Raw genomic sequence first — 72,089 nt, forward strand, 5'->3', positions numbered from 1 at the left:
CTGTGGCCCATTCCAGGAATGATACAGAATGAATCTAAGCCCGGGCCATTTGTCATTGGATTGTTTTTGAGAGAAGAAAAACCTAGAGATCCTGCTGAATTTTTGGTAATGAGGTATAAAGATCGACATTACAAGATCAGAATAACCTCATTTATCTGTGATGCGCCTGCTAGGTCTTTTGTCAAGCAAATGAAATCTCACTCAGGTCTCATCACCAGGCCAAGAACACAAGTCTGAGGCGGCAGCCTTTCTCAAGACATCGTCACAATAGCGCCTTGGGACGGGGAGTACCAGAATATCACAAGCTCCGCTGAAAAGGGGCCGGATGGAGCGGTCACCGACGTCAAACAACAAAGTGCCTCACCAGCTTCATTTGTGGAAGAGCTATCCATAAATGCGCCAATCCCCAACCAGACACGCCCGGCGAGGGGAGAAGTCAGTGTATCGAACGTGGGAACACAGACCTCTCGACGGCGTATCAGCACCCGGAAGATGCGACTCCACAAAAGGGACAGGCCCCAACGTCAGTGTCCTCACTGCCCCCTTGATGGTGGTTAATGTACCAAGGCATCGGCACAAGGAACATTTTTTGTTCTTACATGAACAGAAGCACAAACGCCAGATTCCTGGCCGCCGTTGGAGACAACCGAAATTGACGTGCTTTATCTGCACAATGCCTTTTAGGAGGCTCGACAGACACCTGGAGAGAATACATAAGGTACCTAGCACTGGCACTAGCACTTTAGGAATGCTCAGTGACGAGACGGCCAAGACATTAGGAGATGAATGGGATGGAGCCCCAACAGTGCGAGTGAGTCAGTAAGTGTGATTTATTTTTTATTACTTAAGTTATTTGCTTGGTATTTTACACCGTTCTCAATACGGCACTCAATCATTCTTTAAGCTTCTTCTCCTCCCTGGAGGCGAAACATTACATTCTGAATGAATGAAAGATTATGGCTTAACACCCAATATGGGCAATATATCAGCCGTTGAGGTTTCCGATATAGTGGTCAGAACGTCAAAAACAAAACATAAATGTTTGGACTTGTTTAAAATAAACGCAGTCGACATGGATTGACCAGATTGCGGACACACACCTCTTGACACAGATTCCGTCAGCATAACATCGCCTGAACAGGGAGAAAACATGGCCAACATCACCCTTGATGGCACCAATTTCTGGCAACAAATGCAGCCAAAAGCTGTGAACTCACAACAAGAGTGGGACATAGCACAGACCCTTGGAGCACTCACCAGAGGTGAAATAGTCAGCTTGGACAGCATCCTTCAAAAGGTGTGTGACACCATTGAGATAACAGTTAAAAAGAATCGAGAGCCAAAAAGACAAGATCGACCACCTAAAAAGCCAAGAGATATGGATATTGCCAGTATAGGTATGCCAATGATAGGAAAGGGATGGCCAAAGAGATCATCGACAACAAAACACAACAGGAATGCCCCTCCTTAAAGTCAACAGCAGTGCACCAGAGCTACGCTGAGCGATTTCAGGAGGCTGGAGGCCGTCCTGAGCAGTTATCCCGCAGCAACACCAGCAGATAAGTGGCAAATCCTCGATCAAATCACACCGGAGGAAGTCTGCAGGTTCTTAACGAAAAGTAAAACACAACTACAAGCCCTTGGGAAATCTGATCAAAAGGGCATCAAGTTGTCAATGTTATACAACATCCGGTGAAATCCCCAAAATCACTAAAACAGAAACGCTCCATCCTCCTACCAAACGCTGAAGACAACTTGGAGGATATTGGTATGTGGCGGCCGCTTATTATCAGTTCGTTGCGGCTACGTATCTATACCAATATCCTTACACATAGATTACAAAGAGCCATTGACCTCAGCCCAAGGCAACGTGGGTTCGTCCCGGCGAAAAGCTGCGCAGACAACCTATTTCTGGCTCGATCAGTTATCGAGCATGCCAAGACCTCTGCACTGGCATAATATGCTGCATTCCTGGGCCTGGCCAAAGCCTTCGATCCAGTGTCACACGACCTGCTCAAAAAAGGGGATACAGCCGTTCAAGGTTCATCCCCACTTCATTGATATCGTCTCCGATATGTACAAGGGTGCCAACACCAAGTTTAAAATGGGATCGAGCTATACTGAGAGCATAGCCATTAATAGAGGAGTTAAGCAAGGTGATCCTTTATCACCCTTATTGTTTAACATCTCGCTGGACACTGTTCGCCGCAGTGCAGGTGCATGGCCCAGGGATATAACTTCGGGAAGACGTCCCTCAAGCCTTTGGCATACTACACCGTTCCACCTCAAACCACTTCCTCTACACATCTACTCGAGATGGCGGTCAGAACCTTGTCAAACTTGAACAGCCCATTACTTGGATACGCCCAAACAATCTCGAAGCAGTGACTGAATCCTCGGACATAGCTGTTCAACACATTGGCGAAGTAATGGCTATGGACGAGCCGATTGCTTATCTAACGGCCCAGTTCCAGCTAGAAGCAATTTGCATTTCTGTTACCTCCACGGCTTCCAGTAGCCTGCTACAGTTTGTTCCCTCAATGGATAGGTGCAATAAATAGCCCGTGCAAATGCCCATGCATGTGTATCTATTATAAATATACAGGCTCTTCTAATTATCCATTCCCCAATTCTGATTTCAAGTACATGTTTATTTATTTATTTATTGGTGTTTTACGCCGTCCTCATGAATATTTCACGTATACGACGGCGGCCAGCATTATGGTGGGTTGAAACCGGGCATACGACGAAAACCCACGACGATCCGGAGGTAAGACCTTCCCAAGTACGGCCGGAGAGGAAGCCAGCATAAGCTGGACTTGAACTCTCAGCAACCGCATTGGTGAGAGGCTCCTGGGTTTTTACAATGAGCAAGCGCGCTAACCAACTGAGCCAGGGAGGCCTCTCAAGTACATGTATATCGGTACAGTTGTGTTTATTTATTTATTTGATTGGTGTTTTACACCGTTCTCAAGAATATTTCACTTATACGACGGCGGCCAGCATTATGGTGGGTGGAAACCGGGCACAGCCCGGGGGAAACCCACGACCATCCGCAGGTGCTGGCAGACCTTCCCACTTACGGCCGGAGAGGAAGCCAGCATGAGCTGGAGGTACAGTTGTGTGCTGTGTTCATATACTCTACGACTATTTTTCGTAGTGTATAGATAGAACAGAATTTATGTATATGTGGTCACCAACTTGTATCTATTCATCATTGTAAACAGCGATGACATTAACCAATTGGTGCCTGATCACGGTTCTGATAAGCTAAACACTAGAGTTAAATGAATGAATAAACGATTATGGTTTTACGCCACAGCAGCAATATTTCAGCGATATCGGAACATATATTTGTTGTACTTACATGAACAGAAGCGCCAACGCCAGACTCCTGGCCGCCGTCAAACACAACCGAAATCGACGTGCTTTATCTGTACAATACCTTTCAGGAGGCTCGACAGACACCTGAAGAGGATACATAAGGTACAAAACATGAGGCGGCACCGCTAGCTGATCCTAAAACCGAAGAAGCTAGAAGACACGGCGTTGTGTAAAATAGCAGAAAAAGAGCAGGTAGAGGAGAGGGTAGTGCAGGAGGCAATGGTGCAGATGAGAACGAAGGACACGATGAAAAGAAAGCGACGTGTCAGGTGGCCAGTGACAGAAGAGACAGACGAAACCAGTGAAGATGATGAGAGACCTAGCACTTTAGGAATGCTCAATGACGAGACGGCCAAGACATTAGGAGATGAATGGGATAAAGAGTTGGAGCCCCAACAGTGCAAGTGAGTCAGTAAGTGGGATTTTTTATTACTTAACTTATTTGCTTGGTAGTTTACGCCCTTCTCAATACGGCACTCAGTCATTCTTTAAGCTTCTTCTCATCCCTAGAGGCGAAACATTACATTTTGAATGAATGAATGAAAGATTATGCCTTAACACCACATGGGCAATATATCGGCAGTTGAGGTTTCCAATACAGTGGTGAGAACGTCAAATACCAAACATAAGTGTTCGGACATGTTTAAAATCAGATAAGAACAACCAACAACAGTTCAAACTCGAAAACCAGCATATTTTAAAAATAGTATATGAAGAAATCTACATGTATATAACGTTTTATCTATAAATATTTATGTTCATTCAGATTCGATACTGTGAAACATACTATATATAGAGTTGACTATAGAATCTGTGGCGGACATGGGCAAAGTCTACACAGTCAACCTGGACATGTTTGATGCTATGTTGGGCACAATATCCAACACACTCGGGAGCACTGCTCCCATCCAGGATGAAATTGTGTGTTAGACGAGAGTGGCCAATACGGCACCTCGTTAAGACTACTTCGTCTCGACGAGACATTCGACAAGTATAGGAATTGTAGCGAATGGCAGGATGAATACAATGCAGTTTACAATGGACCTGAAAGTCCCATTCGCCGTGCCACGAATATATTTAAGAATATTAGACTTCACATAAGTATACGGGGATTTTCACCCGAGATACAGCTTTACATAGGGCAGTTTTCTCTTCTTTGTCCACTTCTGTGTTTCCATGGATACCAGTGTGACTTGGTATCAAACAGAATATAATATCTTATCCTGTTTTAATTAGTTTTTGCTATGTTTGGCTATTTGTTTCAGGAATTAATGGATTTTTAAATTTATTATCCTCAATTGCTTAAAGGCAAGACAGGGAATCGCTGCATATCACTGCCCTCTGGGCGTACATATGATAAGGCCTGGAGTATAGTCCTGGCCTCTGCAGGGTCCTTTGACCTGTTAGTGTATATAAATCAATAATCCATATAATTAGCCTTAATTTTAGCAAAACTTGGCTGAATTATAGGAGCACTTGTATGAGATTTATTATATTGACGTAGATCAAATATCAGTTTAGGCTGTGGAAGAAGCCAGGGAGGTGATTCCGGAAAAGACACCGGAACTATTTCCTCTAGCTTGATGTTAACTTCTACAATATTGTCCCGTATACCAAGACCGAACGAAGGTATCTCATGGGGGCATTTATTGAATTTATCTTTATATGATGAATTGAAAACACAGACTCCGTGTCATACGTCTGTTATATAATGTAGGCTCATTTGCTAACACGTATTAACTTTTTACTGGTGAAGCCCTAAAAGCATCAAGGCTGAGCCTCAAACCTTGGTGATGAACAGGATCCAACATTTTAATATACGAATTCCTTGCAGAAGCGTAAATGATGGACCCATAGTCCAATTTAGACCTCAGCAGAGACTGAACGATATATATTGGATGTCAGGATTGTATTCTCCCCCCATATTTTTTCCCCGGGTTGCAATAACTCCACCACGTCTCCTTTTACCTCTTATTGTATGAGTGTGCGGATGCTAAAATACATCCATGTGGAGTTAAATAACACAGTTTAATCATATCAGAGTTTCAGAAATAGAGATTATGATACGTAAATATGTGATGTTGCAAATGAGCAATGTTCATGTGGAGCGTGTTGTCATATCAACGATGGATAACCATTATATACGTTGTTTACAATCGTATGGTTGTTAGTAACATCAGCAGAACACGTTTAATTAGCACGTTAATTTTACAAGGTATATTCGTTATCAATGTACTTTTGCCTCTTTTTTTTATATTAGGATCGGTATTTAAGAACAGGCTGTACTTGGCAATAGCGGATCAAATTGGTTGGGAAATCATGGGCTGTCTGACAAACACAGCTGACCGCAAGGGAGGAAGGGAAAGGGGTGAACAAAGGAGGGGCCAGTGAAGCAAACCATTCAAAATAACAAATTACACGACATAAACTAGAATGGAATAATAATCCATCGTCTCATTTTAATTCACATTTTTGGGCACGAGTTCATCCTTTAACATTGGTAACGGTGCACTGGTCAGTTTTTATAACTTCAGTATATGTTATTTCGGGTTAAAAAAAAAAAACATGTATTTGCATTATAAAGTTATAGAAACTGTTTCGACGCTTCCTTCTTATCTGCTTTCATATTATATTGTGAAACACATATACAGATTTACAAAAGGGTGACCAAACCCATTGCATATTTAAACGCAAATTTAGTATCGGTATTCGCTAATTACTATATTCACCCGAACTAATCGGTGATTTGTGAAGTATAGCCAGTGAATGTTCTTTGTGTACATGATCGATTGACCTTGGTTTTCCTTTCTTCCCCGTTTGCCAACAGTCGATCTATTCGAGCAGTTTTATTCATGATAGATATTCAGATTTGATAATTTGATAATGGATTGTACTGGGTTAGTTCTCCTGCGCCATATGGGCCCAGTACCGAAACATTGTTGGTACAATAACCCCAGTAACGATAGGATTAGGGCTGTTTGTACAGGCCCAATTCGAAGCCACTGTGCACGCCGGTATGCCGCCGTACCGGCTAGCCAGAACTGGACCAGTACCGGCCCAGTTTGTAAATGTTATCTGGGAACCGCATGGATTGCACAGGCTGTTATGATAATTGTCACCTTACATCAATGAGTATCATAAAAATTGCATGTCAAGATAGAAGTAAGGTGTGCTGAGGAAATTCGCGGTGTTTAAGGCTACAGTGTTCAGCGTGGCTGGAAGAGTTGTGGGGATATTACAGGCCAACTAGGTCATTTTCCTTTAACACTTGATATTTCCGGCCCTGGTCAGTCTTGAGGTCCAAATATTAAGTCCCCACTTAAAGAATCTACACGGCATGTAGGCTACACACACACATTATGTAAGTGCGTGTGAAAATGTCGCACAGTGATAAGGTTGCCACATCCAACAGGTAAACGTTACCGTAGTAAGGAGTGACGCAGTGTCAACTGACGAAGAAAGCTATTCCCAAACTTTGGGAACTACTAAGATATCAGTTTTCGTTACATGGAATAGGATGTGAACTGCTGATGATTCTCCCCTTATATGGCATATTCTATCCTCGAAAACCTTAACATACTGATATTTTCAGTTCTGCTGACGTTGTTCTACATACACATTGGTAACAACCGGAGTAATAAAGCTTTTAAGCCTGAAGAACACATTATTGTCACAACTTGGCAACACAGACGACGCTACCTTTCCCGTTATTTATTTGAACGATCTCAAATAGGCTAAAAATAAACGTAATACAGTCTCAATGAGGTGGAGTAACACAGAGCTGTGAGGCCATCGTGATCGTAGTTATGACGTGAAATTCGGCCTGTCGTCTGTTTGTCTTCAGAATATGTTTAAGCTGTGTATGAAAATTCTTGGAAGATGTAATACAGTAACTCTGCGACAAACATCAAATTCCTTACATGGGCGAGGTGTGCAACACTGCTGAAGGAGTGCCTAGCAGCGCACCTCTCTGTTGGAACCAACATCAGAGGTCTGTGCCACGCAAGCCCAACAAACATGACCCCAGTGGGCCGATTTCGGTTTTGAAGCCGCGTATTAAGGCAGTACCGGCAAGTGACATCCTTAACGCGGCCAGTACCACGCCATTGCTGGCTAGCCAGTATTCAACTACAATTCATATTGCCCTAAATGTGCCAGTACCGGCTCAGTAACGTTCAGTAAAGTCATGCCGCTATAGTTCAAAAGGTTGACACCATGTACTCAGCCCTCATCGAACCAATGATTTATCAAAACTAGACCATCATCGGTTCAGTTCCCGCGGGAACAAATTTAACTACCAGTATAAAATACGTAATACCCCTGAATCGGGCCAATGTTGGAAAATCATTCTTTTGCTGCCTCGATCAGATCTCTGTTATTAAAACCTTTGCCTGGAATCACTTCAGTCTTGAGACTGACACTCGTATAACTTAAATGCATTAACCTGATGTTGTGCTGAGATCATGACTTATTCGTGTAACTGACCACGTTTTTACAATATCTTTTAAGAGCAAATTATAGAGTTATCAATCTTGGGCCAGTTATCTGCCCTTGGCAGAATAGTAAGTTTACAACTTCCGCAACGGACAGCCAAAGATTTAAAGATAATGTGCTTGCACAAAGTCGGCCCAGATCTGGACGAGTCCAGACAGTGTATTTCGGGACGAGGAATTGGGGAATAGGCCGCCCAGCTCATTGTCGGCTGCTTCTGAAAACTCTGATAAGATCCATCAAAGTTCTTTCTCAAAATATTTGCCTGAAGTGGTTTAAACGTTCATTCTTTGACAGAATTTTGGTGTATTTTCACTTCCATAACACGCTCAAGCAACCTTCCTCCGTTATTTTGGCGTTTACACGTAAAGAGCGCAGAGGATAGTTAAAAACGTGCAGACACGAATTTTACAACTGTACAACAACGACAACATATTCTATAGTTAGTGATACAGTAAAAATAGTATGTCGTATTGGACTAAAAGAGGGCGAATTCACAGCCAAGTAAGCAAACACCTCACAAACATCACATTTTCACAAAATCACAATGGTGAGAAACCTTGTCCATCAAAATGTACAAAGAGCCAGGAGAGTGCATCTCTGGAGAACTTTCAGTCTACACCTGATTGTGTTGACAACGTCACATTTTTGGCTCAAACAACATTGTCCACAATCCACTTGAAACCAGTGGTACAATATTTGACAATGACAGTTCATTACTAATCAGCAATGAAATTGATGAATTAAACAAAAGTACTAGTGATAACAATACTGATTGTGATTCAGATGACAAAAGTAGTCCACACTCTGACATGGGCTGTTGAAAAAAATAGCAATGGGTAGGTTATCTTTATTTAAGAGTAGTAACAGCTGTGGCCCATTCCAGGAATGATACAGAATGAATCTAAGCCCGGGCCATTTGTCATTGGATTGTTTTTGAGAGAAGAAAAACCTAGAGATCCTGCTGAATTTTTGGTAATGAGGTATAAAGATCGACATTACAAGATCAGAATAACCTCATTTATCTGTGATGCGCCTGCTAGGTCTTTTGTCAAGCAAATGAAATCTCACTCAGGTCTCATCACCAGGCCAAGAACACAAGTCTGAGGCGGCAGCCTTTCTCAAGACATCGTCACAATAGCGCCTTGGGACGGGGAGTACCAGAATATCACAAGCTCCGCTGAAAAGGGGCCGGATGGAGCGGTCACCGACGTCAAACAACAAAGTGCCTCACCAGCTTCATTTGTGGAAGAGCTATCCATAAATGCGCCAATCCCCAACCAGACACGCCCGGCGAGGGGAGAAGTCAGTGTATCGAACGTGGGAACACAGACCTCTCGACGGCGTATCAGCACCCGGAAGATGCGACTCCACAAAAGGGACAGGCCCCAACGTCAGTGTCCTCACTGCCCCCTTGATGGTGGTTAATGTACCAAGGCATCGGCACAAGGAACATTTTTTGTTCTTACATGAACAGAAGCACAAACGCCAGATTCCTGGCCGCCGTTGGAGACAACCGAAATTGACGTGCTTTATCTGCACAATGCCTTTTAGGAGGCTCGACAGACACCTGGAGAGAATACATAAGGTACCTAGCACTGGCACTAGCACTTTAGGAATGCTCAGTGACGAGACGGCCAAGACATTAGGAGATGAATGGGATGGAGCCCCAACAGTGCGAGTGAGTCAGTAAGTGTGATTTATTTTTTATTACTTAAGTTATTTGCTTGGTATTTTACACCGTTCTCAATACGGCACTCAATCATTCTTTAAGCTTCTTCTCCTCCCTGGAGGCGAAACATTACATTCTGAATGAATGAAAGATTATGGCTTAACACCCAATATGGGCAATATATCAGCCGTTGAGGTTTCCGATATAGTGGTCAGAACGTCAAAAACAAAACATAAATGTTTGGACTTGTTTAAAATAAACGCAGTCGACATGGATTGACCAGATTGCGGACACACACCTCTTGACACAGATTCCGTCAGCATAACATCGCCTGAACAGGGAGAAAACATGGCCAACATCACCCTTGATGGCACCAATTTCTGGCAACAAATGCAGCCAAAAGCTGTGAACTCACAACAAGAGTGGGACATAGCACAGACCCTTGGAGCACTCACCAGAGGTGAAATAGTCAGCTTGGACAGCATCCTTCAAAAGGTGTGTGACACCATTGAGATAACAGTTAAAAAGAATCGAGAGCCAAAAAGACAAGATCGACCACCTAAAAAGCCAAGAGATATGGATATTGCCAGTATAGGTATGCCAGTGATAGGAAAGGGATGGCCAAAGAGATCATCGACAACAAAACACAACAGGAATGCCCCTCCTTAAAGTCAACAGCAGTGCACCAGAGCTACGCTGAGCGATTTCAGGAGGCTGGAGGCCGTCCTGAGCAGTTATCCCGCAGCAACACCAGCAGATAAGTGGCAAATCCTCGATCAAATCACACCGGAGGAAGTCTGCAGGTTCTTAACGAAAAGTAAAACACAACTACAAGCCCTTGGGAAATCTGATCAAAAGGGCATCAAGTTGTCAATGTTATACAACATCCGGTGAAATCCCCAAAATCACTAAAACAGAAACGCTCCATCCTCCTACCAAACGCTGAAGACAACTTGGAGGATATTGGTATGTGGCGGCCGCTTATTATCAGTTCGTTGCGGCTACGTATCTATACCAATATCCTTACACATAGATTACAAAGAGCCATTGACCTCAGCCCAAGGCAACGTGGGTTCGTCCCGGCGAAAAGCTGCGCAGACAACCTATTTCTGGCTCGATCAGTTATCGAGCATGCCAAGACCTCTGCACTGGCATAATATGCTGCATTCCTGGGCCTGGCCAAAGCCTTCGATCCAGTGTCACACGACCTGCTCAAAAAAGGGGATACAGCCGTTCAAGGTTCATCCCCACTTCATTGATATCGTCTCCGATATGTACAAGGGTGCCAACACCAAGTTTAAAATGGGATCGAGCTATACTGAGAGCATAGCCATTAATAGAGGAGTTAAGCAAGGTGATCCTTTATCACCCTTATTGTTTAACATCTCGCTGGACACTGTTCGCCGCAGTGCAGGTGCATGGCCCAGGGATATAACTTCGGGAAGACGTCCCTCAAGCCTTTGGCATACTACACCGTTCCACCTCAAACCACTTCCTCTACACATCTACTCGAGATGGCGGTCAGAACCTTGTCAAACTTGAACAGCCCATTACTTGGATACGCCCAAACAATCTCGAAGCAGTGACTGAATCCTCGGACATAGCTGTTCAACACATTGGCGAAGTAATGGCTATGGACGAGCCGATTGCTTATCTAACGGCCCAGTTCCAGCTAGAAGCAATTTGCATTTCTGTTACCTCCACGGCTTCCAGTAGCCTGCTACAGTTTGTTCCCTCAATGGATAGGTGCAATAAATAGCCCGTGCAAATGCCCATGCATGTGTATCTATTATAAATATACAGGCTCTTCTAATTATCCATTCCCCAATTCTGATTTCAAGTACATGTTTATTTATTTATTTATTGGTGTTTTACGCCGTCCTCATGAATATTTCACGTATACGACGGCGGCCAGCATTATGGTGGGTTGAAACCGGGCATACGACGAAAACCCACGACGATCCGGAGGTAAGACCTTCCCAAGTACGGCCGGAGAGGAAGCCAGCATAAGCTGGACTTGAACTCTCAGCAACCGCATTGGTGAGAGGCTCCTGGGTTTTTACAATGAGCAAGCGCGCTAACCAACTGAGCCAGGGAGGCCTCTCAAGTACATGTATATCGGTACAGTTGTGTTTATTTATTTATTTGATTGGTGTTTTACACCGTTCTCAAGAATATTTCACTTATACGACGGCGGCCAGCATTATGGTGGGTGGAAACCGGGCACAGCCCGGGGGAAACCCACGACCATCCGCAGGTGCTGGCAGACCTTCCCACTTACGGCCGGAGAGGAAGCCAGCATGAGCTGGAGGTACAGTTGTGTGCTGTGTTCATATACTCTACGACTATTTTTCGTAGTGTATAGATAGAACAGAATTTATGTATATGTGGTCACCAACTTGTATCTATTCATCATTGTAAACAGCGATGACATTAACCAATTGGTGCCTGATCACGGTTCTGATAAGCTAAACACTAGAGTTAAATGAATGAATAAACGATTATGGTTTTACGCCACAGCAGCAATATTTCAGCGATATCGGAACATATATTTGTTGTACTTACATGAACAGAAGCGCCAACGCCAGACTCCTGGCCGCCGTCAAACACAACCGAAATCGACGTGCTTTATCTGTACAATACCTTTCAGGAGGCTCGACAGACACCTGAAGAGGATACATAAGGTACAAAACATGAGGCGGCACCGCTAGCTGATCCTAAAACCGAAGAAGCTAGAAGACACGGCGTTGTGTAAAATAGCAGAAAAAGAGCAGGTAGAGGAGAGGGTAGTGCAGGAGGCAATGGTGCAGATGAGAACGAAGGACACGATGAAAAGAAAGCGACGTGTCAGGTGGCCAGTGACAGAAGAGACAGACGAAACCAGTGAAGATGATGAGAGACCTAGCACTTTAGGAATGCTCAATGACGAGACGGCCAAGACATTAGGAGATGAATGGGATAAAGAGTTGGAGCCCCAACAGTGCAAGTGAGTCAGTAAGTGGGATTTTTTATTACTTAACTTATTTGCTTGGTAGTTTACGCCCTTCTCAATACGGCACTCAGTCATTCTTTAAGCTTCTTCTCATCCCTAGAGGCGAAACATTACATTTTGAATGAATGAATGAAAGATTATGCCTTAACACCACATGGGCAATATATCGGCAGTTGAGGTTTCCAATACAGTGGTGAGAACGTCAAATACCAAACATAAGTGTTCGGACATGTTTAAAATCAGATAAGAACAACCAACAACAGTTCAAACTCGAAAACCAGCATATTTTAAAAATAGTATATGAAGAAATCTACATGTATATAACGTTTTATCTATAAATATTTATGTTCATTCAGATTCGATACTGTGAAACATACTATATATAGAGTTGACTATAGAATCTGTGGCGGACATGGGCAAAGTCTACACAGTCAACCTGGACATGTTTGATGCTATGTTGGGCACTATATCCAACACACTCGGGAGCACTGCTCCCATCCAGGATGAAATTGTGTGTTAGACGAGAGTGGCCAATACGGCACCTCGTTAAGACTACTTCGTCTCGACGAGACATTCGACAAGTATAGGAATTGTAGCGAATGGCAGGATGAATACAATGCAGTTTACAATGGACCTGAAAGTCCCATTCGCCGTGCCACGAATATATTTAAGAATATTAGACTTCACATAAGTATACGGGGATTTTCACCCGAGATACAGCTTTACATAGGGCAGTTTTCTCTTCTTTGTCCACTTCTGTGTTTCCATGGATACCAGTGTGACTTGGTATCAAACAGAATATAATATCTTATCCTGTTTTAATTAGTTTTTGCTATGTTTGGCTATTTGTTTCAGGAATTAATGGATTTTTAAATTTATTATCCTCAATTGCTTAAAGGCAAGACAGGGAATCGCTGCATATCACTGCCCTCTGGGCGTACATATGATAAGGCCTGGAGTATAGCCCTGGCCTCTGCAGGGTCCTTTGACCTGTTAGTGTATATAAATCAATAATCCATATAATTAGCCTTAATTTTAGCAAAACTTGGCTGAATTATAGGAGCACTTGTATGAGATTTATTATATTGACGTAGATCAAATATCAGTTTAGGCTGTGGAAGAAGCCAGGGAGGTGATTCCGGAAAAGACACCGGAACTATTTCCTCTAGCTTGATGTTAACTTCTACAATATTGTCCCGTATACCAAGACCGAACGAAGGTATCTCATGGGGGCATTTATTGAATTTATCTTTATATGATGAATTGAAAACACAGACTCCGTTTCATACGTCTGTTATATAATGTAGGCTCATTTGCTAACACGTATTAACTTTTTACTGGTGAAGCCCTAAAAGCATCAAGGCTGAGCCTCAAACCTTGGTGATGAACAGGATCCAACATTTTAATATACGAATTCCTTGCAGAAGCGTAAATGATGGACCCATAGTCCAATTTAGACCTCAGCAGAGACTGAACGATATATATTGGATGTCAGGATTGTATTCTCCCCCCATATTTTTTCCCCGGGTTGCAATAACTCCACCACGTCTCCTTTTACCTCTTATTGTATGAGTGTGCGGATGCTAAAATACATCCATGTGGAGTTAAATAACACAGTTTAATCATATCAGAGTTTCAGAAATAGAGATTATGATACGTAAATATGTGATGTTGCAAATGAGCAATGTTCATGTGGAGCGTGTTGTCATATCAACGATGGATAACCATTATATACGTTGTTTACAATCGTATGGTTGTTAGTAACATCAGCAGAGCACGTTTAATTAGCACGTTAATTTTACAAGGTATATTAGTTATCAATGTACTTTTGCCTCTTTTTTTTATATTAGGATCGGTATTTAAGAACAGGCTGTACTTGGCAATAGCGGATCAAATTGGTTGGGAAATCATGGGCTGTCTGACAAACACAGCTGACCGCAAGGGAGGAAGGGAAAGGGGTGAACAAAGGAGGGGCCAGTGAAGCAAACCATTCAAAATAACAAATTACACGACATAAACTAGAATGGAATAATAATCCATCGTCTCATTTTAATTCACATTTTTGGGCACGAGTTCATCCTTTAACATTGGTAACGGTGCACTGGTCAGTCTTTATAACTTCAGTATATGTTATTTCGGGTTAAAAAAAAAAACATGTATTTGCATTATAAAGTTATAGAAACTGTTTCGACGCTTCCTTCTTATCTGCTTTCATATTATATTGTGAAACACATATACAGATTTACAAAAGGGTGACCAAACCCATTGCATATTTAAACGCAAATTTAGTATCGGTATTCGCTAATTACTATATTCACCCGAACTAATCGGTGATTTGTGAAGTATAGCCAGTGAATGTTCTTTGTGTACATGATCGATTGACCTTGGTTTTCCTTTCTTCCCCGTTTGCCAACAGTCGATCTATTCGAGCAGTTTTATTCATGATAGATATTCAGATTTGATAATTTGATAATGGATTGTACTGGGTTAGTTCTCCTGCGCCATATGGGCCCAGTACCGAAACATTGTTGGTACAATAACCCCAGTAACGATAGGATTAGGGCTGTTTGTACAGGCCCAATTCGAAGCCACTGTGCACGCCGGTATGCCGCCGTACCGGCTAGCCAGAACTGGACCAGTACCGGCCCAGTTTGTAAATGTTATCTGGGAACCGCATGGATTGCACAGGCTGTTATGATAATTGTCACCTTACATCAATGAGTATCATAAAAATTGCATGTCAAGATAGAAGTAAGGTGTGCTGAGGAAATTCGCGGTGTTTAAGGCTACAGTGTTCAGCGTGGCTGGAAGAGTTGTGGGGATATTACAGGCCAACTAGGTCATTTTCCTTTAACACTTGATATTTCCGGCCCTGGTCAGTCTTGAGGTCCAAATATTAAGTCCCCACTTAAAGAATCTACACGGCATGTAGGCTACACACACACATTATGTAAGTGCGTGTGAAAATGTCGCACAGTGATAAGGTTGCCACATCCAACAGGTAAACGTTACCGTAGTAAGGAGTGACGCAGTGTCAACTGACGAAGAAAGCTATTCCCAAACTTTGGGAACTACTAAGATATCAGTTTTCGTTACATGGAATAGGATGTGAACTGCTGATGATTCTCCCCTTATATGGCATATTCTATCCTCGAAAACCTTAACATACTGATATTTTCAGTTCTGCTGACGTTGTTCTACATACACATTGGTAACAACCGGAGTAATAAAGCTTTTAAGCCTGAAGAACACATTATTGTCACAACTTGGCAACACAGACGACGCTACCTTTCCCGTTATTTATTTGAACGATCTCAAATAGGCTAAAAATAAACGTAATACAGTCTCAATGAGGTGGAGTAACACAGAGCTGTGAGGCCATCGTGATCGTAGTTATGACGTGAAATTCGGCCTGTCGTCTGTTTGTCTTCAGAATATGTTTAAGCTGTGTATGAAAATTCTTGGAAGATGTAATACAGTAACTCTGCGACAAACATCAAATTCCTTACATGGGCGAGGTGTGCAACACTGCTGAAGGAGTGCCTAGCAGCGCACCTCTCTGTTGGAACCAACATCAGAGGTCTGTGCCACGCAAGCCCAACAAACATGACCCCAGTGGGCCGATTTCGGTTTTGAAGCCGCGTATTAAGGCAGTACCGGCAAGTGACATCCTTAACGCGGCCAGTACCACGCCATTGCTGGCTAGCCAGTATTCAACTACAATTCATATTGCCCTAAATGTGCCAGTACCGGCTCAGTAACGTTCAGTAAAGTCATGCCGCTATAGTTCAAAAGGTTGACACCATGTACTCAGCCCTCATCGAACCAATGATTTATCAAAACTAGACCATCATCGGTTCAGTTCCCGCGGGAACAAATTTAACTACCAGTATAAAATACGTAATACCCCTGAATCGGGCCAATGTTGGAAAATCATTCTTTTGCTGCCTCGATCAGATCTCTGTTATTAAAACCTTTGCCTGGAATCACTTCAGTCTTGAGACTGACACTCGTATAACTTAAATGCATTAACCTGATGTTGTGCTGAGATCATGACTTATTCGTGTAACTGACCACGTTTTTACAATATCTTTTAAGAGCAAATTATAGAGTTATCAATCTTGGGCCAGTTATCTGCCCTTGGCAGAATAGTAAGTTTACAACTTCCGCAACGGACAGCCAAAGATTTAAAGATAATGTGCTTGCACAAAGTCGGCCCAGATCTGGACGAGTCCAGACAGTGTATTTCGGGACGAGGAATTGGGGAATAGGCCGCCCAGCTCATTGTCGGCTGCTTCTGAAAACTCTGATAAGATCCATCAAAGTTCTTTCTCAAAATATTTGCCTGAAGTGGTTTAAACGTTCATTCTTTGACAGAATTTTGGTGTATTTTCACTTCCATAACACGCTCAAGCAACCTTCCTCCGTTATTTTGGCGTTTACACGTAAAGAGCGCAGAGGATAGTTAAAAACGTGCAGACACGAATTTTACAACTGTACAACAACGACAACATATTCTATAGTTAGTGATACAGTAAAAATAGTATGTCGTATTGGACTAAAAGAGGGCGAATTCACAGCCAAGTAAGCAAACACCTCACAAACATCACATTTTCACAAAATCACAATGGTGAGAAACCTTGTCCATCAAAATGTACAAAGAGCCAGGAGAGTGCATCTCTGGAGAACTTTCAGTCTACACCTGATTGTGTTGACAACGTCACATTTTTGGCTCAAACAACATTGTCCACAATCCACTTGAAACCAGTGGTACAATATTTGACAATGACAGTTCATTACTAATCAGCAATGAAATTGATGAATTAAACAAAAGTACTAGTGATAACAATACTGATTGTGATTCAGATGACAAAAGTAGTCCACACTCTGACATGGGCTGTTGAAAAAAATAGCAATGGGTAGGTTATCTTTATTTAAGAGTAGTAACAGCTGTGGCCCATTCCAGGAATGATACAGAATGAATCTAAGCCCGGGCCATTTGTCATTGGATTGTTTTTGAGAGAAGAAAAACCTAGAGATCCTGCTGAATTTTTGGTAATGAGGTATAAAGATCGACATTACAAGATCAGAATAACCTCATTTATCTGTGATGCGCCTGCTAGGTCTTTTGTCAAGCAAATGAAATCTCACTCAGGTCTCATCACCAGGCCAAGAACACAAGTCTGAGGCGGCAGCCTTTCTCAAGACATCGTCACAATAGCGCCTTGGGACGGGGAGTACCAGAATATCACAAGCTCCGCTGAAAAGGGGCCGGATGGAGCGGTCACCGACGTCAAACAACAAAGTGCCTCACCAGCTTCATTTGTGGAAGAGCTATCCATAAATGCGCCAATCCCCAACCAGACACGCCCGGCGAGGGGAGAAGTCAGTGTATCGAACGTGGGAACACAGACCTCTCGACGGCGTATCAGCACCCGGAAGATGCGACTCCACAAAAGGGACAGGCCCCAACGTCAGTGTCCTCACTGCCCCCTTGATGGTGGTTAATGTACCAAGGCATCGGCACAAGGAACATTTTTTGTTCTTACATGAACAGAAGCACAAACGCCAGATTCCTGGCCGCCGTTGGAGACAACCGAAATTGACGTGCTTTATCTGCACAATGCCTTTTAGGAGGCTCGACAGACACCTGGAGAGAATACATAAGGTACCTAGCACTGGCACTAGCACTTTAGGAATGCTCAGTGACGAGACGGCCAAGACATTAGGAGATGAATGGGATGGAGCCCCAACAGTGCGAGTGAGTCAGTAAGTGTGATTTATTTTTTATTACTTAAGTTATTTGCTTGGTATTTTACACCGTTCTCAATACGGCACTCAATCATTCTTTAAGCTTCTTCTCCTCCCTGGAGGCGAAACATTACATTCTGAATGAATGAAAGATTATGGCTTAACACCCAATATGGGCAATATATCAGCCGTTGAGGTTTCCGATATAGTGGTCAGAACGTCAAAAACAAAACATAAATGTTTGGACTTGTTTAAAATAAACGCAGTCGACATGGATTGACCAGATTGCGGACACACACCTCTTGACACAGATTCCGTCAGCATAACATCGCCTGAACAGGGAGAAAACATGGCCAACATCACCCTTGATGGCACCAATTTCTGGCAACAAATGCAGCCAAAAGCTGTGAACTCACAACAAGAGTGGGACATAGCACAGACCCTTGGAGCACTCACCAGAGGTGAAATAGTCAGCTTGGACAGCATCCTTCAAAAGGTGTGTGACACCATTGAGATAACAGTTAAAAAGAATCGAGAGCCAAAAAGACAAGATCGACCACCTAAAAAGCCAAGAGATATGGATATTGCCAGTATAGGTATGCCAATGATAGGAAAGGGATGGCCAAAGAGATCATCGACAACAAAACACAACAGGAATGCCCCTCCTTAAAGTCAACAGCAGTGCACCAGAGCTACGCTGAGCGATTTCAGGAGGCTGGAGGCCGTCCTGAGCAGTTATCCCGCAGCAACACCAGCAGATAAGTGGCAAATCCTCGATCAAATCACACCGGAGGAAGTCTGCAGGTTCTTAACGAAAAGTAAAACACAACTACAAGCCCTTGGGAAATTTGATCAAAAGGGCATCAAGTTGTCAATGTTATACAACATCCGGTGAAATCCCCAAAATCACTAAAACAGAAACGCTCCATTCTCCTACCAAACGCTGAAGACAACTTGGAGGATATTGGTATGTGGCGGCCGCTTATTATCAGTTCGTTGCGGCTACGTATCTATACCAATATCCTTACACATAGATTACAAAGAGCCATTGACCTCAGCCCAAGGCAACGTGGGTTCGTCCCGGCGAAAAGCTGCGCAGACAACCTATTTCTGGCTCGATCAGTTATCGAGCATGCCAAGACCTCTGCACTGGCATAATATGCTGCATTCCTGGGCCTGGCCAAAGCCTTCGATCCAGTGTCACACGACCTGCTCAAAAAAGGGGATACAGCCGTTCAAGGTTCATCCCCACTTCATTGATATCGTCTCCGATATGTACAAGGGTGCCAACACCAAGTTTAAAATGGGATCGAGCTATACTGAGAGCAAAGCCATTAATAGAGGAGTTAAGCAAGGTGATCCTTTATCACCCTTATTGTTTAACATCTCGCTGGACACTGTTCGCCGCAGTGCAGGTGCATGGCCCAGGGATATAACTTCGGGAAGACGTCCCTCAAGCCTTTGGCATACTACACCGTTCCACCTCAAACCACTTCCTCTACACATCTACTCGAGATGGCGGTCAGAACCTTGTCAAACTTGAACAGCCCATTACTTGGATACGCCCAAACAATCTCGAAGCAGTGACTGAATCCTCGGACATAGCTGTTCAACACATTGGCGAAGTAATGGCTATGGACGAGCCGATTGCTTATCTAACGGCCCAGTTCCAGCTAGAAGCAATTTGCATTTCTGTTACCTCCACGGCTTCCAGTAGCCTGCTACAGTTTGTTCCCTCAATGGATAGGTGCAATAAATAGCCCGTGCAAATGCCCATGCATGTGTATCTATTATAAATATACAGGCTCTTCTAATTATCCATTCCCCAATTCTGATTTCAAGTACATGTTTATTTATTTATTTATTGGTGTTTTACGCCGTCCTCATGAATATTTCACGTATACGACGGCGGCCAGCATTATGGTGGGTTGAAACCGGGCATACGACGAAAACCCACGACGATCCGGAGGTAAGACCTTCCCAAGTACGGCCGGAGAGGAAGCCAGCATAAGCTGGACTTGAACTCTCAGCAACCGCATTGGTGAGAGGCTCCTGGGTTTTTACAATGAGCAAGCGCGCTAACCAACTGAGCCAGGGAGGCCTCTCAAGTACATGTATATCGGTACAGTTGTGTTTATTTATTTATTTGATTGGTGTTTTACACCGTTCTCAAGAATATTTCACTTATACGACGGCGGCCAGCATTATGGTGGGTGGAAACCGGGCACAGCCCGGGGGAAACCCACGACCATCCGCAGGTGCTGGCAGACCTTCCCACTTACGGCCGGAGAGGAAGCCAGCATGAGCTGGAGGTACAGTTGTGTGCTGTGTTCATATACTCTACGACTATTTTTCGTAGTGTATAGATAGAACAGAATTTATGTATATGTGGTCACCAACTTGTATCTATTCATCATTGTAAACAGCGATGACATTAACCAATTGGTGCCTGATCACGGTTCTGATAAGCTAAACACTAGAGTTAAATGAATGAATAAACGATTATGGTTTTACGCCACAGCAGCAATATTTCAGCGATATCGGAACATATATTTGTTGTACTTACATGAACAGAAGCGCCAACGCCAGACTCCTGGCCGCCGTCAAACACAACCGAAATCGACGTGCTTTATCTGTACAATACCTTTCAGGAGGCTCGACAGACACCTGAAGAGGATACATAAGGTACAAAACATGAGGCGGCACCGCTAGCTGATCCTAAAACCGAAGAAGCTAGAAGACACGGCGTTGTGTAAAATAGCAGAAAAAGAGCAGGTAGAGGAGAGGGTAGTGCAGGAGGCACTGGTGCAGATGAGAACGAAGGACACGATGAAAAGAAAGCGACGTGTCAGGTGGCCAGTGACAGAAGAGACAGACGAAACCAGTGAAGATGATGAGAGACCTAGCACTTTAGGAATGCTCAATGACGAGACGGCCAAGACATTAGGAGATGAATGGGATAAAGAGTTGGAGCCCCAACAGTGCAAGTGAGTCAGTAAGTGGGATTTTTTATTACTTAACTTATTTGCTTGGTAGTTTACGCCCTTCTCAATACGGCACTCAGTCATTCTTTAAGCTTCTTCTCATCCCTAGAGGCGAAACATTACATTTTGAATGAATGAATGAAAGATTATGCCTTAACACCACATGGGCAATATATCGGCAGTTGAGGTTTCCAATACAGTGGTGAGAACGTCAAATACCAAACATAAGTGTTCGGACATGTTTAAAATCAGATAAGAACAACCAACAACAGTTCAAACTCGAAAACCAGCATATTTTAAAAATAGTATATGAAGAAATCTACATGTATATAACGTTTTATCTATAAATATTTATGTTCATTCAGATTCGATACTGTGAAACATACTATATATAGAGTTGACTATAGAATCTGTGGCGGACATGGGCAAAGTCTACACAGTCAACCTGGACATGTTTGATGCTATGTTGGGCACTATATCCAACACACTCGGGAGCACTGCTCCCATCCAGGATGAAATTGTGTGTTAGACGAGAGTGGCCAATACGGCACCTCGTTAAGACTACTTCGTCTCGACGAGACATTCGACAAGTATAGGAATTGTAGCGAATGGCAGGATGAATACAATGCAGTTTACAATGGACCTGAAAGTCCCATTCGCCGTGCCACGAATATATTTAAGAATATTAGACTTCACATAAGTATACGGGGATTTTCACCCGAGATACAGCTTTACATAGGGCAGTTTTCTCTTCTTTGTCCACTTCTGTGTTTCCATGGATACCAGTGTGACTTGGTATCAAACAGAATATAATATCTTATCCTGTTTTAATTAGTTTTTGCTATGTTTGGCTATTTGTTTCAGGAATTAATGGATTTTTAAATTTATTATCCTCAATTGCTTAAAGGCAAGACAGGGAATCGCTGCATATCACTGCCCTCTGGGCGTACATATGATAAGGCCTGGAGTATAGCCCTGGCCTCTGCAGGGTCCTTTGACCTGTTAGTGTATATAAATCAATAATCCATACAATTAGCCTTAATTTTAGCAAAACTTGGCTGAATTATAGGAGCACTTGTATGAGATTTATTATATTGACGTAGATCAAATATCAGTTTAGGCTGTGGAAGAAGCCAGGGAGGTGATTCCGGAAAAGACACCGGAACTATTTCCTCTAGCTTGATGTTAACTTCTACAATATTGTCCCGTATACCAAGACCGAACGAAGGTATCTCATGGGGGCATTTATTGAATTTATCTTTATATGATGAATTGAAAACACAGACTCCGTTTCATACGTCTGTTATATAATGTAGGCTCATTTGCTAACACGTATTAACTTTTTACTGGTGAAGCCCTAAAAGCATCAAGGCTGAGCCTCAAACCTTGGTGATGAACAGGATCCAACATTTTAATATACGAATTCCTTGCAGAAGCGTAAATGATGGACCCATAGTCCAATTTAGACCTCAGCAGAGACTGAACGATATATATTGGATGTCAGGATTGTATTCTCCCCCCATATTTTTTCCCCGGGTTGCAATAACTCCACCACGTCTCCTTTTACCTCTTATTGTATGAGTGTGCGGATGCTAAAATACATCCATGTGGAGTTAAATAACACAGTTTAATCATATCAGAGTTTCAGAAATAGAGATTATGATACGTAAATATGTGATGTTGCAAATGAGCAATGTTCATGTGGAGCGTGTTGTCATATCAACGATGGATAACCATTATATACGTTGTTTACAATCGTATGGTTGTTAGTAACATCAGCAGAGCACGTTTAATTAGCACGTTAATTTTACAAGGTATATTAGTTATCAATGTACTTTTGCCTCTTTTTTTTATATTAGGATCGGTATTTAAGAACAGGCTGTACTTGGCAATAGCGGATCAAATTGGTTGGGAAATCATGGGCTGTCTGACAAACACAGCTGACCGCAAGGGAGGAAGGGAAAGGGGTGAACAAAGGAGGGGCCAGTGAAGCAAACCATTCAAAATAACAAATTACACGACATAAACTAGAATGGAATAATAATCCATCGTCTCATTTTAATTCACATTTTTGGGCACGAGTTCATCCTTTAACATTGGTAACGGTGCACTGGTCAGTCTTTATAACTTCAGTATATGTTATTTCGGGTTAAAAAAAAAAACATGTATTTGCATTATAAAGTTATAGAAACTGTTTCGACGCTTCCTTCTTATCTGCTTTCATATTATATTGTGAAACACATATACAGATTTACAAAAGGGTGACCAAACCCATTGCATATTTAAACGCAAATTTAGTATCGGTATTCGCTAATTACTATATTCACCCGAACTAATCGGTGATTTGTGAAGTATAGCCAGTGAATGTTCTTTGTGTACATGATCGATTGACCTTGGTTTTCCTTTCTTCCCCGTTTGCCAACAGTCGATCTATTCGAGCAGTTTTATTCATGATAGATATTCAGATTTGATAATTTGATAATGGATTGTACTGGGTTAGTTCTCCTGCGCCATATGGGCCCAGTACCGAAACATTGTTGGTACAATAACCCCAGTAACGATAGGATTAGGGCTGTTTGTACAGGCCCAATTCGAAGCCACTGTGCACGCCGGTATGCCGCCGTACCGGCTAGCCAGAACTGGACCAGTACCGGCCCAGTTTGTAAATGTTATCTGGGAACCGCATGGATTGCACAGGCTGTTATGATAATTGTCACCTTACATCAATGAGTATCATAAAAATTGCATGTCAAGATAGAAGTAAGGTGTGCTGAGGAAATTCGCGGTGTTTAAGGCTACAGTGTTCAGCGTGGCTGGAAGAGTTGTGGGGATATTACAGGCCAACTAGGTCATTTTCCTTTAACACTTGATATTTCCGGCCCTGGTCAGTCTTGAGGTCCAAATATTAAGTCCCCACTTAAAGAATCTACACGGCATGTAGGCTACACACACACATTATGTAAGTGCGTGTGAAAATGTCGCACAGTGATAAGGTTGCCACATCCAACAGGTAAACGTTACCGTAGTAAGGAGTGACGCAGTGTCAACTGACGAAGAAAGCTATTCCCAAACTTTGGGAACTACTAAGATATCAGTTTTCGTTACATGGAATAGGATGTGAACTGCTGATGATTCTCCCCTTATATGGCATATTCTATCCTCGAAAACCTTAACATACTGATATTTTCAGTTCTGCTGACGTTGTTCTACATACACATTGGTAACAACCGGAGTAATAAAGCTTTTAAGCCTGAAGAACACATTATTGTCACAACTTGGCAACACAGACGACGCTACCTTTCCCGTTATTTATTTGAACGATCTCAAATAGGCTAAAAATAAACGTAATACAGTCTCAATGAGGTGGAGTAACACAGAGCTGTGAGGCCATCGTGATCGTAGTTATGACGTGAAATTCGGCCTGTCGTCTGTTTGTCTTCAGAATATGTTTAAGCTGTGTATGAAAATTCTTGGAAGATGTAATACAGTAACTCTGCGACAAACATCAAATTCCTTACATGGGCGAGGTGTGCAACACTGCTGAAGGAGTGCCTAGCAGCGCACCTCTCTGTTGGAACCAACATCAGAGGTCTGTGCCACGCAAGCCCAACAAACATGACCCCAGTGGGCCGATTTCGGTTTTGAAGCCGCGTATTAAGGCAGTACCGGCAAGTGACATCCTTAACGCGGCCAGTACCACGCCATTGCTGGCTAGCCAGTATTCAACTACAATTCATATTGCCCTAAATGTGCCAGTACCGGCTCAGTAACGTTCAGTAAAGTCATGCCGCTATAGTTCAAAAGGTTGACACCATGTACTCAGCCCTCATCGAACCAATGATTTATCAAAACTAGACCATCATCGGTTCAGTTCCCGCGGGAACAAATTTAACTACCAGTATAAAATACGTAATACCCCTGAATCGGGCCAATGTTGGAAAATCATTCTTTTGCTGCCTCGATCAGATCTCTGTTATTAAAACCTTTGCCTGGAATCACTTCAGTCTTGAGACTGACACTCGTATAACTTAAATGCATTAACCTGATGTTGTGCTGAGATCATGACTTATTCGTGTAACTGACCACGTTTTTACAATATCTTTTAAGAGCAAATTATAGAGTTATCAATCTTGGGCCAGTTATCTGCCCTTGGCAGAATAGTAAGTTTACAACTTCCGCAACGGACAGCCAAAGATTTAAAGATAATGTGCTTGCACAAAGTCGGCCCAGATCTGGACGAGTCCAGACAGTGTATTTCGGGACGAGGAATTGGGGAATAGGCCGCCCAGCTCATTGTCGGCTGCTTCTGAAAACTCTGATAAGATCCATCAAAGTTCTTTCTCAAAATATTTGCCTGAAGTGGTTTAAACGTTCATTCTTTGACAGAATTTTGGTGTATTTTCACTTCCATAACACGCTCAAGCAACCTTCCTCCGTTATTTTGGCGTTTACACGTAAAGAGCGCAGAGGATAGTTAAAAACGTGCAGACACGAATTTTACAACTGTACAACAACGACAACATATTCTATAGTTAGTGATACAGTAAAAATAGTATGTCGTATTGGACTAAAAGAGGGCGAATTCACAGCCAAGTAAGCAAACACCTCACAAACATCACATTTTCACAAAATCACAATGGTGAGAAACCTTGTCCATCAAAATGTACAAAGAGCCAGGAGAGTGCATCTCTGGAGAACTTTCAGTCTACACCTGATTGTGTTGACAACGTCACATTTTTGGCTCAAACAACATTGTCCACAATCCACTTGAAACCAGTGGTACAATATTTGACAATGACAGTTCATTACTAATCAGCAATGAAATTGATGAATTAAACAAAAGTACTAGTGATAACAATACTGATTGTGATTCAGATGACAAAAGTAGTCCACACTCTGACATGGGCTGTTGAAAAAAATAGCAATGGGTAGGTTATCTTTATTTAAGAGTAGTAACAGCTGTGGCCCATTCCAGGAATGATACAGAATGAATCTAAGCCCGGGCCATTTGTCATTGGATTGTTTTTGAGAGAAGAAAAACCTAGAGATCCTGCTGAATTTTTGGTAATGAGGTATAAAGATCGACATTACAAGATCAGAATAACCTCATTTATCTGTGATGCGCCTGCTAGGTCTTTTGTCAAGCAAATGAAATCTCACTCAGGTCTCATCACCAGGCCAAGAACACAAGTCTGAGGCGGCAGCCTTTCTCAAGACATCGTCACAATAGCGCCTTGGGACGGGGAGTACCAGAATATCACAAGCTCCGCTGAAAAGGGGCCGGATGGAGCGGTCACCGACGTCAAACAACAAAGTGCCTCACCAGCTTCATTTGTGGAAGAGCTATCCATAAATGCGCCAATCCCCAACCAGACACGCCCGGCGAGGGGAGAAGTCAGTGTATCGAACGTGGGAACACAGACCTCTCGACGGCGTATCAGCACCCGGAAGATGCGACTCCACAAAAGGGACAGGCCCCAACGTCAGTGTCCTCACTGCCCCCTTGATGGTGGTTAATGTACCAAGGCATCGGCACAAGGAACATTTTTTGTTCTTACATGAACAGAAGCACAAACGCCAGATTCCTGGCCGCCGTTGGAGACAACCGAAATTGACGTGCTTTATCTGCACAATGCCTTTTAGGAGGCTCGACAGACACCTGGAGAGAATACATAAGGTACCTAGCACTGGCACTAGCACTTTAGGAATGCTCAGTGACGAGACGGCCAAGACATTAGGAGATGAATGGGATGGAGCCCCAACAGTGCGAGTGAGTCAGTAAGTGTGATTTATTTTTTATTACTTAAGTTATTTGCTTGGTATTTTACACCGTTCTCAATACGGCACTCAATCATTCTTTAAGCTTCTTCTCCTCCCTGGAGGCGAAACATTACATTCTGAATGAATGAAAGATTATGGCTTAACACCCAATATGGGCAATATATCAGCCGTTGAGGTTTCCGATATAGTGGTCAGAACGTCAAAAACAAAACATAAATGTTTGGACTTGTTTAAAATAAACGCAGTCGACATGGATTGACCAGATTGCGGACACACACCTCTTGACACAGATTCCGTCAGCATAACATCGCCTGAACAGGGAGAAAACATGGCCAACATCACCCTTGATGGCACCAATTTCTGGCAACAAATGCAGCCAAAAGCTGTGAACTCACAACAAGAGTGGGACATAGCACAGACCCTTGGAGCACTCACCAGAGGTGAAATAGTCAGCTTGGACAGCATCCTTCAAAAGGTGTGTGACACCATTGAGATAACAGTTAAAAAGAATCGAGAGCCAAAAAGACAAGATCGACCACCTAAAAAGCCAAGAGATATGGATATTGCCAGTATAGGTATGCCAATGATAGGAAAGGGATGGCCAAAGAGATCATCGACAACAAAACACAACAGGAATGCCCCTCCTTAAAGTCAACAGCAGTGCACCAGAGCTACGCTGAGCGATTTCAGGAGGCTGGAGGCCGTCCTGAGCAGTTATCCCGCAGCAACACCAGCAGATAAGTGGCAAATCCTCGATCAAATCACACCGGAGGAAGTCTGCAGGTTCTTAACGAAAAGTAAAACACAACTACAAGCCCTTGGGAAATCTGATCAAAAGGGCATCAAGTTGTCAATGTTATACAACATCCGGTGAAATCCCCAAAATCACTAAAACAGAAACGCTCCATCCTCCTACCAAACGCTGAAGACAACTTGGAGGATATTGGTATGTGGCGGCCGCTTATTATCAGTTCGTTGCGGCTACGTATCTATACCAATATCCTTACACATAGATTACAAAGAGCCATTGACCTCAGCCCAAGGCAACGTGGGTTCGTCCCGGCGAAAAGCTGCGCAGACAACCTATTTCTGGCTCGATCAGTTATCGAGCATGCCAAGACCTCTGCACTGGCATAATATGCTGCATTCCTGGGCCTGGCCAAAGCCTTCGATCCAGTGTCACACGACCTGCTCAAAAAAGGGGATACAGCCGTTCAAGGTTCATCCCCACTTCATTGATATCGTCTCCGATATGTACAAGGGTGCCAACACCAAGTTTAAAATGGGATCGAGCTATACTGAGAGCATAGCCATTAATAGAGGAGTTAAGCAAGGTGATCCTTTATCACCCTTATTGTTTAACATCTCGCTGGACACTGTTCGCCGCAGTGCAGGTGCATGGCCCAGGGATATAACTTCGGGAAGACGTCCCTCAAGCCTTTGGCATACTACACCGTTCCACCTCAAACCACTTCCTCTACACATCTACTCGAGATGGCGGTCAGAACCTTGTCAAACTTGAACAGCCCATTACTTGGATACGCCCAAACAATCTCGAAGCAGTGACTGAATCCTCGGACATAGCTGTTCAACACATTGGCGAAGTAATGGCTATGGACGAGCCGATTGCTTATCTAACGGCCCAGTTCCAGCTAGAAGCAATTTGCATTTCTGTTACCTCCACGGCTTCCAGTAGCCTGCTACAGTTTGTTCCCTCAATGGATAGGTGCAATAAATAGCCCGTGCAAATGCCCATGCATGTGTATCTATTATAAATATACAGGCTCTTCTAATTATCCATTCCCCAATTCTGATTTCAAGTACATGTTTATTTATTTATTTATTGGTGTTTTACGCCGTCCTCATGAATATTTCACGTATACGACGGCGGCCAGCATTATGGTGGGTTGAAACCGGGCATACGACGAAAACCCACGACGATCCGGAGGTAAGACCTTCCCAAGTACGGCCGGAGAGGAAGCCAGCATAAGCTGGACTTGAACTCTCAGCAACCGCATTGGTGAGAGGCTCCTGGGTTTTTACAATGAGCAAGCGCGCTAACCAACTGAGCCAGGGAGGCCTCTCAAGTACATGTATATCGGTACAGTTGTGTTTATTTATTTATTTGATTGGTGTTTTACACCGTTCTCAAGAATATTTCACTTATACGACGGCGGCCAGCATTATGGTGGGTGGAAACCGGGCACAGCCCGGGGGAAACCCACGACCATCCGCAGGTGCTGGCAGACCTTCCCACTTACGGCCGGAGAGGAAGCCAGCATGAGCTGGAGGTACAGTTGTGTGCTGTGTTCATATACTCTACGACTATTTTTCGTAGTGTATAGATAGAACAGAATTTATGTATATGTGGTCACCAACTTGTATCTATTCATCATTGTAAACAGCGATGACATTAACCAATTGGTGCCTGATCACGGTTCTGATAAGCTAAACACTAGAGTTAAATGAATGAATAAACGATTATGGTTTTACGCCACAGCAGCAATATTTCAGCGATATCGGAACATATATTTGTTGTACTTACATGAACAGAAGCGCCAACGCCAGACTCCTGGCCGCCGTCAAACACAACCGAAATCGACGTGCTTTATCTGTACAATACCTTTCAGGAGGCTCGACAGACACCTGAAGAGGATACATAAGGTACAAAACATGAGGCGGCACCGCTAGCTGATCCTAAAACCGAAGAAGCTAGAAGACACGGCGTTGTGTAAAATAGCAGAAAAAGAGCAGGTAGAGGAGAGGGTAGTGCAGGAGGCAATGGTGCAGATGAGAACGAAGGACACGATGAAAAGAAAGCGACGTGTCAGGTGGCCAGTGACAGAAGAGACAGACGAAACCAGTGAAGATGATGAGAGACCTAGCACTTTAGGAATGCTCAATGACGAGACGGCCAAGACATTAGGAGATGAATGGGATAAAGAGTTGGAGCCCCAACAGTGCAAGTGAGTCAGTAAGTGGGATTTTTTATTACTTAACTTATTTGCTTGGTAGTTTACGCCCTTCTCAATACGGCACTCAGTCATTCTTTAAGCTTCTTCTCATCCCTAGAGGCGAAACATTACATTTTGAATGAATGAATGAAAGATTATGCCTTAACACCACATGGGCAATATATCGGCAGTTGAGGTTTCCAATACAGTGGTGAGAACGTCAAATACCAAACATAAGTGTTCGGACATGTTTAAAATCAGATAAGAACAACCAACAACAGTTCAAACTCGAAAACCAGCATATTTTAAAAATAGTATATGAAGAAATCTACATGTATATAACGTTTTATCTATAAATATTTATGTTCATTCAGATTCGATACTGTGAAACATACTATATATAGAGTTGACTATAGAATCTGTGGCGGACATGGGCAAAGTCTACACAGTCAACCTGGACATGTTTGATGCTATGTTGGGCACTATATCCAACACACTCGGGAGCACTGCTCCCATCCAGGATGAAATTGTGTGTTAGACGAGAGTGGCCAATACGGCACCTCGTTAAGACTACTTCGTCTCGACGAGACATTCGACAAGTATAGGAATTGTAGCGAATGGCAGGATGAATACAATGCAGTTTACAATGGACCTGAAAGTCCCATTCGCCGTGCCACGAATATATTTAAGAATATTAGACTTCACATAAGTATACGGGGATTTTCACCCGAGATACAGCTTTACATAGGGCAGTTTTCTCTTCTTTGTCCACTTCTGTGTTTCCATGGATACCAGTGTGACTTGGTATCAAACAGAATATAATATCTTATCCTGTTTTAATTAGTTTTTGCTATGTTTGGCTATTTGTTTCAGGAATTAATGGATTTTTAAATTTATTATCCTCAATTGCTTAAAGGCAAGACAGGGAATCGCTGCATATCACTGCCCTCTGGGCGTACATATGATAAGGCCTGGAGTATAGTCCTGGCCTCTGCAGGGTCCTTTGACCTGTTAGTGTATATAAATCAATAATCCATATAATTAGCCTTAATTTTAGCAAAACTTGGCTGAATTATAGGAGCACTTGTATGAGATTTATTATATTGACGTAGATCAAATATCAGTTTAGGCTGTGGAAGAAGCCAGGGAGGTGATTCCGGAAAAGACACCGGAACTATTTCCTCTAGCTTGATGTTAACTTCTACAATATTGTCCCGTATACCAAGACCGAACGAAGGTATCTCATGGGGGCATTTATTGAATTTATCTTTATATGATGAATTGAAAACACAGACTCCGTGTCATACGTCTGTTATATAATGTAGGCTCATTTGCTAACACGTATTAACTTTTTACTGGTGAAGCCCTAAAAGCATCAAGGCTGAGCCTCAAACCTTGGTGATGAACAGGATCCAACATTTTAATATACGAATTCCTTGCAGAAGCGTAAATGATGGACCCATAGTCCAATTTAGACCTCAGCAGAGACTGAACGATATATATTGGATGTCAGGATTGTATTCTCCCCCCATATTTTTTCCCCGGGTTGCAATAACTCCACCACGTCTCCTTTTACCTCTTATTGTATGAGTGTGCGGATGCTAAAATACATCCATGTGGAGTTAAATAACACAGTTTAATCATATCAGAGTTTCAGAAATAGAGATTATGATACGTAAATATGTGATGTTGCAAATGAGCAATGTTCATGTGGAGCGTGTTGTCATATCAACGATGGATAACCATTATATACGTTGTTTACAATCGTATGGTTGTTAGTAACATCAGCAGAACACGTTTAATTAGCACGTTAATTTTACAAGGTATATTCGTTATCAATGTACTTTTGCCTCTTTTTTTTATATTAGGATCGGTATTTAAGAACAGGCTGTACTTGGCAATAGCGGATCAAATTGGTTGGGAAATCATGGGCTGTCTGACAAACACAGCTGACCGCAAGGGAGGAAGGGAAAGGGGTGAACAAAGGAGGGGCCAGTGAAGCAAACCATTCAAAATAACAAATTACACGACATAAACTAGAATGGAATAATAATCCATCGTCTCATTTTAATTCACATTTTTGGGCACGAGTTCATCCTTTAACATTGGTAACGGTGCACTGGTCAGTTTTTATAACTTCAGTATATGTTATTTCGGGTTAAAAAAAAAAAACATGTATTTGCATTATAAAGTTATAGAAACTGTTTCGACGCTTCCTTCTTATCTGCTTTCATATTATATTGTGAAACACATATACAGATTTACAAAAGGGTGACCAAACCCATTGCATATTTAAACGCAAATTTAGTATCGGTATTCGCTAATTACTATATTCACCCGAACTAATCGGTGATTTGTGAAGTATAGCCAGTGAATGTTCTTTGTGTACATGATCGATTGACCTTGGTTTTCCTTTCTTCCCCGTTTGCCAACAGTCGATCTATTCGAGCAGTTTTATTCATGATAGATATTCAGATTTGATAATTTGATAATGGATTGTACTGGGTTAGTTCTCCTGCGCCATATGGGCCCAGTACCGAAACATTGTTGGTACAATAACCCCAGTAACGATAGGATTAGGGCTGTTTGTACAGGCCCAATTCGAAGCCACTGTGCACGCCGGTATGCCGCCGTACCGGCTAGCCAGAACTGGACCAGTACCGGCCCAGTTTGTAAATGTTATCTGGGAACCGCATGGATTGCACAGGCTGTTATGATAATTGTCACCTTACATCAATGAGTATCATAAAAATTGCATGTCAAGATAGAAGTAAGGTGTGCTGAGGAAATTCGCGGTGTTTAAGGCTACAGTGTTCAGCGTGGCTGGAAGAGTTGTGGGGATATTACAGGCCAACTAGGTCATTTTCCTTTAACACTTGATATTTCCGGCCCTGGTCAGTCTTGAGGTCCAAATATTAAGTCCCCACTTAAAGAATCTACACGGCATGTAGGCTACACACACACATTATGTAAGTGCGTGTGAAAATGTCGCACAGTGATAAGGTTGCCACATCCAACAGGTAAACGTTACCGTAGTAAGGAGTGACGCAGTGTCAACTGACGAAGAAAGCTATTCCCAAACTTTGGGAACTACTAAGATATCAGTTTTCGTTACATGGAATAGGATGTGAACTGCTGATGATTCTCCCCTTATATGGCATATTCTATCCTCGAAAACCTTAACATACTGATATTTTCAGTTCTGCTGACGTTGTTCTACATACACATTGGTAACAACCGGAGTAATAAAGCTTTTAAGCCTGAAGAACACATTATTGTCACAACTTGGCAACACAGACGACGCTACCTTTCCCGTTATTTATTTGAACGATCTCAAATAGGCTAAAAATAAACGTAATACAGTCTCAATGAGGTGGAGTAACACAGAGCTGTGAGGCCATCGTGATCGTAGTTATGACGTGAAATTCGGCCTGTCGTCTGTTTGTCTTCAGAATATGTTTAAGCTGTGTATGAAAATTCTTGGAAGATGTAATACAGTAACTCTGCGACAAACATCAAATTCCTTACATGGGCGAGGTGTGCAACACTGCTGAAGGAGTGCCTAGCAGCGCACCTCTCTGTTGGAACCAACATCAGAGGTCTGTGCCACGCAAGCCCAACAAACATGACCCCAGTGGGCCGATTTCGGTTTTGAAGCCGCGTATTAAGGCAGTACCGGCAAGTGACATCCTTAACGCGGCCAGTACCACGCCATTGCTGGCTAGCCAGTATTCAACTACAATTCATATTGCCCTAAATGTGCCAGTACCGGCTCAGTAACGTTCAGTAAAGTCATGCCGCTATAGTTCAAAAGGTTGACACCATGTACTCAGCCCTCATCGAACCAATGATTTATCAAAACTAGACCATCATCGGTTCAGTTCCCGCGGGAACAAATTTAACTACCAGTATAAAATACGTAATACCCCTGAATCGGGCCAATGTTGGAAAATCATTCTTTTGCTGCCTCGATCAGATCTCTGTTATTAAAACCTTTGCCTGGAATCACTTCAGTCTTGAGACTGACACTCGTATAACTTAAATGCATTAACCTGATGTTGTGCTGAGATCATGACTTATTCGTGTAACTGACCACGTTTTTACAATATCTTTTAAGAGCAAATTATAGAGTTATCAATCTTGGGCCAGTTATCTGCCCTTGGCAGAATAGTAAGTTTACAACTTCCGCAACGGACAGCCAAAGATTTAAAGATAATGTGCTTGCACAAAGTCGGCCCAGATCTGGACGAGTCCAGACAGTGTATTTCGGGACGAGGAATTGGGGAATAGGCCGCCCAGCTCATTGTCGGCTGCTTCTGAAAACTCTGATAAGATCCATCAAAGTTCTTTCTCAAAATATTTGCCTGAAGTGGTTTAAACGTTCATTCTTTGACAGAATTTTGGTGTATTTTCACTTCCATAACACGCTCAAGCAACCTTCCTCCGTTATTTTGGCGTTTACACGTAAAGAGCGCAGAGGATAGTTAAAAACGTGCAGACACGAATTTTACAACTGTACAACAACGACAACATATTCTATAGTTAGTGATACAGTAAAAATAGTATGTCGTATTGGACTAAAAGAGGGCGAATTCACAGCCAAGTAAGCAAACACCTCACAAACATCACATTTTCACAAAATCACAATGGTGAGAAACCTTGTCCATCAAAATGTACAAAGAGCCAGGAGAGTGCATCTCTGGAGAACTTTCAGTCTACACCTGATTGTGTTGACAACGTCACATTTTTGGCTCAAACAACATTGTCCACAATCCACTTGAAACCAGTGGTACAATATTTGACAATGACAGTTCATTACTAATCAGCAATGAAATTGATGAATTAAACAAAAGTACTAGTGATAACAATACTGATTGTGATTCAGATGACAAAAGTAGTCCACACTCTGACATGGGCTGTTGAAAAAAATAGCAATGGGTAGGTTATCTTTATTTAAGAGTAGTAACAGCTGTGGCCCATTCCAGGAATGATACAGAATGAATCTAAGCCCGGGCCATTTGTCATTGGATTGTTTTTGAGAGAAGAAAAACCTAGAGATCCTGCTGAATTTTTGGTAATGAGGTATAAAGATCGACATTACAAGATCAGAATAACCTCATTTATCTGTGATGCGCCTGCTAGGTCTTTTGTCAAGCAAATGAAATCTCACTCAGGTCTCATCACCAGGCCAAGAACACAAGTCTGAGGCGGCAGCCTTTCTCAAGACATCGTCACAATAGCGCCTTGGGACGGGGAGTACCAGAATATCACAAGCTCCGCTGAAAAGGGGCCGGATGGAGCGGTCACCGACGTCAAACAACAAAGTGCCTCACCAGCTTCATTTGTGGAAGAGCTATCCATAAATGCGCCAATCCCCAACCAGACACGCCCGGCGAGGGGAGAAGTCAGTGTATCGAACGTGGGAACACAGACCTCTCGACGGCGTATCAGCACCCGGAAGATGCGACTCCACAAAAGGGACAGGCCCCAACGTCAGTGTCCTCACTGCCCCCTTGATGGTGGTTAATGTACCAAGGCATCGGCACAAGGAACATTTTTTGTTCTTACATGAACAGAAGCACAAACGCCAGATTCCTGGCCGCCGTTGGAGACAACCGAAATTGACGTGCTTTATCTGCACAATGCCTTTTAGGAGGCTCGACAGACACCTGGAGAGAATACATAAGGTACCTAGCACTGGCACTAGCACTTTAGGAATGCTCAGTGACGAGACGGCCAAGACATTAGGAGATGAATGGGATGGAGCCCCAACAGTGCGAGTGAGTCAGTAAGTGTGATTTATTTTTTATTACTTAAGTTATTTGCTTGGTATTTTACACCGTTCTCAATACGGCACTCAATCATTCTTTAAGCTTCTTCTCCTCCCTGGAGGCGAAACATTACATTCTGAATGAATGAAAGATTATGGCTTAACACCCAATATGGGCAATATATCAGCCGTTGAGGTTTCCGATATAGTGGTCAGAACGTCAAAAACAAAACATAAATGTTTGGACTTGTTTAAAATAAACGCAGTCGACATGGATTGACCAGATTGCGGACACACACCTCTTGACACAGATTCCGTCAGCATAACATCGCCTGAACAGGGAGAAAACATGGCCAACATCACCCTTGATGGCACCAATTTCTGGCAACAAATGCAGCCAAAAGCTGTGAACTCACAACAAGAGTGGGACATAGCACAGACCCTTGGAGCACTCACCAGAGGTGAAATAGTCAGCTTGGACAGCATCCTTCAAAAGGTGTGTGACACCATTGAGATAACAGTTAAAAAGAATCGAGAGCCAAAAAGACAAGATCGACCACCTAAAAAGCCAAGAGATATGGATATTGCCAGTATAGGTATGCCAATGATAGGAAAGGGATGGCCAAAGAGATCATCGACAACAAAACACAACAGGAATGCCCCTCCTTAAAGTCAACAGCAGTGCACCAGAGCTACGCTGAGCGATTTCAGGAGGCTGGAGGCCGTCCTGAGCAGTTATCCCGCAGCAACACCAGCAGATAAGTGGCAAATCCTCGATCAAATCACACCGGAGGAAGTCTGCAGGTTCTTAACGAAAAGTAAAACACAACTACAAGCCCTTGGGAAATTTGATCAAAAGGGCATCAAGTTGTCAATGTTATACAACATCCGGTGAAATCCCCAAAATCACTAAAAGAGAAACGCTCCATTCTCCTACCAAACGCTGAAGACAACTTGGAGGATATTGGTATGTGGCGGCCGCTTATTATCAGTTCGTTGCGGCTACGTATCTATACCAATATCCTTACACATAGATTACAAAGAGCCATTGACCTCAGCCCAAGGCAACGTGGGTTCGTCCCGGCGAAAAGCTGCGCAGACAACCTATTTCTGGCTCGATCAGTTATCGAGCATGCCAAGACCTCTGCACTGGCATAATATGCTGCATTCCTGGGCCTGGCCAAGCCTTCGATCCAGTGTCACACGACCTGCTCAAAAAAGGGGATACAGCCGTTCAAGGTTCATCCCCACTTCATTGATATCGTCTCCGATATGTACAAGGGTGCCAACACCAAGTTTAAAATGGGATCGAGCTATACTGAGAGCAAAGCCATTAATAGAGGAGTTAAGCAAGGTGATCCTTTATCACCCTTATTGTTTAACATCTCGCTGGACACTGTTCGCCGCAGTGCAGGTGCATGGCCCAGGGATATAACTTCGGGAAGACGTCCCTCAAGCCTTTGGCATACTACACCGTTCCACCTCAAACCACTTCCTCTACACATCTACTCGAGATGGCGGTCAGAACCTTGTCAAACTTGAACAGCCCATTACTTGGATACGCCCAAACAATCTCGAAGCAGTGACTGAATCCTCGGACATAGCTGTTCAACACATTGGCGAAGTAATGGCTATGGACGAGCCGATTGCTTATCTAACGGCCCAGTTCCAGCTAGAAGCAATTTGCATTTCTGTTACCTCCACGGCTTCCAGTAGCCTGCTACAGTTTGTTCCCTCAATGGATAGGTGCAATAAATAGCCCGTGCAAATGCCCATGCATGTGTATCTATTATAAATATACAGGCTCTTCTAATTATCCATTCCCCAATTCTGATTTCAAGTACATGTTTATTTATTTATTTATTGGTGTTTTACGCCGTCCTCATGAATATTTCACGTATACGACGGCGGCCAGCATTATGGTGGGTTGAAACCGGGCATACGACGAAAACCCACGACGATCCGGAGGTAAGACCTTCCCAAGTACGGCCGGAGAGGAAGCCAGCATAAGCTGGACTTGAACTCTCAGCAACCGCATTGGTGAGAGGCTCCTGGGTTTTTACAATGAGCAAGCGCGCTAACCAACTGAGCCAGGGAGGCCTCTCAAGTACATGTATATCGGTACAGTTGTGTTTATTTATTTATTTGATTGGTGTTTTACACCGTTCTCAAGAATATTTCACTTATACGACGGCGGCCAGCATTATGGTGGGTGGAAACCGGGCACAGCCCGGGGGAAACCCACGACCATCCGCAGGTGCTGGCAGACCTTCCCACTTACGGCCGGAGAGGAAGCCAGCATGAGCTGGAGGTACAGTTGTGTGCTGTGTTCATATACTCTACGACTATTTTTCGTAGTGTATAGATAGAACAGAATTTATGTATATGTGGTCACCAACTTGTATCTATTCATCATTGTAAACAGCGATGACATTAACCAATTGGTGCCTGATCACGGTTCTGATAAGCTAAACACTAGAGTTAAATGAATGAATAAACGATTATGGTTTTACGCCACAGCAGCAATATTTCAGCGATATCGGAACATATATTTGTTGTACTTACATGAACAGAAGCGCCAACGCCAGACTCCTGGCCGCCGTCAAACACAACCGAAATCGACGTGCTTTATCTGTACAATACCTTTCAGGAGGCTCGACAGACACCTGAAGAGGATACATAAGGTACAAAACATGAGGCGGCACCGCTAGCTGATCCTAAAACCGAAGAAGCTAGAAGACACGGCGTTGTGTAAAATAGCAGAAAAAGAGCAGGTAGAGGAGAGGGTAGTGCAGGAGGCAATGGTGCAGATGAGAACGAAGGACACGATGAAAAGAAAGCGACGTGTCAGGTGGCCAGTGACAGAAGAGACAGACGAAACCAGTGAAGATGATGAGAGACCTAGCACTTTAGGAATGCTCAATGACGAGACGGCCAAGACATTAGGAGATGAATGGGATAAAGAGTTGGAGCCCCAACAGTGCAAGTGAGTCAGTAAGTGGGATTTTTTATTACTTAACTTATTTGCTTGGTAGTTTACGCCCTTCTCAATACGGCACTCAGTCATTCTTTAAGCTTCTTCTCATCCCTAGAGGCGAAACATTACATTTTGAATGAATGAATGAAAGATTATGCCTTAACACCACATGGGCAATATATCGGCAGTTGAGGTTTCCAATACAGTGGTGAGAACGTCAAATACCAAACATAAGTGTTCGGACATGTTTAAAATCAGATAAGAACAACCAACAACAGTTCAAACTCGAAAACCAGCATATTTTAAAAATAGTATATGAAGAAATCTACATGTATATAACGTTTTATCTATAAATATTTATGTTCATTCAGATTCGATACTGTGAAACATACTATATATAGAGTTGACTATAGAATCTGTGGCGGACATGGGCAAAGTCTACACAGTCAACCTGGACATGTTTGATGCTATGTTGGGCACTATATCCAACACACTCGGGAGCACTGCTCCCATCCAGGATGAAATTGTGTGTTAGACGAGAGTGGCCAATACGGCACCTCGTTAAGACTACTTCGTCTCGACGAGACATTCGACAAGTATAGGAATTGTAGCGAATGGCAGGATGAATACAATGCAGTTTACAATGGACCTGAAAGTCCCATTCGCCGTGCCACGAATATATTTAAGAATATTAGACTTCACATAAGTATACGGGGATTTTCACCCGAGATACAGCTTTACATAGGGCAGTTTTCTCTTCTTTGTCCACTTCTGTGTTTCCATGGATACCAGTGTGACTTGGTATCAAACAGAATATAATATCTTATCCTGTTTTAATTAGTTTTTGCTATGTTTGGCTATTTGTTTCAGGAATTAATGGATTTTTAAATTTATTATCCTCAATTGCTTAAAGGCAAGACAGGGAATCGCTGCATATCACTGCCCTCTGGGCGTACATATGATAAGGCCTGGAGAATAGCCCTGGCCTCTGCAGGGTCCTTTGACCTGTTAGTGTATATAAATCAATAATCTATATAATTAGCCTTAATTTGAGCAAAACTTGGCTGAATTATAGGAGCACTTGTATGAGATTTATTATATTGACGTAGATCAAATATCAGTTTAGGCTGTGGAAGAAGCCAGGGAGGTGATTCCGGAAAAGACACCGGAACTATTTCCTCTAGCTTGATGTTAACTTCTACAATATTGTCCCGTATACCAAGACCGAACGAAGGTATCTCATGGGGGCATTTATTGAATTTATCTTTATATGATGAATTGAAAACACAGACTCCGTTTCATACGTCTGTTATATAATGTAGGCTCATTTGCTAACACGTATTAACTTTTTACTGGTGAAGCCCTAAAAGCATCAAGGCTGAGCCTCAAACCTTGGTGATGAACAGGATCCAACATTTTAATATACGAATTCCTTGCAGAAGCGTAAATGATGGACCCATAGTCCAATTTAGACCTCAGCAGAGACTGAACGATATATATTGGATGTCAGGATTGTATTCTCCCCCCATATTTTTTCCCCGGGTTGCAATAACTCCACCACGTCTCCTTTTACCTCTTATTGTATGAGTGTGCGGATGCTAAAATACATCCATGTGGAGTTAAATAACACAGTTTAATCATATCAGAGTTTCAGAAATAGAGATTATGATACGTAAATATGTGATGTTGCAAATGAGCAATGTTCATGTGGAGCGTGTTGTCATATCAACGATGGATAACCATTATATACGTTGTTTACAATCGTATGGTTGTTAGTAACATCAGCAGAACACGTTTAATTAGCACGTTAATTTTACAAGGTATATTAGTTATCAATGTACTTTTGCCTCTTTTTTTTATATTAGGATCGGTATTTAAGAACAGGCTGTACTTGGCAATAGCGGATCAAATTGGTTGGGAAATCATGGGCTGTCTGACAAACACAGCTGACCGCAAGGGAGGAAGGGAAAGGGGTGAACAAAGGAGGGGCCAGTGAAGCAAACCATTCAAAATAACAAATTACACGACATAAACTAGAATGGAATAATAATCCATCGTCTCATTTTAATTCACATTTTTGGGCACGAGTTCATCCTTTAACATTGGTAACGGTGCACTGGTCAGTCTTTATAACTTCAGTATATGTTATTTCGGGTTAAAAAAAAAACATGTATTTGCATTATAAAGTTATAGAAACTGTTTCGACGCTTCCTTCTTATCTGCTTTCATATTACATTGTGAAACACATATACAGATTTACAAAAGGGTGACCAAACTCATTGCATATTTAAACGCAAATTTAGTATCGGTATTCGCTAATTACTATATTCACCCGAACTAATCGGTGATTTGTGAAGTATAGCCAGTGAATGTTCTTTGTGTACATGATCGATTGACCTTGGTTTTCCTTTCTTCCCCTTTTGCCAACAGTCGATCTATTCGAGCAGTTTTATTCATGATAGATATTCTTCCGATCAGTGGACACATAATCAGTGTTCGATGGTAACTGGCTTTTATATTTTTTATCACCAACTGTGTTTTTTAAAATTTTTTTTTATTTCTTTAATTCGCTCAGGATCAGACAGATTTATACATCTGTTGTGTGTACTGGCTCAATTCAGGCGTCAACTGGTTACTAAATGGGTATTAACCGGTAGGTATGACTGGGCCGGTGATGTACAACCGGCTCTGGCCCTGTACAGATTTGATAATGGATTGTACTGGGTTAGTTCTCCTGCGCCATATGGGCCCAGTACCGAAACATTGTTGGTACAATAACCCCAGTAACGATCCGATGAGGGCTGTTTGTACAGGCCCAATTCGAAGCCACTGTGCACGCCGGTATGCCGCCGTACCGGCTAGCCAGAACTGGACCAGTACCGGCCCAGTTTGTAAATGTTATCTGGGAACCGCATGGATTGCACAGGCTGTTATGATAATTGTCACCTTACATCAATGAGTATCACAAAATTGCATGTCAAGATAGAAGTAAGGTGTGCTGAGGAAATTCGCGGTGTTTAAGGCTACAGTGTTCAGCGTGGCTGGAAGAGTTGTGGGGATATTACAGGCCAACTAGGTCATTTTCCTTTAACACTTGATATTTCCGGCCCTGGTCAGTCTTGAGGTCCAAATATTAAGTCCCCACTTAAAGAATCTACACGGCATGTAGGCTACACACACACATTATGTAAGTGCGTGTGAAAATGTCGCACAGTGATAAGGTTGCCACATCCAACAGGTAAACGTTACCGTAGTAAGGAGTGACGCAGTGTCAACTGACGAAGAAAGCTATTCCCAAACTTTGGGAACTACTAAGATATCAGTTTTCGTTACATGGAATAGGATGTGAACTGCTGATGATTCTCCCCTTATATGGCATATTCTATCCTCGAAAACCTTAACATACTGATATTTTCAGTTCTGCTGATGTTTTTCTACATACACATTGGTAATAACCGGAGTAATAAAGCTTTTAAGCCTGAAGAACACATTATTGTCACAACTTGGCAACACAGACGGCGCTACCTTTCCCGTTATTTATTTGAACGATCTCAAATAGGCTAAAAATAAACGTAATACAGTTTCAATGAGGTGGAGTAACACACAGCTGTGAGGCCATCGTGATCGTAGTTATGATGTGAAATTCGGCCTGTCGTCTGTTTGTCTTCAGAATATGTTTAAGCTGTGTATGAAAATTCTTGGAAGATGTAATACAGTAACTCTGCGACAAACATCAAATTCCTTACATGGGCGAGGTGTGCAACACTGCTGAAGGAGTGCCTAGCAGCGCACCTCTCTGTTGGAACCAACATCAGAGGTCTGTGCCACGCAAGCCCAACAAACATGACCCCAGTGGGCCGATTCCGGTTTTGAAGCCGCGTATTAAGGCAGTACCGGCAAGTGACATTCTTAACGCGGCCAGTACCACGCCAATGCTGGCTAGCCAGTATTCAACTACAATTCATATTGCCCTAAATGTGCCAGTACCGGCTCAGTAACGTTCAGTAAAGTCATGCCGCTATGGTTCAAAAGGTTGACACCATGTACTCAGCCCTCATCGAACCAATGATTTATCAAAACTAGACCATCATCGGTTCAGTTCCCGCGGTAACAAATTTAACTACCAGTATAAAATATGTAATACCCCTGAATCGGGCGAATGTTGGAAAATCATTCTTTTGCTGCCTCGATCAGATCTCTGTTATTAAAACCTTTGCCTGGAATCACTTCAGTCTTGAGACTGACACTCGTATAACTTAAATGCATTAACCTGATGTTGTGCTGAGATCATGACTTATATTCGTGTAACTGACCACGTTTTTACAATATCTTTTAAGAGCAAATTATAGAGTTATCAATCTTGGGCCAGTTATCTGCCCTTGGCAGAATAGTAAGTTTACAACTTCCGCAACGGACAGCCAAAGATTTAAAGATAATGTGCTTGCATAAAGTCGGCCCAGTTCTGGACGAGACCAGACAGTGTATTTCGGGACGAGGAATTGGGGAATAGGCCGCCCAGCTTATGGTCGGCTGCTTCTGAAAACTCTGATAAGATCCATCAAAGTTCTTTCTCAAAATATTTGCCTGAAATAAAGAAGTGTACGGAGGTATATACACCGAACATAATGTGACTCCTTTACACAATGAAACACGAACAGCCACAGCCTGAAGCTTTGTATGCAGAGCAACAGGGCTGTGGATAATACTATTATTTATGAATATCGAGGAGCCGCCTGCAGCTCGCTCTTCTTTATTTGAATAAGTACTGTATAATGAATAATTTTTAAGAGTGATTTTATCTTTGTCAAATATCTTCAGGTGAGTTTCCTGACGACACAGGGCAATAGGATTTAAAGATTGAACTAGCTGTGTTATTTCAATAAAATTTCCCTTAAGACCTCGACAATTCCATTGTATAATTTTGCCTAAAAAAGACATTATGGAGGAAGGCGTATGTGGGATTTCTCTTTATGTTTGGACCGAGGACGACCATTCCTTGGAGATCGGCTGTTAGATCTCCCTGGTGCGGGTGATGTATCTATCACTTCCGCATGTGATGTTGAAGGACCAACGTCCTCCAACGATCCAAACCTATTAAAAGTTTGGACAGGGTCCCTTGTGGCTTTAGACGGACGCTCTGGGGGGCCACTAGATTTATCATTTTTTTATTACGAGATTTATTTGCAGACTTAGTTCTGGCAGGTTTGTTTTTGCTTTGATCAGGTTCAGGGTTGTCAGTTTGTTCTGTAATATTTACTGGGGGTTTTTGAGTTACTGTAGTCGTCTGGGTTGAACAGGAATTACGTGCGGGTTGAGCAGCAGGTTGTAAAGAACTAGGTTTGTCGTTTCCAATTGGCCAAGTCAAGGAGGTTTGAGTAGCAACAGATGCTACTCGCTTGACCGCATTGGCAAATGAAGTCTGCAGTGAAGTATTAGGAGGCGAGACTAGTTTGCGGGCCTCCTGATACGATATATTCTTTTTAGTTTTTCTTTTACGAAAAGTGGGCAGTCCCTAGAGGAGGTCACGTGATCTCCACTGCAATTGCAGCACTTAACTGTGCTGCTACAGTCGAAAGCATCATGACCTTCACTGCCGCACCGAAAAGAAACCAGTTTATTTTTGCATTGGCCCTTGCCATGACCAAACTTTTGACAGTTAAAACAACGTGTCGGGTTAGGGATATATAAATCCATCCTAGCCCTATACGGGCCAATGTAGATATACGACGGAATAGATTTACTGTTGAAGGTTAGAAGATATGTATTTAGTTTAATGATGTTAGCAGATTTCTTCATAGTGAAGCGTTTCACACTAGTAACACCCTGCGATTTCAGTTCTGTGCAGATTTTCTCTTGTGATAAATCAATGATATCCTGATCCCTGTCACGTATAATTCCCTGACAGCTGTTCAGGGAATTATGAGGGGATGTATACACAGGAATATCTGTTATTTTATTCAAAGCTAATAAATTGATGGATTGTTGTTTCCGGAAACATTCAATGAGAATGTCTCCGGATCGTAATTTTTTGACGTTTTTTTAAAGTACCTGCTGATCCCTGCAAGGCGCTTTTAAGTACAAATGGATGAATTTTTGAGGCCGGCTTCTGTTCACTCTTTGTTGAGAGAACGATGAAAGCCGGCGAACTGTCCTGTCCGTTATCAACTGAGTCAGCCAAAACATCTAATTTTCTCTTCTTATCAGCACTTGAAATAGGCTGAGAGGAAGGCCAGTTAGTTATACTGGAGACAATAATTGAAAGGTTTGAGGATGACATGGGATATATATATAAATTTCACCCCATATGTTCCCCACCCACAACGAAGTGCCAACAAGGGCGATGCCTGAACCTGGGAATACCCGGCAGGAAAGACACCAAGGATTCCATATGGGGCATACTCGAACAGATTGATTTATACCCAAGGTTAAATTTAATCTACTCGATTGACCCATGAGCCATCGCCTCAAAGCGTAGTCCTGTAAACAAAGTTTTAGAAATAACATTTTCTTTAAGGAATGGTGTTATGGAGAAATTCTGGGACAACGCAGAGGCAAGACATGACCAAGCCGATTGATCGGACCGGGTCCATCCGACCTCCCGTCTTACTCCAAGTTCTGATAAGCTAAACACTAGATTTATGATCATATAATCACACATTACTCTCTAGAAGGCTAAGTGTAAATATTTCCGCACCTTTACAATCCTCATCTTTATATGATATATAAATGTTTCTGATAACTATACCAATTACTATTCCTTGATTCTACCTGTAGAGGTGGTCACTTATATTATACTGTTTAATATGTCAGATAATTAACCTAACACCACATTTACTTACAAGTACTTGTGAAATATCTATATCTTATATTAATTATCGTTATAGATTAGAAGTCATCTCGTGAAAAGTACAGTAAATAAGTATCACAAGGATCTTCAAGATGTGCAGTGAAATAAAATATACATGTACACTAAATGATTTCAGCTTTTTTAACACGATGTATTCACCTGCCTGTTAAAAAGATTTGAAAGGAGGTTTGAGGATACTAGTGCTACATGTATTCCCAAATGTAAGGAAAACACTTTATACACATGTATTTTTAACACGATGTATTCACCTGCCTGTTGAAGAGATTTGAAAGGAGGTTTGAAGACACTAGTGCTACATGTATTTCCAAATGTAAGGAAAACACTGTAGAAATTACGGCTGCATGTACATGCGCTTAAAAGATGGGAACTGTAAATTTCTTTAAATAGGTCTAGTAAATACTTATAATGTAATGGTATGCCCTACCACGCTTGGTGGAGTTTTCAATGTTAATGTTAAGTAAGTTACTTAAGTTTTACGAGCATCTTTGCTGTGCAAAAAAAATTATAGCACAAAGTTCATGTCTTGGTCTTTGTATTATTGCCATTCTTTCTACGCTTTGTAATCAACATTACCTTTTAACTATACATATGAATTTATCACTTAGATGTGGAGACACTTACATGTAATTTCTGGGCCGTCATTTCAGCATAATTTAAAAATTTTTCACTTTAATGCTCATAACTTACTTGCTCAAAGTAAGGACAACCTCTCCTCTTATTCTAAACTGGATGAGGCCTACATTTTATGTAACCGATATAATTATGATATTATATATGTCTCACATATACCCAATGAAATAGTGAACCTAAATGGATACCGTATAGAACGAAAAGATAGAGACCGTCGTGGGGGTGGCGTAGCGATTTATTATCGCACAATGACAATGGGACTGAGCGATCTTCGGGCAGACCATTCTAAGTATGTTATTATTGATGATACTTCATTTCGTTATATTTCGTTATCTGAAATATGTATTCCAATATTGATACGTATGTACTTCGTTAGCTACTATAGTGTTAATTGATGCTTTGAAGAGATATCCGTAGTAGTCATTAGGCCGTGAGAAATCCTCGTTAAATAAATAATTAAATTAAAATATAACTGCTTTGCATCTACGCTCTAACACTTTCCCAACACGAGAATGTGTCAATAGAGGTAGACAAGGTGTCACCATGTCTCGAGTTATTGTTTCTCACTGGATAACAGAATTAAGAGACATAACCGAGTCGCCCAAATCCTCAAACATGCCACAGTCAGATCGGGGTGGTACACCATATAAGAACCTATCATCACTGATGAAGAGGGTTACAAGTGGAAGCCCGATCTGATCATGTTCCACAAAGAAAGAAATGTGGCAAGCATCATCGACCCGACAGTGGTGTGGGAAAGTTCTCCGAACATATTGCAGGAAGCATACCACACCACACAAGTGCGGAAATATAATCATCTCAGAAACACGGTTTCAGAGATGACAATGCGAAATGGTCAACGTCTACTGCTTCGTCATTGGAACAAGAGGCACATGGTGCCCGCTCATTGGAAGAGTAATCAAGAACCAAGAAGTAATCAAGAACCTCCAGCGCAGACTTACGTATGCCGCAACCCCATTCAGACTCGTAATAGCTTGGACATATGTGAATAGTCCACACAATTCAAGCCACTGAGAAGGTGAGAACATTCTATTAGCGGAAGATCTGTTGGTCACCCCCTGCTCACAAAAAGGTCTAGGTAGAGCAGCGAGGTACAGTGTTGGCCCGATGTTCCCAACCATTCGCAACTGAACTTGTAACACATGAACGTCTTGTGCGGAAACACCACCTCAGTAAACAAGGAAACTCATGTAATGACGTGTCTTCACCTGCCACACACAGCTGATCTTGTCCACACCTGGAGGGAAGTTCTCTCAGCCAAATAGAGAAAAAGGTGCTAGTGGGATCTCTGTATACATGGCGCTCTAATATATAACAATAATTAATATAAGATGTAGATATTTCACATGTACTTGTAGGGAAATGTGGTGTTAAGTTAATTATCCGACCTAGTTAACAGTATAACATGAATGTCGAGGAATAGTAATCGGTATAGTTATCAAGAACATTTATACTGGAAATCGCGGGCGTACAGACATACAAATTACTTCTGCACAGACTATCGCACGAACACACAGGATAAAGGTGGTGAAAAGCGTGGAGCACGGAGTGCACGAGGAAAGACAGATCCCACTAGACATTACCATACTGGTTCAGTACAAGTTAATATCAGGTATGGGAAGGCTATACCGGCAGGCACAGGATCAATCGCCTGCCGCAATAACGCCGTTTGAAGGCAATTACGGGCGGGTATTGACCCAGTAACGGGCCAGCTCCGGTAAAAATGGCTTAAATTAAGGTACTGGACCAGTACCGGCCCAATTGTGACAAGCCTGTTCCGGTGAAATGCATTGTGATATACCGGTATCGGGCCAATACTAGCCCAGTTGTTGCAAGCATGTTCCCGTGAAATGCATTGTGGTATATACGGCATTGAAGAACACGTCGTCTGCAAAAGCTTCTGTGAAGAATTTTTCCACCAAATTTGCTGTAAAAGCTGTAATTTTACTCAAATAATTTCATATCAGTTCAGTACGTTATTATATAAATTTCGGTGATGGTAACTAGTACCCTTTATATCAGGTTATTTTTCGGGAAATGAGATCTTCCAACAACAGCAACGTGTACATGTTAATGTGTCCACATACAAATTTATCTGAAACAGAATCTCTTACTGGACCAAGAGGTGAAGAATAAATAGGGAAATTAAAAATCACCTTACTAATATTGGCGCATATAAGACCACATCTAGCTTAAATAAGGTCACACTTCAAGACAGCGCCTGTACTAAGCAGCCAGCTGAGGTGAGGTGAGTAGGCCTGGTGTGGGAATTTATATGTTTCGGACGAGGACCATAGCAGCGACACTAATACCTTTTATACTCTTAACAGCTCTGCCGATTATGTAGCCTCTAATTCCTAAGTAGAAAGTTCAGACACAGCAGATGAAGAAACACAAATTGAAATCCACCTTGCTTTAAAATTGGGGATGTGGGCCACACAAAATAATATTCCTCATGTAGCATTAGGGGAACTCCTAACCATTCTACGAAACGATTACCCGTCATTACCCAAGTATCCTAGGACTCTTTTAAGTAGAGGTTAAGTTTATGGTATAAAAACAATTACTGGTGGATCTTACTATTATTTTGGTATTGAAAGCTGTCTCATTCAACGACTTAAAAGGGACACAAAATTAAGAAACTCAAATCCCTAATCTGCAGATAAATACTGATGGTTTGCCACTTTGCAGCATCAGAGCAGCATCACTTTGGCCTATATTAGATATGGTTCAAAACATGACTAAGCCAAAGCCATTTACCATAGGCTTATCTTTAGGCAAGGAACAACCAACAGAAATTGATGAGTTTTTGGAGGATTTTATTCAGGAATATGAAAGGTTGCAAATGGTAGGAATACACCATGAAGGACGAACGTACATGGTATTAATTAAATCGTTTGTGTGTGATGAATCAGCGCGTGCATTTGTTAAGCGGCTCAAATCGCACTCAGGTTATTCAAGCTGTGAAAAGCTCACACAAGGGGTGTATGATGGAAAGATAACATTCCCCGAAACTAACGCTCCGCTAAGGACTAATGAACACTTAGAGAAACAGCAAGACAAGGCTTACCATACAGGAAAAAGTCCACTAACCAAAATATTTGCATGATGTCGTGTTTTCCTATCGATTATATGCACTAGTAAGTCTCGGAGTGATGCGCCGTCTGTTGATCTTGCTCGTTTGGGGATTCAAGTGAAAACTGAAATATCAAATGCCCTGATACAGTTAGTAAAACAGATACCATGGGAATTTTCAAGGAAGCCTCGTTCACTTTGGATTTATGGAAAGCTACAGAATTCCGCCTGTTCCTCTTCTATACTGGCATAGTCGTGTTGAAGGGAAATGCAGCGGGTGAAATATACATTAACTTTCTGCTACTCTCAGTTGGTGTCAGCATACGTTTGAATCCAGTCCTGTGTGAAAGCCTCACAGATTATGTGCACCAGCTTCTTGAACATTTTGTCAAGCATTTTTCACAGGTCTACGGTAACAACCAAGTAGCATATAATGTAAAGAACTTGGTTCACCTGGCAGAGGACGTAAAATTACATGGCCCGCTCGACACAATGTCTGCCTTGCCTTATGAGAACTTTCAAAATTCTCTCAAAGAGACTTGTCAGAAAGCAATCTCTGCCGTTAGAGCAGATAATATTGCGATTAAGAGAGCAGTCAAACTTTGTAAATATAAGTGAGGAATCTTCTGCTGATGGTAAACTGTTAGTCAGAGAAAAACATTCAAATGGACCTGTTCCAAAACAAACATGGCTGGAAATCTGTTCCCAATACAATGGAGTAAATATGAGTGCATTTTGCATAACTACAAACACAGGTATTGGTATAAGAATGGTATATTACATGCTATATACCAAAGTTTTATCGCCTTATCTCACACAGATACATACCAGGATGGAGACGTAAACCGAGGAAAGCTGAAGATACATCCGATTTACAGAAGGACGCTGAAGAAGATTTGGGAGAGGAAGTAGAAGGTGCAATTTCATTTATTCATATGGACACTTGCTAGCGAATTAAGGTTTCTAAGAACCTAATGGGCTGTAATAGTGTTGTACTATATCATGTGCATTCTTTACATGTGTTATGTGCACGACTGTTGTCAGTTTCTTAATTTAGCTTGCCACTGTTTACATACGCTGAGCTCAGCGTCTGCTGTCTGCCTATACCTTAGAATATTCCAGAATGCGCTCAGTTCGGTGCCTGTTTGTTTACATCAAGTGTTCAGGAATTTTCTTATTCTAAACAATTCCACCAGGCTATATAAAACCTATGAAAGCAGGTCAAAAAGGAAGAGAATAGAGAATTATTGAGAGTTTTGGATACTATCGCTGTGTATTACTTTAGTAGGCCTTTTGTGCTGAATTTTGGTGTCTTTATAGCCTCTGGCTTTGTTATATCTCCACCGAGCACTTGTTCAGTCCAAGCTTGTATATTTGATTCGTGCTCTTTTGTACACAGTCCTTATTAGTACACGGACCCTGTTTGTCAAGGATACTCCATCAAACGCCTTCATTCTAAGTTTCTCAAATTTTACAATGAATATAACACTCTCGTTGGCAGGTATGGACAGAGCGTTCAGAGTCTCTGGCGATGTGCATTGTGATCAACCACATAGACGGCGCTGTTATCCCTATGTACATATCTATCACGTACATGGTATTTAACAACATAGATGGCGCTGGTTGCCCAGTGTAACCGTCTATCTTGTATTGTTATGTGCACGACTGCCGTCAGTTTCTAAATTTAGCTTGCCACTGTTTACGTACGCTGAGTTCAGCGCCTGCTGTCTGTCTCTACCTTAGAATATTCCAGAAATCGCGCAGTTCGGTGCCTGTTTGTTTACATCAAGTGTTCAGAAATTTTCTTATTCTGGACAATTCCACCAGAACAGAGAAAGGAGAATTATTGTGAGCTTGGATGCCTTTACTGTGTATTACTTTAGTAGGCCATTTGTGCTGAATTTTGGTGTCTTTATAGCCTCTGGCTTTGTTATATCCTATCTCCACCAAGCACTTGTTCAGTCTAAACTTGTATGTTTAATTTGTGCTCTTGTACACGGACCCTGTCTGTGGAATTTTGTGTATATTTCGTCATACACCCAGTTATACTGTGGATTTTCCCTCTTGTGAATTTGCCTCTGAGCATTTATGCCTGTGTGGTATATATTGTGGAATATATGCGTCCGTTTGGACTTGACACCGTAAGTACTTTAGTATTTGTATAGATACTGCTATCCTTTCTTGTTAAACTTAAGTACTTTAGTGTTTGTAAAAGTCTTATTATCTGCTCTTGTTAAAGCTAATAAATTGTTGTAAAATAAAATCTTCTGGTTTTGGTTACTTTTTTGTGCGGGTAAACTGTCGTGTATTTCGAACAAGCCATCTCTTTATAATACAGACAGTTTGGGTTGTAACACATGTTTGTGTGATATTGATCATCAGCAAAAGATTCCCTTGCAGACGCAAACAAAAGAGATATTCCTCAAGCGAGAGTGATGACGACGAAGCTCTCATACCAACGCAGCCGAAGCAAAAACGTCTTAAACCTGCACTGACAGATTTTCCAGCAGTGGAATTGGAGTCGGCATTTGACATACTCCTCCAAGGAGAGCCAGGCACATGTTTAAACCTAACACCTTGCCTGGACATCGGCGTGTTAAAACACTTCCTTTAAAGCCGTTTTGGCCTTCATGACATTAAGATGTTATAGTGAATATCTTTCAGATATCTTAAATTTACATTCCCATGATATATTAGGAAATGATTTTAAGATGTGTGCGAATAATTTTCACAGATCAGAAAAACTGTACCAAAACGGCTCCTCGTATATGTCAGAGGACGATTATTTGTCTTCACGTACGCACACGAATGTCTGTTTCGACACCGAGATTTAAAACGGATTCAGTCTGAACTCTAACGATTAGCCACGTGTTGGACAGTTGACTAACTGAACATTGACAATATGACTTATACTAAAATCCATCAAACTTCCGCCGAGACTGAATCTCAGAATCTCCTCTTGCAATAAAGAACGAAACATCACATCCACGAACAGGTGCAAGCTTGGCAGTTTTGACATGTGAAATGTGTGTGGATTAGAAAACAAGTAGGCGCAAAAAAAAACAAAAAAACAGTGAATCCGATACAGATACTAGCACATTAGTGACCGTTTAGCAGCTGGTATTTCTTCTACGTTGATATTGTTCATTGAAATAATCACATATCATAGGTAAGTTTTGTTAATTTATTAATTTCTATTAATTTGTAGGCACCGCCGTTGAAATTCTGAAGGCAGCGATTGCCATAAAAGTTATCCTCGAGGACATCCTGAGGGAACATTCTTCTTAAAGAAAGCTTTTAATGAAAATACTGCAAAAGGACAGCCATGAACCGGACACAGCTAGCATCGCGGAGGACTTTCTGCCTGTGCAGTGCTTTGAAGATCTTGACGCAATTGAGGTCAAACTCGTTCACCGCGCTACACAAACGCCTTTTTAATTAACTTTTGTTTTATAACCGCTTTAGTCTGAAACACACATTTACTAATTGTTTGCTTGATGTTTTAATAAATTTCGTATACATGTTACTGTAACATATACAGATCTTTCTCTTCGCTCACTTGAGTTGGGCGTTCCACAAACAGGGTAACTCGCTAAGTTTTCAATTTTCCTGTCTCTAAACTAAAACTGAATATTAGCACAGATGACAAATAGTTATACATTTAAATCCTTATTTGTCTTCACCTTCAGTCCACTGAATGGTTAAAATATTTCTAATTCTGCTGAAATATACAATTGGTTAAAATATTTCTAATTCTGCTGAAATATACAATTTTTTTATCAATTCGGTTGTTTAGGTCCATTGTCTTAGCCTCATAGGTGGCTCGTCTGTAAAATCCCATGAGTGGTAACCTTTATAAATAGTAGAACTGAAGGAAGCCAAATTATGTCGCAGACGCTGGGCCATGTCGTCGCCCTTAACATGAACTTGGTGGGAAACAAAGGATGGAAAGGGACCGGTGAAGTCCCGAAGAGACCATTTGGTGGACTCTATCTCTGTCATGCTGTCAGAAGTTAGAATAATTAACATTCATATTTTCCCCCCGGGTTGCAATAACTCCACCACGTCTCCTTTTACCTCTTATTGTATGAGTGCGCGGATGCTAAAATACATCCATGTGGAGTTAAATAACACAGTTTAATCATATCACAGTTTGAGAAATTGAGAGTATGATTCGTAAATATGTGATGTTGCTAATGAGCAATGGTCATGTGGAGTGTATCATATCACCGATGGATAACCATTACATACGTTGTTTACAATCATATGGTTGTTAGTATCACCAGCAGAACACGTTTAAGTAGAACGTTAGTTTTACAAGGTATATTAGTTAACATTTTCGTCTCTGTTTTATATTAGGATCGGTATTGAAGAACAGGCTGTACTCAGCAATAGCGGATCAAATTGGTCGGGGAAATCATGGGCAGACAAACACAGCTGACAGCCAGGGAGGAAGAAGGCAGAAAGAGGTGAACAAAAGAGGGGCCAGTGAAGAAAACCATTCAAAATAACAAATTACACTGCATAAACTAGAATGGAATAATAAACCATCGTCTAATTTTAATTCACATTTTTGGGCTTTAGTTCATCCTTTAACATTGGTAACGGTGCACTGGTCAATCTTTATTACTTCTGTATATGTTATTTCGGGTTTAGAAATAAAAAACATGCATTTGCATTATAAAGTTATAGAAACTGTTTCGACGCTTCCTTCTTATCTGCTTTCATATTATATTGTAAAACACATATACAGATTTACAAAAGGGTGACCTAACTCCTTACATATTGAAACGCAAATTTAGTATCGGTATTCGCCAGTTACTATATTCACCCGAACTAATCGGTGATTTGTGAAGTATAGCCAGTGAATGTTCTTTGTGTACATGATCGATTGACCTTGGTTTTCCTTTCTTCCCCGTTTGCCAACAGTCGATCTATTCGAGCAGTTTTATTCATGATCGATATTCTGGTAACTGGCTTTAATATTTTTTTATCATCAACTGTGTTTTTCTTTGTTTAATTCGCTCAGGATCAGACAGATTTATACATCTGTTGTGTGTACTGGCTCAATTCAGGCGTCAACTGGTTACCAAAATGGGTATTAAGCGGTAGGTATGACTGGGCCGTGATGCACAACCGCCTCTGGCCCTGTACATGTTTGATTTCGGATCGTACTGGGTTAGTTCTCCTGCGCCATATGGGCTTAGTACCGAAACATTGTCGGTACAATAACCCCAGTAACGGTCCGATTAGGGCTGTTTGTACAGGCCCAATTCAAAGCCACTGTGCACGCCGGTATGCCGCCGTACCGGCTAGCCAGAACTGGACCAGTACCGGCCCAGTTTGTAAATGTTATCTGGGAACCGCATGGATTGCACAGGCTGTTATGATAATTGTCACCTTACATCACTGAGAATCACAAAATTGCATGTCAAGATAGAAGTAAGGTGTGCTGAGGAAATTCGCGGGGTTTAAGGCTACAGCGTTCAGCGTGGCTCGAAGAGTTGTGGGGATATTACAGGCCAACTAGGTCATTTTCCTTTAACACTTGATATTTCCGGCCCTGGTCAGTCCTGAGGTCCAAATATTAAGTCCCCACTTAAAGAATCTACACGGCATGTAGGCTACACACACACATTATGTAAGTGCGTGTGAAAATGTCGCACAGTGATAAGATTACCATATCCAACAGGTAAGCGTTAAGGTACTAAGGAATGGCGCAGTGTCAACTGACGAAGAAAGCTATGTTTAGGTCTGCGGGCTTAGCATAATGTCATACAACCGACGACCGAATACTGCAACACATACGACTTTAATTGACTCGTGTACTCGCTACTACATTAAGTGCGCTTGGGTCACACTGAAATTGTGGATCTAGATCATGTACATCGACATATCCATAACATCTCCCTTTTCCTAAAGAGAAGTTTAAATTAACTCATAATTCTTTGTGTTTTGCTTTAAGTTGCAATGATCATCAAATAAATCACTGTCCATGATAAACAAATAAACTGTTCGCATATCAATAAGCAAGCCTTGCTTTAAAGTCATTGACAATAAACATGAAGCCTTACATGTAACTTTAACTCAATTTTAAACCAAAAAATATAGCTTCATGCAGCCAATGTTAACTGTCTGATTCAAATTGTCAAATCACATTACAAAGTCCTGGTATTTCACCGGTAGAACACACTGACGCCCACTCCTGGTTCTTGTGGAACTGTCACGTGGTACACTTGGCTGTACTGATGCACGAGGGTTTTCTCGCTGGCTGACTACATTTGAATCCTGGCTGTTAGTTATTTCTGCATCTGGCAAATCCGAAGGCACTTCCACCAGACTTGAATCTGTCTGTGGACATCCACTCTGATCATAACGTATGAACTTCCTGTTACGTCTAAACAAGTTTCCATGTTCGGATTCCACTATGTACGAGCGGTTTTCAATCTTAGCGACACAAGAGCCTTTTTCCCAGGGACCTTTAGAGTTGATTGGCTGTAATCGAACAGGGTCTCCAATTTGGAGTTCTGGAAGAGATTTAGCATGTCCATCATATGACGCTTTAGCTTTCTGTCGTTTCAACTGTATACTGCCATCAACACCTGTGACAACTTGTGGCGATAGTAGTCCTTCAGCTGTTGGAACAATTGACCTAGTTCTACGCGACATGAGCTTCTGAACTGGACTGTAACCATCTTCGCCAGGCGTGTTTCTCCATTCCAGTAGTGCTAGCTGTAAATCCTGATTGTCCCGTTTACACTTCTTCACAAGTTTCTTCGCTATCTTCACAGCTGATTCAGCCTTACCATTGCTTTGACTGTGGTGAGGGGAACTGGTGGAGTGTTTGAATTCCCACTGACGTAAAAAGTCCTGAAACGCAGTACTAATATACTGCGGTCCGTTGTCTGTGACCATGTCTGCAATACCATGCGTTGAGAAGTGAGCTTTGGTAGCGCAGATGACTGATGCTGCTGTTGTATCCTGAAGCTGATCCAACTCAAAATAATCACTATAGTAGTCAACTGTCACAAGATAGTTTTCTCCATAAAGACTGAATAGATCTTGACCAACCTTAGTCCAAGGTACAGACGGTATTTTGTGAGTCATCAGTGGCTCTTTAGCCTGCTTGGCTAGAAAGTCACAGCATACTGTACACGATTTCACTTTATCCTTAATTTCTCCTGCCATTCCTGGCCAGTACAGAACATCTCTCGCTCTACGAATACAGGCATCTGGACCTAAGTGGCTTGAGTGTACTCGAGCGATCATCTGTGCCTTCATGGCTGTAGGTACAATAACTTTCATACCTTTGTACAAAACACCATCCTGAGCTGTAAGTTCATCACGGAAATTCCAGTATTCACGAATTGAAACTGGTACCTCATCTCGAGATTCTGGCCATCCTGTCATGACTGTAGTCATGAGAGTCTGTAATGTTGCATCCGAGTTAGTGCATGACTTGATCTGCTGATGAGTGTCGGCTGACAATCTCATATGATCAAGTTGGTTGATCATGCTTGTGACGTCATCAAATAACTGTTTCTGCTGTTTCATGTGAAAGATCTGAAAGTCTGGCATATCCTTTCCAGTAGAATAATTGCATGATTCGTGAGCTCTGCTCAGCATATCTGCAATGTACATTTGTGTGCCAGGTAAGTACTTCACCTGTAAGTTGTACTTGCGCTGTAATCTCTTGGGCGCTGAATGAATTGGTTTCAGAAATATTGGGACCAGTGGCTTGTGGTCTGACTGCACTGATATCAGATCACGTCCATGCAGATACTGATCGAATCGTACACATGCAAACAGTATCGCCAAGCACTCCTTCTCTATTTGTGCATAGCGACGTTCAGCAGGGGTAAGGGATCTGGAGGCGAATGCTACAGGCTGTCCATTCTGTAACAATGTAGCACCTAGTCTTGTTTCTGATGCATCACACTGAATAGTAGCTTGACTGTGGTGCAGAGCTAATCAGCTCTTTTACTTTTACAAATGCATTTGATTGTTCTGACTCCCAAACAAAGATTGCTTGCTTCTCTAAGTCTTCGGAGTGGTTCACACACATCAGATAATCTAGGCAGGAATCTCGACAAATGGTTCACACAACCTAGCAGGCGCTGAACTGCTTTCTTGTCCTCTGGAGCTGGCATCTTCAAAATTGCTGATATTTTTGATCAGGCTTTAATCCCTCACTGGTCAACACTTGACCCATGCATGGTAGTTCTTCCTGTCTGAGTCTGAACTTCTTCTTATTAAACTTCAGATTCTGTTCGCGAGCTCTTTGTAGAAGTTTTATGAGATTCTTATCATGATCCTGATTTGCGCTTTCAACACTATCCCCACATCCATGGCATAGTATGTCGTCTACAACAACATCAACGCCATCGAGACCATTCAGAGCTTCAATCTGTCTACGCTGAAACTCTTCTGGAGGACTACTTATACCTTGAGGCATTCTCAGGTACCTATATCTTCCAAAAGGTGTCCAAAATGTTGTGAGATAAGAACTTTCTTCATCTAGTTTCACCTGAAAGAAGCCATCTTTAGCATCAAGAAAAGTGAAAACTTTCGCTTTAGAGAGCTTTGGCAATATCTCATCTACTGTTGGCATTTGGTACTTTGGTCTCTTTATTGCTTTGTTCAAGTCTCTAGGATCTATGCACATTCTGAGTTTATCTGGCTTGTAGACTGCGACTAAACTGCTTATCCAATCAGTTGGAGTTGAAACCTTTGTGATTATACCCTGTCTTTCCATTTCATCTATTTTATTTTTCAAGGGCATTTTGAGATGTTCTGGGATGCGTCGAGGTGCATGTTGTACTGGATGTACTGCCGGATCTGTTTCAATGTGATATTCACCTGGTAGGCAACCTAATCCAGTGAATACATCATCATAAGATTGGAAAATTTCATCCTTTGTGAGGGGTGTGTGTGTACTGGCTTTTTGATTCATATAGACTGCTTTATCAGTACACAAATTTATCCATCCATTCTGTACACATGTCATTCCATCTATGATAGGCCAAGGAGCATTAGCAATAATGTCAAATGTAATGTTACGCTTTGGTCCGGCATTAAGACTTATGCATAATTTGTATGTTCCTAGTGGTGTTATCGTACTACCATCATACAACTTAATTTTGCCTTTTGGTTTGTCTAGTTTTACTTTGCGGTGGTGCACAATTTTCAGCAAATCTTTGTGTGACATAGCACTACATGTGGCACCTGAATCTAGCTGAACTTTCATTGTGCATGGGTAATCTGTGTGAAATGTCATTGGAACCATGAAACCTGAGTGTTTGTTCATATCGGTCACATCTGTGACTGCACCTATAGTCTGTATAGCAAACAACAGATCGTCAGAATCGCTGTCTGTCTCATCATAGTGAGCACTGGCTTCATGCAATTTCTTCCTTGAGTAGGTCTTTAACTTACAAACAGAAGAAAAACGGTGCAATTTTCCACATTTCTCACAGGTCATGCCATAAGCTGGGCAATTATCTTTGCCTTTGACATGATTTTGACCACAATAGCGGCAGACAATGTGTGCTGTGTGCTTGTTTGAACCTGATGAGTTTGTGTTCTTCGTGTGTGTCTTGTGATCTGGTTTCTTGTTCCGAGTTCTCTCCTTTCTGGGTTGCTTAGATGTTGCATGCACCATACTTTGTGGATCACTAACAGTTGTTGTTGCACTGCGTAGTTGTTATTTGTGAGCTTTTGACAATTCACATGCACGTAAAGCCTCAATGCAACGATTTAAGTCTGGAACTGGCCGTTCTCGAAGTAATCTATCTCTAGTTGAGCTATCATGAGTACCCATCACTAACCTGTCTCTAATCAAACTCTCACACAATGTCTCAAATTCACAGGTTTCTGCTAACTGTCTCCGTCTAACCACATATTGATCAACGGACTCTTGATCAGTCTGATTTGCATAACCAAATTTCACTCGTTCGAACAGTAAATGTTTCTGTGGCATAAAATGATCTCCAAGTGCCTTTAGAATACGACCTGGCACTTGTTTATCTTCATTTGACAATGTCACTAAACTGTTCATCACTTTTACGCATCCCATACCCATCACACTGCATAGAATTGCGGCTTGAACTGATTCATCCTTCTCAGTGAGTTCAGCAGCTTTGGCATAATAGCCCCACGATGCTCTAAAATTCTCCCAGTTGTCCGAGACATCGCCTTTCACAGACATCGGCTGTGGCGCTGGTATCTGATACGTAGCCATTTCCTTGATGGTCCTTTCACGCGTAAATTGTAATTCACAGAGTCTGTAAACGCTTGAATTCACCGTAAAAGTTCTCAAAGTATTATTGGTAATATTCTTTCTCTCACCAAAATGACAAATACACGTCGTATGTCAAGCGAAACGTTCATCAAGGAAGCTTCCGGTGTCGAAACCCAACATGGCGGCATCCACTGTAAACAGCGTTGCATGTGGTTCACTGGGCGATCGCATGAAATTCAATAACAATGCCAAATAGCTCGGTCCTGTGAGCTGCGATGAATTTCTGCCATATGCTACAATCAGTCACTTCACTTCTAACACCATGTTTAGGTCTGCGGGCTTAGCATATCGACATACAACCGACGACCGAATACTGCAACACATACGACTTTAATTGACTCGTGTACTCGCTACTACATCAAGTGCGCTTGGGTCACAATGAAATTGTGGATCTAGATCATGTACATCGACATATCCATAACAAGCTATTCCCAAACTTTGGGAACTACTAAGAGACCAGTTTTCGTTACATGGAACAGGATGCGAACCGCTAATGTTTCCCCCCTTATATAACATATTCTGTCCTCGAAAACATTAACATACTGATGTTTTCTGTTCTGCCGACGTTGTTCTACATATATATCGGTATTAACAGGAGTAATTAAGCTTTTAAGCCTGAAAAAAATACATTATTGTCACAACTTGGCAACACAGATGGCGCCACCTATCCCGCTATTTATTTGAACGATCTCAAATATGCTAAAAGTAAACGTTATACAGTCTCAATGAGGTGGAGTAACACAGAGCTGACAGGCCATCGTGATCGCCTGTCGTCTGTTTGTCTTCATAATATGTTTAAGCTGTGTATGAGAATTCTTGGAAGATTGTTACGGTATTGAAAACAGCAACAGAAAACAGACTCAGTGACTCAATATTACAATGTAAACAATGCTTTATATATATAAAATGAGACGTACAGTTTTACAGACAGTTCAACAACAACAACAAAAAAACATACACATCAGTATTACTGGTCTTTAAAAGTTTCCAGTTCACCTTTGCATCCCAAGGAACGTATTCCAGGAGATCCAACGTAAAGACCATGGGATAAACACACAATTCACACAAGTCACAAATTGTCCCAGTCAGGTACTTCGCTGCACACCCTAAGCGCAAATGGCTCTGTATCCACAACATCTCTGCTAAATGAAAAACCATTCCACACAGAGATAGCCTATAGCGTATCCTGTACGTGCCCAATGGCATATAGGTAATAGCCTTTCTTTAGGCGGTATAGAGACCTGAACATTATCAACACAAAGTGGGCGTTTTGCCTCAGGTGTTGAGGCAAAACGCCCACAAGCTGGGGCAAAATGCCCAAGGTGGGCGTTTTACCCTTCAACACCCCAGAGTGGAATAATCATTCATCATAAGCATACCACTCTTGTCGGATACAATACCAGTATTTTTGCTTTATTCAGAAATCCTCAGGCATTACAGGAAATTGTATCTAATGGCGGTCTTGTAATGACAAAACAAAAAGTACATTCAGTTCATCCAAAAAAACCCCAAAAACTTGTTGAATCGACTGAAAACATTCTGGTTAAATTGGCTGAATCTCGTTTAATCACTTGAATCTTCTGAATCCTGGTCAGATTCACAGTTCGGACATAAAAACACCTTTTCCCCGTTTGTACATTCTTCATGAGCCCATTGCAGACATGTTACACACCTCACCCAAATTTCCCTTGATTTGGAATTAGAGAAAGGCTCCCCACAAATCAAACAAGGCCATACTTCGTCTTCGTCGCTGCTGTCTTCACAGGCGTCCTTTGTCTTTTCCACAGTCCCTTTTCCCTTCACATTTCCCTTGCCATTCTTCTTTCCTGAGCTATTGACGGCAGCTCTCCTACCCCTCTTACCCTTGCCATCTTTTGAAGATTGTTTCTCTTCCAGCATTGCCTTGTACGGAGATGAGGTTAACAGTGCCGCACCTTCAGCTTTCCTCTTCCTTGCTCACGAGGTTGCTAGCTTTGGAGTCGGTGACAAGTTTCGAATTAAGTTCTGCAGTGCTGTTGAGCCTGAAATAAACAAAGGCGCCCATTCACTCTCAAGACAACAATATAACTTTCAACAATATATGAACCAGACAAATTAAGTATAGTTTAGAGTAGAAGACTCCCTGTATGTTGCAAAACACAGTCATTTAGCAGGCCTACAGACTTAGTACAAAATACGCTGTCATAGAGGTTAATTACCAGGTACATCTTGAGTGCTGGGGCCTGGTACAGATGGTGGTGGTAACTGTGTAGCTTCTTCACTCGAAGAACCAGAAGTTTCTTCCTCGCCGATGGCCGCGCTCGGCTGTTTTTCGGTAGAACGGACAGTCCCTGTCAATTCTGTAATGGGTGTATCCTGTCCATTAGCTGTCTCTCTCTGGGGTTCAGGTTCATCTGTCACTGCAGCTGCGGCGAACTCACTATCTGGAAATATGTTCTCATCAAAAGGCCATATTCCGCAACATGCGAACCCCCCAACAGCCTTTTCAGGTGTTGCCGACTTCAGGTAAGCCTTGCCAAATATAGCAGCCATTTCGAAGAATGAAATTCGCTTCCCAGGGTTGGCAACCATCCACGAGTCACATGCTGCATTATACCCACTCTTGAGGGATTTGAAGTACGTCCTGTCTAACGGCTGCATCTTGTGTGTACTGTGGGGTGGCAGAGTTAGAAGATACAAGCCATGCTCCCGTGCGTAGGTAACTGCCGCCAGTGTTTTGTGACTGTGGTGACCACCAAGAATAATTATTTGCTTAACATCTTTTGAAGCATTTGTAAAGTTCACAAAATGCTCCAACCACCTGAGAAAAAGTTCTGCGTCAGTCCACCCATTTGGGCTTGCATAACCGACTGCTTGCGGAGGTGCGCCGGCCATCAACGCATCGACCATCCTCTTTTGGGGGAAAATAAGCATAGGGGGTACATACATGCCTGCAGCATTCATTCCACAAATCACAGTCACCGTCTTGCCACGCTCTCCACTTGTCATCCGGCTCACCTGTTTCACGCCCTTGGTGGCAAGAATTTTCCCTGGCTTATGTACGCTTGTTATCCCAGTCTCATCCATATTCCAAACACGGGCAGGTGTAAATTCCTCAGATTGAAGCAACTCCTTGTACACACCGAAAAACTGTTGATTAAAATTTGCTTAACATCTGCTTGAAGCAACTCCTTGTACACACCGAAAAACTGTTGATTAAAATTTGCTTAACATCTTTTGAAGCATTTGTAAAGTTCACAAAATGCTCCATTTTGTAAATTCCTCAGATTGAAGCAACTCCTTGTACACACCGAAAAACTGTTGAACTTTAGGTTTGTTGAACCCAACCGCCCTGGAGAGATTAGTTCCTTGAGGTTCTCTAATGCTCAAATTTTGATGGCGAGTGAGAAATCCTGAAAGCCAGTCCTTCCCAGCCATTTTGCGATCATGACTGAATGGGTGTTGCAATCCAACTGCCTCAGCCAGCTCGTAGGCGAGTCTTCTAACGTCTTGTGTGGTCAGTCCGTAGAGAGACTTTTCCATATACTGAATGTGGTCATTTAGTTCTTTCTCGAGATTTTCTGTGAGGATAACACGATGTCTACCAAGACGTGAAACACCCGGATTGGCCACCAGTCGATCCCTGTGGCGTCTTATGATCCTACGGGGAATATCAAATTCCTTCGACGCTCGCAGGAGTGGCATACCCCCTTTCACTGCTTCCAAAGCCAAAGTAAGTTGTTGGTTCCCGTATTGTCCCCTAGTGGATTTACGTTTGTATTTCCTCACCATAGTGAAATCTGAAACAAGCGTGAGAAAATATTTTCCCATTATAAGCCGTATCACACATCCCAAAATATATGTTATATATATACACGTATACCATAGATAGATTTTATTAGACGGAAAAGATGCCTTTGATACCATTTCATCAAATTCAAAACAGTTTAGGCTTTTTTACCAATCCTTGCAAACTAGCTGCCCCGTTTTATCACAAATGTCATCCAACCTTAGAAATTTGTAAATATGTACATAGATGTATATCCCTAGGTAGTGGTTATACATTACAAACTACTGGTATTTACTACACATATTATTTGCGCTAACGTTAAAAACTTATTTAACTGGGAATACTGTTGATGGGGCAAAACGCACATGCACTGGGGTAAAACGCACACAGTGGGCGTTTTAGCCCCAGACACGCATGGGCGTTTTGCCCCAGCCACGTGGTTCAACATTTTTTTCAATTGCGCAAGGCCAGTCGGATATTTCTTGCTGTGGAGCAGCTGCGTACGAAGCATAATTACAAAGGTTTGTTGCACACCAAGTGTCTTGTTAATTGGACTTTTCCTTCAGTCTGTATCTCGTAATATATCATGCTATGTTTTTACAAAAAATGTGTCAATTTTCACACTCACCGTGACGAAGGAAAACTACGCCGCCTTCAAACCTGCCGCTCCATGAGACTTTCAGCCTTGACGACCTCACTTGACCTAAGCAGTTCGCGGGCTGGAGGATGACGTCATTACTTCCAAATGTGGGGTGGGCTTTTTGCCTCGCCTGGGCTTCTTGCCCCGCCCTACCCCACAGGTTACACAGAACTGGAACAGTCAAGCCTTTGAATGACGTCACACCCGCAGAGTACAACACAGGGTAAATCCAGGCATGGAGGTATAATCCACTTTAGAACAGTCACAGCTCCCGCAGAAACTCACAAACGAGCCGTTCAGAGACGTAGAGTAATGTCACCTTGTGGCAGAACGAACGTCCTTTGCAAAACTGAAAACTTCAGATTAGAGTCCGTGACGACCTTGTCGGTCAGGTGAGGTCAGCGTGTTAAACAAATTACACAGTCAACACTGTATAATCATAATAAAGATCCGAACACCAATAAACGTGACTTCCGCAGAAATTCACATAAACCAGACATCAGTACAACTGTGGTACACAAACGGTGCCGGCATAGAAATCTGTCCTCCCAAACGAAACTGGCATCACCAGCTCATATCAATATAATGGACTCGATACGAGAGCGTCGCACACTCTCCTGGCTCCCAGTGGATGCAGCAAAAATACCTCCTCTCTGCACAGAAAACACGGCTTATATACGTTCCAGGTGGATTCAACTATTCTTAAACACAGAATTAACAGCCAATGAAATAAACGAAGCATTGAACAAGGTGCTTTCGATCCGGTCCACGCTGTACACATATAACAGGGCCTGTTATGTTTTCACAAAGGTCCGCAGACTAACAGTACATGAAAACGTTAAATAGTCATACATAACAAGATGTAATACAGTAACTCTGTGACAAACATCATATCCTTACATGGGCAAGGTGTACAACACTGCTGAAGGAGTGCCTAGCAGCGCACCTCTCTGTTGGGACCAACATCAGAGGTCTGCACCACGGTAGCCTAACAAACATGACACCAGTGGGCAGATTCCGGTGTTGAAGCCGCGTATTGCGGTAGTACACCAGTCAGTTACCAAAACTAGACCAGCATCGTTTCAGATTCCGCGGGAACAAATTTAGCTACCAGTATGAAATACTTAATACCCCTGAACCGGGCCAATTGTGGAAAATCATTCCTTCGCTGCCTCGATCAGATCTCTGTTATTAAAACCTTTACGTGGAATTACTTCAGTCTTGTGGCACTTACATAACTTACATGCATTAGCCTGATGTTGTGCTGAGATCATGACTTATTCGTTTAACTGACAACGTTTTTACAATATCTATGAAAGCAAATTATCGTTAGCTATCTCGGGCCAGTTATCAGCCCCTGGCAGAATAATACGTTTACAACTTCCGCAACGGACAGCCAAAGATTTAAAGATAATGTGCTTGCGCAAAGTCGGCCCAGTTCTGGACGAGTCCAGACAGTGTATTCCGCGACGAGGAATGGTGGAATATACCACCCAGCTCATTGTCGCCTGCTTCTGAAAACTCTGGTAAGATCCATCAAAATTCTTTCTGAAAATATTTGCCTGAAATGGTTTAGACGTTCATTCTTTCAGAGAATTTTGGTGTATTTTAACTTCCATAACACTGTCAACCAACCTCCCTCCGTTATTTTGGCGTTTACACGTAAAGAGCACAGCGGATAGACACGAATTTTACAACTGTACAACAACAACAACATGTTTTATAGTTAATAGTACAGTACAAATAGTATGTCGTATTGGACTAAACGAAGGCGAATTCACAGCCAAGTAAACAAACACCTCACAAACATCACATTTTCACCCCCAGTGGGGTTTCCAGGGTGAAAAGGACCTCAGCCCTCTAGGCATGCTTGTAAAAGTCGACTCACCTAAAGCTCTCCTGTGTGAGCCCGGTGAATATAATAGGCTCACATCTTCCCGGTTGTGTGAGAGGCAACCGGGGACGACCTGTTTGCCGTGGGTTGCGACCCGTAATCTCCGAGGACGGGATCCTGGTGGCTGAGGGCGTTTTGGTCTTGCGGGATCCTCACGCCCAACACGCCACTTTGGCCCTTACTTAGAGAGAGACAGGGGGTGGGATGGGCCCGGTCCCATCAATCAGATGGTCGCGTCAAGCCCTACACTTGATCCAGTTTGGTATTCTTTCACGTATTGTGATGTAAAGCTGGGTTAACACCAGATGCTCTCGGGTCAATCGAGTAGATTGGGTTTAATCTTGTTGGTGTAACTAAATCTGTTCGCGTATATCTTGCGTGGATTCCCTGTTTCTGTTCTCTGCTGGTCATCCGCAGAGGTAGATTCGCCCTTGTTGGCACTCCGTGGCGGGTGGACACGCGTGTTCTCTTCACTTGCAGCATTCAGCTGATTATCGTTTGAGGCCTCTACTGCTAAAAAAAAACAGTAGAAAGTTATGCTGGAACTCTGAAACAAGTCAAAAAAATGAAATCTGGGAACATTTTGTTGGAATGTGCCAGAAAACAACTATATAAATTTACTAAAAATTCAAAATATAGGAGAGCAGCCCGTGTCTGTTTCTCCACATAATACATTAAACTGCTGTCATGGCATAATTCGTGACAGAGACCAGGAGCTTACTGAAATGACAGAAAAAAAAATAACTGAAGAACTAAAACATCAAGGAGTAATAAAGGTCAAACGCTTCTTAATTAAAAGAGATGGAAACCTCATAAAAACGAACACTTATATGATGACTTTTAACAAACCTTCCCTTCCGTCATCTATATTTGTCGGACCGTATAGTGTAAGAGGAGTTGTTAATACCTAACCCCACCCGATCTTTCTCCTGCCAGCGGTTTGGCCATGGCAGGAGTCAATGCCGCAGCAAACTAATCTGTTTTAGATGTGCGGAAGCAGGTCACGCGGGCTTTGACTGCAAAAAAACAATAAAATGTTTGAATTGCAGCGGAGCCAACACGGCCTCTTCCAATGACTGCCCTCTCTTCAAAAAAAAAAAGAAATTATAACTTTAAAATGTAAAAATAATATATCCTGTCCGGAAGCGAAGCGTCTGGTCTCTGTCACGCATGACCTCACTACATCTACATATGCCAATGTTGTAAGGAAAACCACTTTTTCTGTTGAGGCCCAAACGACTTTTACATTGCCCATTGGCAAAGAACAGCCACATAAACTCGTCACGAAACCCGTAAATAAGACAGCCAGCTCCTCATCTCAAACCGATATAAACCTATCTAAAATACCTAATACTTTACCTGATTATCCAGCACTTTCTTTATCTGACAACACATCATGTAATAATAAATCCAAATCTCATAAACCCGTTGATTCTTCACAGAAAGCAACGGGTCAGAAAAATAAATCTGAGAAAAATCATAAAAAGGATAAACCTAGTGGCCCCCTGGAGCGTCCCTCTATGGCCACTAGGGACCCAATCCAAATTTATAATAAGTTTGGATCGTTGCAGGACGTTTATCCTTCAACTTCATGTGCAGACCTGCACCTGGGAGATCTATTAGATAGTGATCTATTAGATCACCCAAAAAGGGTCGTCCTTGGTCCAGACATAAATCCTCAATACGTCTTCTTCCATAATGTCTTCCTTCGACAAAATTATACAATGGAATTGTCGAGGTCTTAAGGTAATTTTGATTGAAATAACACAGCTAGTTCAATCTTTAAATCCAGTTGCCTTGTGTCTTAAGGAAACTCGCCTGAAGACATCTGACAAAGACAAAATCACTCTTAAAAATTATTCATTATATAGTACTTATTCAAATGAAGAGAAGCGAGCTGCAGGCGGCTCCTCGATATTTATAAATAACAGTATTATCCACAGCCTTGTTGCTCTACATAAGAGTTTCAGGCTGTGGCCGTCCGTGTTTCATTGTCTAAAACAATCACATTATGTTCAGTGTATATTCCTCCCAACATTTGTTTGTCAGTTTTGCAGTTCTATTTAATAGAACAACTGCCAAAACTTTTCATAATAATTGGAAATTTGAATTCCCATAACCACCTATGGAGCAGTAACAACATAAATAATAAGGGCAAGATAGTAGAAGACTTCTTATCGAAGGAGGAACTGTGTTATTTCAATGATAATTCTAACACGTATTTACCTCCGGGTAATGGCACTTATTCTGCTATCCATCTCACTATCACAGATCCATCACTTCTCCTTGATTTTTCTTGGAAGGTGCATGACGATCTTTGTGGTAGTAACCATTTTCCTATAATTCTAGAGCATATCTCTTCTAATTCTTGAGAACGTGTAGCTAGGTGGAAATTCGATAAAGCAGAATGGATCACATTTGAGATGTTCTGTGAGGCTGATATCACCCCAGAGACTCTCAATGCAGCAGGTGATCCTATATTAAAATTTAACGAGCTTGTTTTACGAGCTGCCGATAGAACTATCCCTAAAACCTTGACAAATCCCAAATCCAAAAGTAAACCTTGGTACGGCAATGGCTGTCGTAAAGCCGTAAAGGACCGAAAAAAGGCTGAACGCAGATTTAATCATTGTCCTACTGATTAAAATTTAAACCAGGTTCGTAATTTTAGAGCCAAGGCTCGTCGATTACTCATGTCCAAGAGACGATCTTGTTGGCGGAACTTTGTTTCGGGCATTACGTCCAAAACACCCATGCGTAAGGTCTGGAACATGGTTCAGAAACTTAAGGGCAAAAAAAATAAAGCCGAAGTCCAGCATTTGAAAGATTGAGATAATATATTAACCTCTCCATCCGATATAGCAAATAAATTAGCTGAGACAATTTTCAAGAAATCTTCTTCTGAGAACTATACCAAAGAATTCCAGCATATTAAAACCGAGAAGGAGAAAATTAAATTGCCCTTTTAATATCGAGGAACTTAAAACTGCACTAATAAAGGCACACGATACTGCCTGTGGTCCTGATAACGTTTATTATAAGTTTCTGAACCATTTACCACCTGAGCCACTGGAGACTCTCTTAGACCTGCTTAATGATATTTGGATAACTGGTAATTTTCCACTTTCATGGAGGGAGATGTGTATTATCCCGGTCCATAGGCCGGGTAAGGATCATACTGATCCAAAAAATTACTGCCCCATAGCTCTTACCAGCTGTGTTTGTAAGACTATGGAACGGATGATTAATGATGTTTGGTTTCTTGAAACCAACAAGTTACTGTCTAATGTTCAATGCGGTTTACGACAAGGTAGATCCACTATGGATCACCTTGTTCGATTCGAAAACTTTATTCGCGATGGTTTCATCAATAATGAACATGTGGTGTCCATATTTTTTGACCTTGAAAAGGCCTACGACATTACATGGAAATATGGTATTTTAAAAGATCTCAAGGATATGGGACTTAAAGGCCGATTACCTATATTTATATCTCAATTTTTATCTGATCGTCAGTTTAAGGTACGGGTGGGGTCCACTCTTTCTGACTCTTATGAGCAGGAAATGGGTGTACGCCAAGGCAGCATTCTATCACCAACTCTGTTTAGCATAAAAATAAATAGCCTAGCCAAAACATTAACATCGGGCACAGAGGGTTCTTTATACGTTGATGATTTCCTTATATGCAAACAAGCTAAGAATATGAATAATATCGAACGGCAGTTGCAGCTTTGTCTCAATAAAATCGAGAAATGGAAACTTCATCTTGATCCCGAGCTAAATTTTTGTGGTGAACAGATTAAAATTGTTGGAAAAACTAAATTTGTAGGTATAATATTTGATAGTAAGCTATCTTTTATACCTCATATTAAAATGCTTAAAGCTAAATGTACAAAGGCTCTCGATATAATTAAGGTCGTGTCTAGCACCGACTGGGGCGCTGACCGATCAGTTTTACTTATATCGTTCTCTGGTGAGGTCTAAATTGGACTATGGATCCATCATTTACGGTTCCGCTAGGAAGTCGTATATTAAAATATTGGATCCTGTTCATCACCAAGGTTTGAGGCTCAGCCTTGGTGCTTTTAGAACCTCGCCAGTAGAAAGTTTATACGTGGAGGCTAATGAGCCTTCTTTGTACAATCGACGTATAAAAATGAGCCTTCAATACGCTACAAAGCTTAAAGCTCATCCACCAACCCTGTCTACGACTGTGTTTTCAATCCATGATATGTAGACAAATATACTAAATGTCCTAACAAGATCCCTTCGTTCAGTGTTCGTGTTAGGGACCATATCGTAGAAGCCAACATTAAACTTGGGGACATAGCTCCAGTTTGTTTTCCGGAGTCCCTACCATGGCTCTTTCCACAACTTAAATTGATATTTGATCTACGTAAATATAATAAAGCAAATACAAATTCTCTTGTAATTCAGCAAGGTTTTGCTGAAATCAAGGCTAAATATTCGGATTATAAATTTATATATACTGATGGGTCACAGGATGGGCATAGGGTTGCAGCTGTAGGTGTCTTAGAGCAGCGAGTTGCTTCTCTTCGTCTTCCATCCTCGTTTCCAATCTTTTCTGCAGAGGCCAGGGCTATACTCCTGGCCTTATCATATGTTTCTTCTGGGCATGCTCAGAAGGCTGTGATATGCAGCGACTCGCTTTCTTGCATTTTGACAATGCAGAAGAATAAATTTAAAAATCCGTTGATCCTCAAAATATTAGCCATACACGAAAAACTAACTAAAAGAGGTAAAGATATCATATTGTGTTGGATACCAAGTCATAATGGTATCCATGGAAACAGTCGTAGACAGGGAGGCAAAAGCTGCCCTTACTAAACCTTTGTCGAAAGTTAAAATACTATATAATCATTTTAAGTGTAATATTCTTAAATATATTCGTGGCCTTTGGCAGGGTGAATGGGATCTGCAGGTTTACAATAAACTGTATGCCATTCATCCTGTCATTAGCTATAATTCCTACACACTTGATATGTCTCGTAGAGACCAAGTCGTTTTAGCGAGATGCCGTATTGCCCATTCTCGTCTAGCACATAATTTCATCTTGTATGGGAGCAGTGCTCCCGAGCATGTTGGATGTGATGCTCAATATGGCATCAAACATATCCTGGTTGACTGCGTGGACTTTGCCTATGTTCGGCAAACGTTCTACACAGTTGACTCTATATATGATTTATTTGACAGCATCGCTGGCGATACTGTTATTGATTTTTTGAATGTTATTGGCTTGTATAAGAGAATATAGTGTATATATTTATTTCGATGCATAAAGTAAAAGCAATTCTGGTTTTCGACTTTTAAGTGACATTTAGGTTTTTTAAACTGTTTTTCGTTTTAAGTTTTAATTGTTCATCAGATCATGTCGAAAACTATTCACGGCTTCCTGGTTTTAACATGTTCCCGCCACAATATGGCTGAGATATTGCCGAGGTGGCGTTAAGCCATAATCATTCATTTATTCATCTTAGATGGGAGCGGTGCTCCCGAGTGTGTTGGATGTGATGCACAATATGGCACCAAACATATCTTGACTGACTGTGTAGACTTTGCCCATGTTAGGCAAAGGTTCTACACAGTCAACTCTGTATATAATTTGACAGCGATGCTGTCATAAAATATTTGATGGCCATTGGCCTATATCATAAAATATAAATTTCAATTTTCTGAAATATTTATAGAGAAACAGTTATATACATACAGCTTTCCAGATATACTATTTTTTAAATATGCTGATTTTCAACATATCTGTACATTTTGTTTTATTTTTGATGTTCTCACCATCATTTCGAAAACCTTGACCGTCTCATGTTTTCACCTTGTTCTCGCCACAATATGGCTAAAATATTGCCGACTTGGCGTTATGCCATAATCATTCATTCATTCATTCACATTTTCACAAAATCACAATGTTGAGAAACCGTGTCCATCAAAATGTACAAAGAGCCGGGAAAGTGTATCTCTGGAGTACCAGTACGCTGAGATGAAATGACAACAAAATACCAGTGATACAGCTCACCCACATTTACACTTTCAGTCTACACCTGATTGTGTTGACAACGTCACATTTGTGGCTCAAACAACATTGTCCATAATCCACTTGAAACCA

Source organism: Liolophura sinensis, chromosome 3 (genome assembly GCF_032854445.1).
Source record: "Liolophura sinensis isolate JHLJ2023 chromosome 3, CUHK_Ljap_v2, whole genome shotgun sequence".
Taxonomy (NCBI): Eukaryota; Metazoa; Mollusca; class Polyplacophora; order Chitonida; family Chitonidae; genus Liolophura; species Liolophura sinensis.